The sequence below is a fragment of the Vigna angularis genome, chromosome 9, assembly GCF_016808095.1.
Source record: "Vigna angularis cultivar LongXiaoDou No.4 chromosome 9, ASM1680809v1, whole genome shotgun sequence".
NCBI lineage: Eukaryota > Viridiplantae > Streptophyta > Magnoliopsida > Fabales > Fabaceae > Vigna > Vigna angularis.
The window spans coordinates 30,039,964-30,112,052 of NC_068978.1; the positions used below are offsets into that span (position 1 = coordinate 30,039,964).

Genomic DNA, 72,089 nt, shown 5'->3' on the forward strand with positions numbered 1-72,089 from the left:
CAAAATATTGATATTTAATGTTTTAGATTATATAATCCCAAATATTTTGAATACAATGATATCAAGAATGATTACAAAAATTAGTTTTACATTTGTTGCATCCAGTGAAAAAATAGGCCAGAATATGATCAACAGATAGATTCACTTACCTATAAACTACAAAACTAAAAACAAAACAAGGTAAAAAGGCATGAATTTTGGTTTTGTTACTTGTGAAACTATCTTCATGTTAATTTCATGATATTCAAGACTTATTCAAACATGAATCATGTTATGTAGTATCTATGCAAGTGTTTTCAAAGGACAGTGATGATACAAATTTGAGATATAGGACTAAACTGAAACTTTTAAAAAGAAAAAGACCAAGAATGAAATTTAGTAAAAGAAAAAAAAATAGAGAACACGAGCATGTTTTAGCCTACAAATCATAAACAGATAATGTAACTTTAACAAGGGTAGAACAGAAATGTATGATTAGAGTTTTGATTCAGAAACTACATAAGGAAAGCAACAGGTTATTATAACAGAAAAGGAATATAACATTTTAGACCAATTAAGAGAAAGGGTTTATTCAAATGAAAATACATTTGTCAAAGATATTATCAAAAAATAGTGTTTCATGCAGTGGCCAAACCCTACTCAACCACAGCCAACAAGTCACTTGCTTTGCAGAAGCAGTGCTTTGCATCAGTCCCCAAATCCACCTGATAAATTATGATGACAAAAGCATTTAATTAGTAATAATGGCATTAAAATAACTAATGCTGTCAATTGTAATGAGCTAAGTTGTAATTACAACTTAGAATATCATTAGATAGATAAACACTAAGTATACTTTAAAGCAAAAAATTTGAAGTCCCCCTTACCTCATAAGCACTCATGTCAGTGAATAGTACCTGCAAAAGACAAATCAGAGTTAACATTTATAACAAAAAGTTGGAGTTGATTTTCAATGCTGTATGAGATGATATTTATAATGAGAATTTAAATTACAATGATACCCTAAAGTTAGTACTTTTTTCAACAAGGACTTCTCTTATCAGGGGATGTATGTGTAATGTAAACTGAGATGGCAATGTAATGATTTTAGAACAAAGAAAAGGTTTGTGCAGAATTTTAAAGAAAATGGAGGCTCAATGTAATTTGAGAAAACTGAATACTTTACTCTATTTTTTATTATTGTTTTGTCTTTTGCCAATTTCTATTTCACCTCCTTTGCAGTAATTAAACTTGTACCTTTGTTCCAGCCTTTAGTTCTCCAGCCTCAGCACCAACATTTAGGATCTGAAATAAATATGAAAGAAAATTACCACATATTATATCCAATTACCCATGAAAACATTTGCAGAACCAAAGTACTAAATGTATCTATGTCTGCTTACTTCTCCCACGAGATATCGCTCAAATTTCACGGCTGACTTGGGCAGCAAAACTCCCCCAGCTGTTTTCTACACCAAAAACACATATTCAGAAATCAGCTATGCATCATGGAAAAAAAGTACTGTGTCAGCTGCAGAATAAGTTATTCTAATCTAACCATATAACAATCTTTTGCAAACCGGTATCCTAAATTACATCAAATTAGTTCATAATGCAACAGATGAAGCCACCAACTAGTTATAATACTACATCAGGTGTTATTTGACCATCACTTTCTCTGTCATTCTACCAATTGGGTAAAAACAATGATAAAACAATGATATGAAGTCAATAGATAACTAGAAATTCAACAAATGGTGGAAGAAACACTGTCAACAAATAGAGACCAACAAAAATTTCAATCAATTGTAACAAACAGATTGCCATGCTAATGCTATGTCAGCGTGCGTGACTAATACAACAGAACCTTAAATACCTCAAAAATTAACACATTCAAGAACACTTAGAAAAAGCTCCTGAACTATAAAGTTCGAGATCAGAACTAATACTTCTCAACAACAGGCACTGCATCATACCACTACATTTACATATCTTTAATAGGCTTTAGAACACATTCTATACCTTCTACTTACATAATTCCTTAATATTATGCATTTGGATTAAGACTGCAACTTATAATGGTTCATTTAAATAGCAATTACCTACCCTGGACAGCATCATTGGGTCTCACTATAGGGTGACATGGGCGTTTTTGTTTTTACCAACACAATACAAAACCAAGCTCAGGACATTGCCTGAAGAAACCTCAGAATAATTTTTAATGCATTTGTTTCACTTGTACACAAGTGGCACCAACTTGGAGGTAGTTGTTGTGATTGAAGTTGCTATTGAAATACAGTGACCAAAATTTTTATTTCATAGCAAAATCTAAATAGATTTCTCAAAATCACATCAAACTGCAAGTTACCCAAATAGAGAACCCGCAAACTTGTCCAACATTCGGATAAGGTATAGTTGGAATATGATACACTAAAAGATTAAGAATAAACAACACCCCATGTAAAAATATTTGGTTTCATGGATAAGAGCATAGCATACCTCTGATAGCTCTTCCAAACGAATAAGAACTCTGTCAGCCTGAGGCACAACCTGCATCCCAAAATCATAACTTAGAAGAAAAAATTTGAACTTTCAGAAATTTAAAATACGGGAAAAGGGGGGAATTAGTGGGATGGTGTAGGCTACAAAAATAAAACCAATTCCGAAAACCCTCTTAAAGAAAAAGGAAAGAACCTTAGTGGGTTCCCATTTTTTGGCAATTGCATTGATCTTCAGAGTGCTCCTCTGCGAAACTGCATTCGACCCATATAAGAAAAGGTTAAGAATTTCAGTAAGAGGTTGAATTTGGAAAACAAAATTGAAAGATGCATACATGAGGGCCTCTTGTTAGAGAAAGAAATGGCACTGGTTTTGTGTAGGAAAGGAGTTGGCAGGGTGAGAAACGTTGATGCCATGGATAAGAGAGAAGAGACCATACACCAGTTCGAAACAGCAAAGAATGGAGTAAGGAAACCAGGTTAAACCCTCTTAGGTTTATCTGTTCGATTGCTAAAGACCAAGGAAAATACAAAATGAGTGCCCCAAAAATCTGTAGAAATTTGAGAAAGTACTAGAACTTATTACAAGGAAACTTCTATCATAGAAAATTTCACATTCTGAATAATTTTTTTAATTTTGAACAAAATAATTAGCGTTTTATGTTGAGATAGGTATAACAGAAAATTAAGAATTAAAATTTAGACCGAGAAAAGGGATAAAAAAATTACAAATTGATTGAAATAAGACATATTTATATCTATATATAAAAGATTTATTTTTGTATAACTTTTTTTAATGATATTTTTTAAATAATCGTTTTTTTAAACTAAAATAATTATATTTTTAATTACATTCTTTAAATAATCGTTAATTTAAATTTAGTTATTTTTTAAATTAAAATCATTATTTTATAATCAACTTTTACTTAAAGTTAGTTATTTTTTAAATTAAATAAATTATCTACAATAAAATAACACATATACGCGTATGTATTTCTACTAGGAAATAAAGTTAAAAGAAACTAATTAGTTTTTATTAAAAAAATAAAATTTATTTACCTATATTATTAATAAAGGGGAATTTATATTTTTTACTTTTTAATAATGATTTTTTAAATTTAAATGACTGTTTATAATAAAATAATAATTTTTAATTTTAATTTATAAATAATAAATTTTTTAAATTCAAATAATTTTTATAATTAAAAAACCATTTACATAATAAAAAGAAAATTCAATTATTATATTTACTATTTTTAGAAAACATCTTTTATAGTTTGTTAGTATTTTTTTATGTTAATGATTAAAAATTATTTTATAGCTTAATAAAAATTTTAGTGTAGCAAAAAAATTGGGCATACAAGAGGTACATCCACATATGTGTATTCACTTTTTATATGATAAAAAATAATAAAATTAAAATTAAAAAAGTAAATGTAAATAATTTTATAATAAAAGCTAATTTTTGTTTAATTTGTAGGTAATATTTTTATTATAGATAATTATTTTAATTAAAAAAAAGTCAAATAAAAAAATTAAATTTAAAAAAAAAATTACTTAAAAAGATAAAATTAGTAAGATAATTATTTTAATTTTTTAAAAATATTTATTAGAGATAAAATTGGAAAACAAATGTTTATTATGAACTTTTTTTATGCAAGGAGGTATCAATTATATATTGAAAATGAAATATAAAATTATAATGTTATCATTGTATTTTATTTTTTTTACATTTTCTAAAAGAATTTTTATAACTATTATTAAAATATGATTGTATCATTAATATATATATATATATATATTAACTTTTGTGTATATTTTATGATTAGTTTTATAAATTTAAAATAATAAAATATTTAAATATTAATTTAGTTTTTGTTTTTGTTAAGTTTTGTACAATTTGATTCTAATTTTTTTTTCTCTTGTTCGATCAAGTCTTAATTTTTGTTTAAATTTAGTTTTTTTAAGGTTTAATTGTTTTCTTTGTTCTTAATTTTATTACAATGTGTCAAATTGATCTTATCTTTTAAAAAAACTTTCAATTATGTTCATACCTCTTAAAATTTGTCTCAATCTATGCATAAATGAGTTAATTTTGTGTTGATATGATAAAAAAAAGTCTGCATTTCTCTCTCTTCTATTCCTCTTTGACACAAACCCTCCTTTTTGTTAATGCTACTACATTCAAAATTTAAACAAATTACTACAAAATGATTAATTTAAATCCTAAATGATAATAACTGCCACTTTTTTTACCTTCTCCTTCAGTTTGTCTCTTTTGCTTGTACGTAATAATTAATTCAAATCCTAAATTGTAAGGGTCTGAAAATGTAGGGTTATTGGGCCTTACGTTGAGACAGTCAGGCCCGTAAAACTAAGGACATCATGACCTTAGAAGGGACCTTTCAAAATTTTAGTTCATTAGCCAACTTTGTAAGACCCATGAAAAATATCTATAATAGTAAATTTTAGCATTTTATTAGTAATAATAATTTTAATGGATAGAAAATTATGGTAGAAAAATTAAAATTTTTGATATAAAATTATAGTAATTCTAGAAGGAGAGTTTCAAATTTTTAATAACTTATTTAGGATTTTTTTAAGAATAGTGAATAGTGAAAAGTGAATAGTAAAAAGTGAATAGTAAAAAAATAAAAGAAAAAAAAAAGAAAATTGAAAGGATAAGAATTCCTACGTAGCATGGAAGGAGTTAGGATCAGATTTGATCAAGTTGATGAATGAAATATTATTTTTAAAATAATAAATAATATTAAAAAATTAATGAATAGTAAAAAAATTTACCTATAAATAGCCACGGGAGGGAAGGGTATTCTGCACCAAGAAGAAGAAGAATCAAGTGAGAGCTTGAGAAATAGAGAAGAAAGAGTTAGGGAGAAATTTTTAGTTGCAAGAAGAGTAGAGGTTCTGAAGAGTTTTTGGGGAAACAAATTCGGAGCAAGAGAAGTCTAGAATAGAGGTAGGGGATCTAACCTTTCTAAGCTTTTATATTCTGATTTAGTATTGTTTATTAGTATGCATGTCTTGAAATTATGTGAGAATACTGTTAATGCTTAATGTATATTTATTTATATTGAATTTCTGTGTTAATATTATGTGTTGTTATTTTGAATTTGTAAATAAGAAATTTGTTAAAACTAGTTGAGGAACACTTTGGCTAAGGAAAGACTTGATACTTAAGTTGTCCATTGTGATGCACCTCTCTTTCATGGAAGTCTACTCGACAAGCTTTTAACTTAAATCTTGTCGAACAGATTATGTACTGTTAAACTATTGTGCAATATATCTCGTTGGAATGAATTCATGTTATTGTGGTAGATACGAAATTATGAATTTTAATTGTGATGATTGTAATTTATTATATTGGATTTGAATTTATGCGTCTGAACATGGTATGAGAATTATGGGGAGATTTCGTAATGATATGATATGAGTTGAGGAATGTGAGCATGGTATGAGTCTCATGGAGAGATTCTGTAATGACATGGTATGTGCGTATATGTTGATGTTGAGGGTCATGAAGTTGGAGGTTATCCTGATATTCTAATAATCATCCAGTCTCAAGTAGAGAAGGATGAATTTTGTGGTGAGAGGGACAGGAGGTCCTGGTCTATGTGCCGATTTTGGACATAGTGAGGGGACTAACCTTGTGAATGGTATGGAAGGCAGGATGTCCTGGTCTATGTGTCGGTTTTGGACATAGTGAGGGGACTAAGAATGACATCACAAGTGCGGAACCTCCCGTTGATCACTCATCAACATATCGTCGGGATAAGTGCTTATTGGGTATTGTGGTGTTTATTGGGTATTGTGGGACGAGTGTGTAATAGAAATTGTGGTATGATGGTATGAGGGTATATGACATAATTATTATATGATGTTAGTATCAGAGCAATTATGCATGTTTTATAAATGATTTGTTGCATGTTAGCTCACCCTACTTGTTTGTGTTTGGGTATGTACGATGATCGTATAATTCGTTATACAGGAGTAGATGAAGGAATGTCGTCTGATCCAGTACCAATGAAGAAAGAGATCGAAGAATAAGTTAGAAGAATTCGAGTCATATTTATGATTTTATAGTTGAAATCTGAGTTTAAAACATGTATAGACATATATCAACTATGAATTTTTAAGTGTGAGATTACAGGATGTTACCGTAAATGTAATATTACAATATATAAATTATGAATTATCCAGTGTGAGATATTGGAATGTTACAAACTTTCCCTTCTCTCTCTAGAACTCTTATTTTCCCTAACCTTGCTCTGTCTTCTCTCTACCATTCCCTCACATTCAGCCATTGCATGTTGGATTAGGTGGTGCTCAAGTGACCGCGGCGCAGTAAGCTTCGCAACCATCCGATTAGATTTTCCTTATTCAGCGAGGTTTGGTCGGGTCCTTGTTGTGTGAGGCACTGTTAGAGCATTCTAGTGGGCTGTACTACTCAACTCCAAGGTAAGGGGAGCTAGATATTGTTTTCAATTTGCTTGCAGTATTTATATGTATGTTAAATTCCTTAATGGGTGTGCTGTTTGGTTTGCTTGTTTAAGCTCTAAAGTAAGTGGGTCATATATGTTAATGTGTGTGATGTATGAAATAGTAGCGTGACGTCTGTAAACTGAATTAGTTGAATCTAGCTGTTGTAATTGGGCGTGTTGGAAGTGCTTGGAGTGATAAATCTGTTATAGCTTGAATGAAATGGAAAGTTAAGTGAAATTATGGTGTTTTAAGGCAAATTGGGGGAAGTGAGGTAGTGATTTTGGGCATTTGGGGCCTAAAGCGCAATTGGGCTGTTGGGGCAGTCTTAGCTAGTGTATTGTGACTTGTTTGAGTCACTAAATTGATCAAAATAGGTGCAAAGCAGTAGGATTGGGTTTTGGATCCCTAAGTTGGGAAAATTGGTGTTTTAGAGTTAAAATTGAGTCTTAATCACTTTAGAATGGTAGTAGGAATGCTTAGAATCATTTAGATAAGTTTAATTAAGTATAGAAAAGGAATTAAGGGTGTTAGAAGTTAGTAAAAATGGTTAGGAATGGTTATGTTAGGTGTTGTTCATAATTCTGCAGAATTATGCAGTTTCGCCGAGAGTGAACTGATAACTGTTCGGCCATGCGCTGCTGAGCGTTCGGTCTCTTAGGTAGCGTTTGGTCTCTTAGGTAGCGTTCAGTCTCTTAAGTAGCGTTCGGTCTCTTAGGTAGCGTTCAATCTCTTAGGTAGCGTTCGGTCTTGATAGTGCTCGGTCTCAGGTAGCATTTGGTCTCTCAAGTAGCGTTCGGTCGTAGTAGCATTCGATCTCTCTTAGTGGGCGGTCCTAAATAGTGTTCGGTCACTTCTTCAGTCTTACCTTTTATGGACCGTTCGGTCCTGTCCTTTAAGAAGTGAGATATCGTTCGGTCTCCACCATTCACAGGGTGTTCGGTCTTGCTCATTATGTGTTGATGTTTTCCGTTCGGCCTATATTCCTATTTATTCCAGTATCCTATTTTACTTAATTGTTCCAGGTTCTTTAAGGGCTTATATGTGCACTATCATGTTTGTGTTAAAGTGAAAAGTATCAGTATTTGACGTAATTCCATGATCCTCAAGGGGGGATACATGGTGGTGCCCTGAGTGTTTAGAATGATTTGCATGGTAGCTCAGTCTTGGGGGTTATCCTGAAACTACAATGGTCAATCATTCTCAAGTAGAGGGGATTGAATCATGTCGTGAGTAGTAGCAGGAGGTCCTAGTCTTGGGTGCTTCTAGTATGGCCCAAGGTGAGTGATAACGGACTAACCTCGTGAGTGTGGTAGGGTGAAACCCATTGGCAATGGCTTTGCAAAGCAGTAGAGGCCACCACGAGTGCATGACCCGCCATAGCTCGACAATCATTCTAAGTCCGGACGAGTCAAGTTTAAGTGCAACAAGTCATGTGGGTGTAGTGTACTGTATCTGTCTTTGCTTGCATATTGTCTGTGACTGCTATAACATGATTTTTATATCTAGCTCACCCTTGCTTGTGTGTTTGTGTTTGCTTGGGTATGTTTTTCTTTTGCAATTATCATCCACTTGGATGTGAGCAGAGGCGGATGAGGTGCCTCTAGAGCAGGCTTTGGAGGAAGACGATGTTGCTGCTTAGTCTCCTTAGGATTCTCTTAGTATTTTTTGTATTTTGAATTACTGTTTTGTTGTCGAGGATTTCCCTGTGATTCCTATCCCTTTGAAATACTCTATTTGCACTTAAGTTTTAAATCATGTCTCATTCATGGATGACTGTAAACTTAACTACCTTATTTAGAGTCTACTCTAACTGTCCTCTTTTATATAAATGTGAACTCACTATATTATATGCTTCTATATAATCTGAGATGTTACATAAATAATAATAATAAAATAATAATAATAATAATAATGATTATAATAATAATAATAATAATATAATAATAATAATATTAATAATAAGGTCATATTATTTTAAAAGTAATTACTTTTGTTCGTGTAAAAATATTAATATGGTGAAAAAAACAAAAGATGCTTGTTGGACTATACAATTTAATAATAAAACAAACTTGAAATATACATTAATTTTTGTTTTAATGGTTTTGTTTTTTTAGTTAATTAGGAATGAGAATAGTTTTAACTTAATTATTTTATTATTATGAATAATGGTATGATTATGAAAATTGATTAAATCAGAAATTTGCATAAAAAAGACTAACACTGAAAAAAATAATTATAATTTAAAAAATGAATGGTGTGGTTTCACCTAGAATGGATGACGTGTCTTGCTGAAGACATTAATCTTTTATCATTTCATTAAAAGTATAATCATTAATTGCATACACAAATCATAAAAAAGTGATAGGCACATAGAATATGCATAGAGTTAACGTTATTTATGCATATTTAACGAATGAGCTTGATTGATGCAAATTTTACCATGTGCAGACATAATTAAAACTTTTTTAAACGGTAGGATCAACTTGACATACTGCAGCGAAACTAGGAACAAAGAAAGTAATTAAACCTTACTTTTAACAAGACTGTTTAAATAATTAACATCATTAACGTGGTTGAACAATCGGTACCAATTTTGTGCAGCGGAGTTAAAACGAATTTGATTGTTAAGAGCAGAAAAGCGTGTTCGGTCAATAAAATGGTTCCTTTAATTTTCTTATAAAACTTTTATCGAACAGTTGATGTGCTAAAAGTTTAAAGAGTGTAGGGAAGAGAAAAATCACACAAATGATTTTTATCCTGGTTCGAATCAACAGATTCTACGTCCAATTGTTAATCACTATAAAGAGCAATTAGCTATTTCACTAAAATCAGTTTAACAATTACAATAAGATGAATAGAAATTAAGAACAACAAAAACATTTCGTTCGACAAACGAATGGAAGAACCTTCTTTCGACAAATGAATCGGAAGAGACAACTCTACCAACTTGAAGAGAACCGCTTCGACCTCTGACACACAAAGCGCGAGCTTCTCCTATTCACAAGACTTGACAAGAGTAAACACTATCACTTGAGAACTTCCTCAGACAAACTGTATTCTCAAATGGTTTTTCACTCTCAGAGAGCTTCCCTTAGGCACACAACTCTAATACTCTCAAATGAAAAGTTACCTTCTAAGAGTTGTGAAGACCTCTATTTATAAGCCCAGGTTCGTGTAGTGTTAGAAACTGAAAAGACATATTACAACAGCCAGTGATAATTGATTATTATAAGTGATAATCAATTATCTGCGAGACTTTGGAACAATTAGGTTATTAACTTCTTCAAACGGTCGACTCCAGTTCTTCACCTCCTTCCACCATTCGACTCGAGCCCTTACCGCCTTCTGTCATTCGACTCGATTCCTTACTACCTTCCATCGTTCGCCTTGAGCCCTTACTACTTTCCACCGTTTGGCCTGATTCCTCACAGCTTTCCACCGTTCGGCCTGACCTCTTCTTCTCTCTCTCCTTCCAACCCTTAACATTTTATTCTACAGGAATGGTTGGACTCAATTTTGTTTAGCTTGTGTTCAACGCCGTTTGGTTTTTAACTATGTTCGACCTTCATTTGTTAGTGACCATTCGGTCTTGTACATGTGTTGTGTTTATCTGTTTTGTTCGGCTTTCAACTGCTATACGTCGTTCGACCTTTTAGCTTTTGTGTTTGGTTTTCTTTTTCTCTACTTTGCATCTGGGCTCTTGTTCCTGTTCCTCGCGGACCAACATACAAGAATGTTTTTAAACTTAATACAACAAGGGTCTTCATATTCTTCACTTTGTAACATCATCAAAATCATCATCTTCAAGACACCAATGCTCCTCATTGGTAACATAACGTGGTCCGTTTCATTTTCTTCAACTCACATATCTCACAAAAACTTTCACTACTTTTCTTCCTCCAACCAACCCACCATCTTTCATCAAAACCTCCACTTTATACATTTTCACCATCACTATACCTCCCACATAGAAAACCAATCTTCCACACGCACCCTTCACCATCATTTTCTTCCTCTTATCCATTCCAAACTACCATCAACCACCATTAATCATCTTGATCATACACAAAAATGACAACTCCATTACCTTTACTTACAAACTCCATATAATAATATGACACTCTGCTTCATAAACTTAACACCACACTCTATTATGCTTGAAGGTAACAATACGATAGAACATACAACCCACTCATCACCTTTTTCCTCCACTATCACCAACAACATTCATCCTCTTCTTCCCTCCACACCCTTATCAAACAAGCTTTTCCAAAATTCATCATTAACCTTCATACTCACTCTTCCAACTATAAAAAGCCCAAAATCATTTTTATAGAAAGACAAAACAATCAGACAACTCACTGAAATTGATCTCTCTATTTTTTCATCACCATAAGTTCATTATTGAATCTAAAAATAAAGAGGGAGAAGGCATCAACATTGGTGATTCGTTCGTAACATCGGTGACTTGCTAATGATGTCGATAATATTTCTAGTTGAAGGTGCCCCTAGTCACAAGTTCAACAATAGTGGGGTGAGATTCGAGCCTCATGGAAGAAGAAGAAGAAGAAGAAAGCATTGGGAGAAGAGAAAGTTGCCATGGTGAGAGGAAGAAGATGGAGCGATAATGCTAACAAAACCTTTGGTGTGGCAGCCTCAACTCGGCTCAGAAGATGTAGCTGTGGGTAGAGGAAGTTCTATCATGGCCTCATGGAACCCTATTTCCCTATTTTTTGATTTAAAATTAAATCACATATTAAATAAATTAGACGCATCAAATAAAATGGGTCACATTAGATGAACTAGGCCACCATGTTTATTATGTTGTTAATTATTTAAATGATGTTACCAAAAAGAACTAAATTAACGAAAATTAGAACTTGATTGAATAAGAAAAATGGATAAAATTGAGCAAACTTGTCACATCCCATTTTTTATAGTATTTTATTATCATTGGATTTGTCACATTTTCAATAATACAAAGCAGTTAACTAAAACAAATATATATAAAATGTTATTACAAATATCCAAAAATAAAATATAATAGCAAACTATATATACAATATCCTAACTATTTAAAGATATTATACTGAACCAAGAGTGTAATAGGTAGTTATAATAACTGAGGAAAGCGCAACAAAACTTCCTACATTATACCTCAACTTCATCTTCTCCTAGCACCTGTCATCAGAGACATCGTCCTCTGCTCTCATCATAAAGGTGATCATCATAAACAAGAAGAAACAAAACAGACAAACAAACATAGATAAGAAAGGGTAAGCTAATGTACAAAGAAAATCATATATCACCATAGATCAAACAATCAATCTTAAATCATACAATTTTTCCCTTTAAACTTGACCATCTAGATACTTATATTGATGTCAGACTCATGGGGGACCTGCCTCATGTGTGGTTAAACAACTTTCCCACATCAAACTACCACACACCAAGCTTAATTTGTCAAACATCAATGGCCAATACATGACCATCAGACTAAGGACCTCCTACTATTCTTCATGACACAATCATCTTTCTCTAATTGAAATTGGAAGTTATTAAGAGTGTCATAATCATCCCCCAATCCGGAGTTCCTACTTCAATACATCACACTATAAAGTAACACCAAGAATTTTTCCATGGAATTCCTTTTACTAAATACTTGAACTGAATATATATATATATATATATATATATATATATATATATATATATATATATATACACACACACACACAATTATCATTCGCAGATCATTCATAATTATCAACAACTATATATCATATGTCATGAACATATTTATAAGTATAAACAAATATACATCATATTAGAATAACCAATCCATTCAAACAAGAAATTATACTATTACCACTCACAGGGCATTCATAATTTATCACAATCTGTACATACCATCAAAATAATCAACTTAAAACCAAACAGGAAATTAAAACCAAGAAAAACAACATAAATTCCAAAAACAGGGCGCTCAACGAGCTATACTTCTTGTCCAATGGATTTCTTCTTAAATAATCGGTTATCTCACCTAATAATCGATTATTCTAGAGAGATTTTAGACAAAGATGAATTTCTTACTAAAATAATTGATTATCAAGTAAGATAATTGATTATTCCAGTCAATTTTCAACTTTGATTTTTTTTTGATTTGGTTGCATCGTGTGGACCTCCAGGAAATTTACCAATTTCCTTTTCACCAACATTTCGATCCTTCCGCTCTTGAACATGATGCTTCTATTCAATAATGTTATTATCTTACTCATGAATAAGAGTTTCTTCTCATCTTCTTTAAACTTATGTGATAGGTCCTCCCCTCCTTTTCCTTTGAGAAGAATTTTCTCTTCGATAAGATGATACACCTCGTGTTCTAGTCATATATGCAAAAACACAATAATCTTCAACAACAAAATAAATATTAAATACAAATTTAAAATAAATATTTGAAATAAAATGAATACAAATTAATACAACAAAATAATCTTGATGAACATAGTCTTCAAAAACAACAACAAAATAAATAAATAAACACCATAAATTAATACAAATTTAAAAATAAAAATTATTTCAAATTTGTTCAATGAGTTTTGAAAACCGTTAAGACCTTCAACGGTTTTCAAAACCCGTTAAAAGTTGAAGGTTTCAACGATTTTCGAAAATCGTTGAAGGCCTCAATGATTTTTAAAACTCGTTCTCAACTATTTTTTTCCACACCAGTTTTTTCATATCAATGCACAAATCAAACCAACATAATTCAAAGTCTATAACTATGCAAATGTAAACAAAAACATAAATAAACACCTTAGCTTTCTTTTTTTGCTTTGAAAGAAAATTTGTTGTGCAAAGGGTGTTGTGATGGTATGTGATCCTATGAAACTTGGGGTGGTGGATTGGCAAAAGAAGAACAAAAATAAAGAAGAGAAGAGAAAAAGAAAAACAAAGGAAAGGGGCCACTACTAGGTTAGACAAATAACAACAAGAGAAGAAGTGGAAAGGATTTTAAAATAAAAAGTGAAAACAATTACCTAAACTAAAAATTCATTTTACAAATTTCAAGTTCTGCTCTTATTAAAAACACCAAATGACATTAAAATTTCGAAATACAGGAAACTAAATTTTGAACGTAATAAAAACCGTCTATGAATATAACGCATAGTATGTCATTTCTGAAATTAAAAACGTTTTCTGTGTCATTAATGAAAAAAAAAATCGTAATTCGTCATCCCTATTGATGGAACAAGGTTTATTTCTTAAGACAATGTTGAAGGCGTTGTCGTCTTACAATGGGAGAAATAGCGTACAGAAAGCAGAGACCATATCTTTGACTGTGTTCCAAATTATCCATGTCTAATCACACCTCACTCATTTATTTATTTATTAGTCCAAATAGTATTTTCCACAATAGTTTGAGAATTTTAAAATGATATTTTTGTTAAATATGCTTTTGCACTGTATGAAGAAGATCCTTGTAAAATCATAAAGAATTTGGTGATCAGTTCCATGATGAGTTTGGTAGTGTGGCGGCGAGCAGTTGAGAAGAGTTAATGGTTGTCATTGTAAAAAAATTATTAATTTATAAAACTAATTTAAATAAGCAACCTAATTAAATTAATAAAATAAACTAACAATATTATCAAACATATATATTTTTTAAAATATTAAAAATCATAAAAAATTGTGTAATACAAATTTTATTCTTCACCCCTCTTGCCCAATAGTCGATTTTCTTTTTCAAAATTTACAAACAAAGGCTCATTTATTTAGGTTTTGCATGATTTGCAAACACATGTCCATATATATGTATATAACAAAGATAAAAAATAAATAAAATATTTGAGAAAGAGAATTTCAAAGTGAATGAGGTAGGTGATCAAAGCACAAAACCTAGTCAATAGATCCAAAATAGGTGTAAAAGGTATGAAGTATGATAACTTTTGAGTTGCTTGTGCACCCCAACCAAAGCTAGGAATATAAACAAAACACGACATAGAAGATAGTATTGGATTCTCGTTTATGTCTAAGTCAACCTTGTATTACGTTTACATGCTACGTATGCACTCACTCTTCATTGTTTTTCCTTCAAAACAATTGCTTAATTTCAATGATTTAACCCTACAAAATCGTGTGAATGGTGTCATCACTTCTATTTTTTATATTTCAATTTAATTTATATTATTAGACATATGAATATCTAATAATTATAGATAGATTTTGATGTTTTCATTTCTTTTATTATCTTTCTCATAAAAGTATTTGGATAAAAGGTATCGTTTGATGTAGGAAATTTTTTTTTTAACATATTCCCACAACGTGTTATTAGATTATTTAACATAAATAATTATTGTTTTATCATTTTTATGACTAATGGAATTATGTAGGTCTTTCTTTTCACTATGCCAAAGATTTGCTAAAATTAAATTTATGAAATTTAGATAAAAACAAGTTCTTGTAAACATAAAGTCTTATGAAATTCATTTACTCTTTAAGAAGTAAATTTTTAAATCCACTTCAAATTTATGAAATTATATAGTTTATTAGACGAGATTATACCTTCGTTATATTATAAATTTATTTTATCTATGAAGTTATAATCTCTGCTTTATTCTGTGATTACCATAAAATATTATACACACACATTGTTTTATAAAACTTTGCTTCGTTAATCTAATACATGTTGGTGTTTGGATCTTATCTTTTTATGGGTATTGATTTATTTTCTACCAAGTTTTGTGAGTGAGAGTAAGAGAAAGCAAATCTTGGTATACAACTTTCATGGATCAGATTCAGAGTTCAACTTTTTCTAAAACTTAATTGTTTTGCATTTGGGATATAAGCTACCTAGGTTTGCCGTTTCTTCAAGCAATCACAGATTCCTAGACAATCCATAAAGAAAGAAAAAGAACACAACTAGGGTTTCACAAACGGGTTTTGGAACATCAAATATAACTAAAACAAATTTTAATCTTAGATCGATATAATTTTTAACTAACGATCAAAATCAGTAAATACTACTTTGTTTTTCTACATAATCCTTATCGAAGATCTTGTTTCACTGTATCTTTAATTTTTGTTTCTTCACATTCACCTTTTATTCACTATAAACTTGATGAATTCAACATATTTGAACCATTTAATAGAAACAATTACAAATTTGAAAAGTAAATACTAATTTATCTGTATAAAAAAAATTCAAGATATAACACCAACAAAATTAAGTTCAATTACATCTTAAGACAATAAGTTAAGATTAAGTTCAATTACACTGAGATATTATTCTCCATCCGATACCTTAAAACAATAAATTAATAAATTTTCACATTTATATGGTATTTTAATTTTTTATTTTTATCTAATATAAAACTTAAATTCACGATTTTGAACACAATATATACTATTTTTACGAGGAAAAAAAAGAAACAGGTGAAAGAATCATGTAGATGGCATGAGAGAAAGGTGTGGATGAAGATGAAGATGGTGTATATATGTAATCATTAATAAGTTGTTTCCTTTTATTTATCAACATTAATATACGTAGCTAAAGGCTTTAAAACTGAGGCAGAAGTAGGACCTTTTTCCATTAAAATGGTTGGTAATCTACAATAAATGATCTATCACTCATTCTCACTCCATATTCTACCTTTTCCTCTTATATATTTGGCTTTCTCTCTCTCAAACCCTAACATTTTTACTCACATCATCACTATAATTAGGTAATAGTAATAAAGACCAGTGAATCATTCTTCCAACCAAATTCTCACAAATATGACATCAATAAGGCACATTCCTACAAAATCCAAACAAACACTTCATCTGAACAAATTAACCTTCTATATCAGACTTTTCATTCCCTTTTTCACACTCTTCCTACCCACAATTTATCACTCCACAGATATATGTTTTTTTTTATTAACAACATCCACCTATTTACTCATAATCAAAATATGAATAGCTATTTTTAGTTGGACTTTTTTCTTTATATAATGTTATTTTTTTTTCTATTATATAAAGAGATCAAATTCAGTATCATCTGAATCAACTGATTATTGCTAAAAAAAATCAGGAGGATGATCTAGCTAACTAGTTTATCTAGAACATTATAGTTCTAACGTTAAAAAAAAAAGAAAAATCTAGTAAAATCTATACAAGAATATATTAAAATAATATAGGTGAATTAATTTTTATGCATTCTAATAAAAAGTATATAGTAAAATTGAAAGAAGCTCAATATATTCATATACTTTTGTACAAGAAAAATAATTTATATATAATTCTACGTTACATTTTTCTTTTACTGAAAATGAAATTGCCAAAATGCCTCCTAAACTATTAACTGCCTTTTAATTGAATTAAACCTCTTCATGGTTCTAAATGTTTTTAAAACAATTAGAATAAGACATTAAACTGTTATTTAAAGAAGAAAACCCCTAACAATTTATTACACTTAACTGTAGTATTAATCTCTACAGAGAAGAAAACCGTGTTCTGAATGGAAACTACACAAATCAACCACTTTGATGAGTAATTGTTGCACTTTATATATAAAATATCATGTGCATGCAAACATGATATGATCACATCATACATAATACATAGCTCCATCCAAAATATACAAATTAGCTACATTGATGCATGGTGAAAATCATTTGCAACTTTTCATTTCTCATGGTTGATATGATCATGATGTGAATATATGTTTCTAAAAGGACTCAATGATGAAAATTGTATGTTCAAATCATGCTATCTACAGGGATTCATGTATATATATAGTTACATTAACTTTATTGCAATGCCCAAAACAAATCAAAGAAGGGGAATATTGAAATGGAAGGGAAATGAGGAAGGAATATTTGGAATGATTTTAAGAAAAAATTAATCAAAATTAAAAATATAGTATCTCCTAACTGTTCATCTTATTTACCAAATCATACCCCTGAAAGCCATCGGAACATTTCGCTTATCTCTTCACCAATTCGGTTTCCTTCCAAGTCGTATTCCGCAGCCACCACTGGAACGACGTCGCTTCGCCGACTACTCCCGCCACCGCTGAAGAACCTTCCGGAGCTTCGAAAAGACGCTGTTCTTGACGAGATAGAAGCAGAAAACCTATCCATGTAGTCCTTAAGCCAGCTCCTGACGCCGGCGACCTCGCTGGCCAGACTCGCCTCGTTGTGAGTGGACGGGGTCTGAGTCTCGTTGGCCAGAAACTCCTTCGCATCGTCCTCGCTCCTCCGGCGGGCGTGGCTGAAAGCAACCTCAGACTCATCATCTACCAAATAATCAAACGAACCAATGGAATAGGACCGGGACCGTGAATCTCCGCGAGCGGCGGTGGCCGCGGCGCCCTCGGCGCCACGGCGGCTGATATTGCCTAACTCGAGGCGGAAGCTGTCGCTGCTGCCGGCGGTGGAGGACGGCGGCCGGAGGATTTTGGCCATGTCGGATTCCGCGGCGGCTATGGGAGAGCGGCAGAGCGGACACGAAAGGTTGGACTGGAGCCAGGTGTCGATGCACTCGGCGTGGAAGGCGTGGCAGCAGAGAGGGAGGAGGCGGAGGAGGTCGTGGTGGTGGAACTTGGAGAGGCAGACCGCGCAGTCGGCGGCGGCGGAGGAAGAGCGGCGCGTGACGGAGGAGAACGTGAATAGCGGCAGCGTGTCGATGACTGAGGCGGCGACAGCGGCGGAGGACGAGGAGAGCACAATCTCCGGCGAGATGCGGCGGCTGGAGGAGAATATCGGCGTGGCGGAGGCGGATGCGGAGGGCGCGGCGGAGGAGGAGGAGAAGCGGCGGAGGCAGCGGCGATTGAGGTGGCGGAGGAGGAAGCAGAGCGCGAGAGAAACAATAACGGTGACGGCGAGGACCGTGACGATGATGAGAATGCTGGGACTGAGGCTCTGTAAAGGAGACGAACGGCGCGGGGACGGCGGCGTTAGGGAACTCGAAGCGACGGTCGGGAACGCGTTGTCTGTGTCTGATCCGACGACGTTTAGCGTTAACGGTGGCGGCGAAGCCATTTGGTGTGTTTGGTTGAGTGTTAAGAGCGATTGAAAGAGAGTGTTTGTTTGCGCTGTGCATGAAAAAATGGAAGTGTTAATGGTCGCTGATGTGTATTGGTGAGAGTGTTTGATGAATGGTCACGTGAGATACACGTGAGGAATTGAATGTTGAAGAGTGAATGTGAATGAAATTGGATGAGAGGAGTAAATGCTTTGGGAAGAGTTTATATATATATTCCTTTTCTAAGAAGAACTTTTAGAGAAATTAGACAACCTTAATTAATGAATTAAATGCTGTCTTTGGGGTAATTTGAAATTAATTTTAATGCCCATTATTATTAAGAGTGTTACAATAAACACAAACTTAATTTCCTTTAGAAAAAATTAACCTTTGTAAGGTTTTTTGAGTAGCCTTAATTAATGAAGAAGGGAGGAATTTTCTTTGTGGAATGGAAAGTCAAAGAGGAATGGAAAAAAGGTTAAGTTAAGATAATCCCAATCATTATATGTGTTTCCTATAAAAGATAAGTAATTTACAAAAAACTTGTTGCATGAAGAATACTCTTTGAAGCCACATAAATTAATGTTGAACCCTACTTATATAAAGTTTTGTATGATTAAAGAGAATGATCCAGGTGTTAAGAAACGTGCAAACCCAAGAAACAAGGCAACAGATACATTCCATTATGCTTATATAATGCAACCATAACTTCTCACTACCTTCATATTTTAATTTCAGAATATAATATATCTACAACTTTTCTTCTTCAATCTTGTAGTTTTCACGTCAATTATAAATTAGATTAATTTATAATATATAATTCAAAATTTTATTTTACAAATTAATTCTGACATTTATAAATAGTAACAATTATTTAAATCTTATTTTAATAAAATTTATGATTTATTAAGTTTCTCTAGTTTTTATATTTAAACATGAAAAAAGTTATGTAGATGAACTTATATATAAAAATATATATAAACTTTATCTTCAAGACAATTTTAAGGATTGAAAGTCTACTTCTTACTACTTTTCCTTCTTAATAAATCTACAACTTTATAAACTTGTTGAAACGTTGAATTTTTTTAATTTTCAGTATTATTTATAAGCTTGAATATATATATATATATATATATATATATATATCAACATCAATTTTAATATACTAGAGGGATAAGACTCAAAACTCGATAGAGAATTTAACTCATTAATAATAATAAATGTGTTGTGAGACTTGTAGAATATAAATATTAAATCATTCTTGTTTTTTTATCCTTAACTAAAGTATTTGTTTTAATTTAAATATTTTTTAATGAAATATAAAATATAAACTATGAATGGGATCATGTTAACTATATATAGCAACAAGTTTGAGATGTGAAATGTTGAAACCAACCGAATTAGGGTTTTTTTGCTTGATATGATTATCATAGAAAGTTTAATTAGATAAGTGTTGGATGGAATATACTATTGAGGTTGTCTTGTGCTCTACATCATGAGCGCGTGCATGATTATTTGATTAATATGCGGAAATCTCGCATGCTGTGTATAAACTATAATAGATTAATTCTCTTTGAAACAACAGGTTTTGTTCCCACTAACATGCTTCCAAGATTTTAATTTTTGCAGAGACACAGACATCATTATTTTAATGCAATGCTTCTTCTTGCATTGTGATGGTTCAATCAAGATGTGGAGCAATTTGGGGCATTGATTCATCATTATACTACAAAGTACCAATTTTGATTACATGTTGTTACTAAGGTTTTGTCGTTTCAATTTGTTTATTATTCTTTTTATTAGCAGTTGTTACTGCATAACTTCCTCTTGTTTGTGGGGGCAGTTCTCAAACGGATTAATCTGTTTTTTCAGTGTATTTAGCTATGTGTTACCATTGCCCTTTACCTGTTATTTATATATATATATATATATATATATATATATATATATATATATATATATATATATATATATATATATATATATATATATATATATATATATATATATATATATATATATATGAGGTTTGCTAACGCGCGTACGCCTGTTTTTCAGTTGGTACGTTTTAGCAATGTGTACCGGGTTTTAGTAGACAAAAATATCCTTATATATCATGGATTCTAAGTTTTAAGGTTAAGGTTATTTTAATAATTTTCATTCTCAAAACTAAAAAAAAAAAAGAAACCCCCCAAACCCTTACTCACCTCTCTCATTCCTCTCAACCCTTTCTCTTTCATCTTTCTCACTCCAATCTTTTCTCTGTCATCCCTACTATAGTCCCAATTGAAAAAATCAAAAATTTCTCTCAACCATTTCTCTTTCATCTTTCTCACTCCAATCTTTTCTCTATCATCCCTACTGTAGCCCCAATTGAAAAAATCAAAAACACTTGCCGTTAAACAATCTTACAAAAAAAATGATTTTATAATGAGTTTTCATCTTATAATTTTTGTCTTATCTAATTTTATCCAATTTTCACAAGCATAAAGGAATTGGTAATTGACCTAGAAAAAATCAGAAATACCCGTTGTTAAACAATTTCTTACAAAAAATGATTTTATAATGATTTTTTATTTTATAATTTTTGTCTTATCTAATTTTCACAAGCAGATTGGTAATTGGCCTGGAAAAAAATCAGAAATACTCATTGTTAAACAATTTCTTACAAAAAATGACTTTATAATGAGTTTTCATTTTATAATTTTTGTCGTATATAATTTTATCTAATTTTCACAAGCATAATGACATCCAAAAGAATTGGTAATTGGCCTGGAGGGTCTTTTTAGAGATGATGATTCAACATATGCAGATGATAAGGGTTAGTGAAGATGGTGAAATTGAAGAGATCTTGAATGAACCTTTGCCTGAAGGTGAATATGTCAATGACTCAACTCTTTACAAAGGCAACTTGTTTAAAGGCAAATGTTTCTGACAGAGAAAAGGTTGGAGTGAGAGAGATGAAAGAGAAAATATTGAGAGGAATGAGAGAGGTGAGTAAGGGTTTGGGGGGTTTCTTTTTTTTTTAGTTTTGAGAATGAAAATTATTAAAATACCCTTAACCTTAAAACTTAGAATCCATGATATATAAGGATATTTTTGTCTACTAAAACCCGGTACACATTGCTAAAACGTACCAACTGAAAAACAAGCGTACGCGCGTTAGCAAACCCCTATATATATATATATATATATATTTCTAAGAAGGTTGATGAGCTTCGCAAGTGCCTGATTCAAAAATCGAGAGTGAGTGAATCATAAAAGAAATCCTAAAAATTCTCACTACTAATTTTGTGAGATGTCTACTCCCGAATTTGTACAATATTTCCAAATTTGATGATCATTATGATTTTTGGTGAATAACTATGCAAAATTTCCATAAAAGCAAAGAATTGTGAAGTCTAATGGAGGAAGGTGTTCTTACACATGTGATTGGGACAGGACTTGGTGGAGAGGCTCAAAAGAAAGTTGTGGAAGAATCGAAACTCAAAGATTTGCTGAGTAAAATTTCTATTTCAATCTAACAGAGAAATATTAGAGACTATCCTTTGTCAAGAGGACATCATGGCCAATTTGGAATTCAATGCGGCATAAGTATTAGGATTGTACAAGAGTGAAATGTGCACAAGTTTAAGCAATGTAGAAAGAATTTGAATTACTCACCATGAAAAACGAGGAAAATGGGGACAATTTTATGGTTCATACTATGATTGTGGTAAGAAAAATGAAGTCCAATGGATAAGTAATGGAACAAAGCACGATGGTTAGAAAAATATTGAGATCTCTAACACCTGAATTCAACTTGTTTATGCTATAGAGGAATCAAATGATATTAGTGTTCTCACCATTGATGAGTTGCACGGGAGTTTATTGGTGCATGAGCAACAAATGCTCGAGGTACAGGCGAAAGAACATGTGTTGAAGGCTACGCATGAGGAAACCAATAATAGATAGGAGTGACCTAACAAAGGCAGAAACCATGGTGAATTTAGAAGTTGTGACAGAGGAAGAGAAAGACAACCCTTCAACAAAGTCATCATCAAGTGTTTCAATTGTCATAAGCTCAGACATTTCTAGTATGAATGGCTTGATTGGGAGAAGAAGGCCAATTATGCTAAGATTGATGATGAAGAAAAAATTCTTCTTTTGGCACATGAGGAGCAATCAGTGCACGTACGAGGGTGAAAGATTGTATTTTGATTCTAGTTGTAACAACCATATGATAGGAAACAAGACATGGTTCTTGAAAGAAGAATGTTCTAGGACAGTAAAGCTTGAAAATGATACAGATTAGTGAATTACGAGCTTTAAAGTATATGAGATACTCTTTGTTTTTGCTCGTCTTTCCATCTACTTCTAGCCAAGGGCTCCTTCTCTTCATCAAGGGGTATATAGTAACCATTCTTAACCACATCTCACATATTGATGTGATAGGATTCAAAGAATGTTATCATCTTTTGTTAACAATAATCAAATTTTTTCCCCTTGAATAGATGATGGTGATTTATAACATAATCCTCATTTTTCATCGCTTCTAGGATCCTTTTCTCGAGTCTATAAATAGGGGGGTTTGAATAGTGTTTCAAATATTTTTCGCAAAAACAACGTTTAATAACTATTGCGAGTGTTAGACAAACTGCAGTAATTATTAAATGTTTGTGTTTTTAAGCAAGTGTTTAGGAAACCATTTTGAACAAGAAAAACAATAACATAAGTGTTTTTATACTAATTCACTCAAACTAAGTTACATTTTGTCTCTCTTAAGACCTTTTAAAGGGTTCCACTAATCTTTATCAAAGGCTACAAAACGAGTATAAACCACTCATAGTATATAAGTATTATCAACCACTTCTGGTTCCTCTAGTCAACCTGACTTGTTTGAATTTAATCACTTTTGGTATAAATCCTAGACAACTGTCTAGAATGTTTAACTCAACTGAGTTAAATAATGTAAATATTTTAATTCATTTCTGAATATACAAACACAATCAGTGTTTGATTACAAGTAGAGAATCAAATAACTCTTAGAGAGAGGATGAATTAAATACAATGAAATTTGATAACTTGAAAGACTTTTTCTTGTTCTAAGAATCGACTTAAACGATGTAAGCTTTTAGAGAGAATAACATCGTAACGATTTCAATGATTGAAAAAGTTCTTCTATTCTCTTCACTTAGTCCTTCTTATATAATTTTCTTTTGAAAGATTATCGTTACTCAGAGAGCGTTGACCACTTGAGAGTAGATGACTTCTTGTACGAAGATTTGTACTTTTCTACATCTTGGGAAGAACAACATTATTTTAATAGTGAGAGCTTGTATGACTACAGGACATAAAGATTTAAGGAAACACTCCAAGATTGTCTTCCTATTTCTTAATGTCTTTCTAATCCATGTGCAAAGCCTTTTTGTAAATCTTTGTGGTTGTCATTATCGGTATATTATATCTTTTATCTTTTAGTTAGTTTGTTATTATTTCTCATTTGTATTTTGGGCTTAGCCCATATTTCTTCTATTATAAATAGAGAACCCTATGTGTGTATTTTACACAAGGGAGATTAATCTAAATATAGTTTTTCACTATATTCAACAATCTGCATAAATAAAGATAGAAAAAGTAAAGCAAACAAAGGTATATGTTCATACATTTAATGTTTTTTTTTTTACGTTAAGAGAGCGTTTAAGCATGATTCATAATATAAGCATTTAGCGTGAGTATGTGTTTTTTAAAGTAGTGCCATAATTGATGAATTACACAATACTCATTACTTCTTTTTTTTAGACGTGCTTTTGTCAAATGTTGTTTATCATTTTTATATTGACACATCATTGTTTATCTTATTAGGTTTAATAAGGATGTTCTAATAAGCACTTTGCTTAGACACTATACTTCATTAAACGATTTCGCTAAGTGTTATATGTTAAACTTCAAAACTCAACTTATTTTAACCTTACTAATTTAAATTAATATAATTATACTTTTATTTTTACCTTTTAAATGACTATTAATCTAAATTTAATTATTTTATAAACTAAAATTATTAATTTATTATTTTATCTTTTTTAATAACCACATTTCTAAAATTTTAAAAAATATTTATGATAAATAACTATTCAATAATAAAAATTTATATATGAATTACTTTTTTTATAATTATTTTTAATAAAAATTTATTTTATAATTTAATAAAAATTTTCTGGAATAGAAAAAACTGAACATTCTTCCACTAGTTATTTAGAAAGATTATTGTTTCAAATTAATTTAACTAATTTTCGTTCAATTTAAAATGTTTATTTCGGCCTAACATAATACCAAATAAAATATGTCAAATATTCAATTATTTAATTTGTGATTTTTTCTAGAATAATTAAAGATAAACAAGTCAAATATTTTATATTCATTTAATATGTGCGTATTCTATTGATTTAAAATAAACTTTGTAACAATAATAATAAAAATAAAAGAATTTATATTAATAAAAAATATTTGAATATTGAATTTTTTAAAAATTTTAATTTAATCTTAATCTTAACATTTTTTAATCGTTACTTTCACACGTTCTAAAATCTTAGATTAATTAACAAGTGTACACAAAATTCAATCCATTAAAACAACTTTTTTATTAATAATTTCGTTTTTTTATGAGAAGTGTATTTTAGGTAAATCAACATTACTCTTCGTGTATGGCTTAGCATATATACAAAGAAAAGACCTCTTAATTCATTTTAATCAAACAATAATTGATTAATATTAGTTTAAACACTTGGTTGATTAAATTTAAAAGAAAACGGTAAAAAATAACAGCTTAATCAATTAAAATTAAACATTAATGAATTTAGGTTAATGTAAATTGAAACATTGTTTCATTTTTGTATTAATTGATTAAGTATGGAATTAAGAACCATAACAATGAGGCCAAATTCACATTATCATTCCTGGTGACTTGTGTTATCTTGTTTGATTTTGTTAGGTAGGCTGCTGAAATCTCATTATTAGGACCTTTCAACAACTAAATCATGCTCTCCAAGACGTACCCATAACAAACATTAAACATAAACCAAATCAATGGAAAATATAAACATCTATAAGTACAATAAATAAAAGAAGGCACAAGAAAAGAAAACATACAACAAAGTTCTTTTTGCTTCTTTTTATAGTTTTTTCTGCAGATTTGCTTGCTTTTGTGGTTGATTCAGTTCTCTACATTGTTGGAGATTCTTCCAAGCATAGTTTTAGCTACAAAATAATGGGATTAGTGATGAATTTACATCAATGCAGCCTAAAATACATTTATTTATAAAACAAGACAAAAGAAGATGATTAAGCAAGTTAAGAGCTAGAAAGGAGTTGATTTTGCTATTAAAATGATGTTTAGATAATGGTAAGAATTAGCATTATCAGTTAGCAAAATCCTTGTTCAGTGCAATATCAACACCACTCAGTGCCATATGAATTAAAATGTGAAATGGGCTCTATGTCAAACCATCACTCAACCTCATTTCACACCACTAAATGTCAGTCCTACAAGACCAAGTGTGTAACACCCAAATATTTTAAAGGGTATTACTGATAATAGAGACTAAATTAATTTAATATCTCATATAAACAATCAAACTTTATTTCAATTACTCCAAAGTACAATACCAAACATACAAACTTTAAACAATATAGTCTTCACCATTGAAATTTCAACTTATAAGTTTTACACAACATAATCTTCCCAATACAAATTTATTCTTTTTACAAAAATTCCTGAAAGTTTTTCCCCGCATCTCTCTCATCTCTAAGCTTTTTCAACCGCATCTGCAACATTATCTAATCACATATAACATGAGTTATATGATCATAGTACAAACAAATAAGGGTAAGCCAACCATATCATAAAATCATTAAACTTGTAATAAAAATATTGTAATCATGTATTTTTGCAATTGATAAAATATCATTATTCCGATGTCATTAATTCATCATTATCAAAATCATCTTCCTCATTCCCATAAATCTTACAAGTGTACCATGCTTACTCATGAAGCCTTATGGTCAGACCGCTCTCTGCCTGCTTCCTTAAGCCTCACTTATATACTATGTCTTACTTTCTGAAGCCTTATGGTCAGACCCCTCTCTTCCTGCTTCTATAAACCTCAATGTTACTTTGTTCATACCAAACTCTCATGGTATAACTCGATCATACTACTCCCGGTAGTAACATCATTTCATAAGTAATGAATTTCTCATATCCACCCCAACATTTCATAAAACCAACAATTCATACCCTCTTATCCACCTAACTCAATCATGTTCATTCTTTAATCATGAATTCATAATAACCCGTTTTGGTATCAATAAATTAAACATATTGCCAAATATCATGCTTCATATTATAAACTCATTTTGCTCATAACGAGTATAACTCAACATATTTTCACCAAACAAAGATTATGGATCAACAAAAATATATCAACATATCTTAGGAACTACATAATAAAGTCTGGGCTCAATGTAATAACAAATAAAATATATATGAAGTTTTTACCATGATAACGTTATGCATCTACAATTGACTTATTTTATTTTATTTTCATCCTATTAGAGATCTTTCTTTACCCCAATAGGTCACCGGAGAGGACCCAGATGTCTGAACGCATCAAACTCACCTTCGACGCCAGCACATATGACTAGTCACAACTGACTGGACCAGGCCAGGGCTGCTCTATGATCAGGGATGTGCCAACTCAAGTTTTTAAGGTTCCTCTATCCTACCAACAAAGGGAGGCCCTTAATAATTTACAATTTATTTATTTAATTTATCTACCTTGTTCTCTTATGCTCTAAATCTAAAATACCTAATTTTAATATTTTACTTCCTCTCACAACAACCTCAAACAGTATCTGTATATTTAATACTCATATACAAGTTATTACAGAACCCTTTCTCCAAACCTTCCAACAAGATCAATTTCAGCCAACAAACTCATTCAATAAATTCATCACAATAAACATCCATAATAGAATTCATACAAGATAATTATAAATAATTAACAATAATAAAATATTACTATAAATGGTCATAGAAGAATACAATATTTGACAATCATAAAAATAATCTTAATATAAAATTTTATGGGGAAACAAGAAGTTGAATCTGGCAGAGCCGGTTAGACAACTTCTAATCCATCCAACAATACAATATAATTAAATAACAAGAACAATACATGTTTGGGGAAATAAGAAGTTGAATCTGGCAGAGCCGGTTAGACAACTTCTAATCCTTCCAAAAATTGCAATAAAATAAATAAGTAAAGCAATAAATAGTTTGGGGAAACAAGAAGTTGAATCTGGCAGAGCCGGTTAGACAACTTCTAATCCTTCCAAAAATGTAATAAAATAAGTAAGGAAAGAAATAAAAAAATTTGGGGAATCAAGAAATTGAATCTGGTAGAGCCGGTTAGACAATTTCTAATCCTTCCAAACTACAATAAAAATAAATAAGGAAAACAATAAAATGTTTGGGGAAACAAGAAATTGAATCTGGCAGAGCCGGTTAGACAATTTCTAATCCTTCCAAATTACAAAAATAAACAACTAATAACATACAAATGGCATAACATATTCAACATCACAATTTACAACTATCACACTCGGATATCAACACAAAAGCATACTCTCATTTAAATTCAAGATCATACATAAACAAAATATTCCATATTCAAGATTTAAGATCAAACAAAAGCAAAATATAGCATATTCAAGACTCAAGATAATATAAAAGGAATTACTCAAAGTTAGCTCCCCTTACCTCTATTCCAGACTTAGTTTCCTCTTCTCAAACCGTTCTCCGGAAACTTCCAGAATTTCCCCTCTTCAACTAGAATTTCCTCCAACTCTCTTCTCTCACAATTTCTCTAGAATTTTGGTGTAAATCTTCAGCCTCCCCCCTTGGCTATTTATAGCCAAAAATTTTACTATTCATTTTTACTATTCATTTCTACTATTCACTTTTACTATTCATTTTTACTATTCAAAAATTATTTTTTATTCACCATTCTTATCTCTGAATGATTAATTCTACGTGGAGTGTTCTCTTCCACAATTTATTTTAATATTTTTTTTTAACCATTCACTATTCACTATTTACTATTTACTATTTACTATTTACTATTCACTATTCACTTTTCTAAAAAAATCCTAAATAAGTTATCAAAATTTTGAAGCTCTCCCTCTAGAATTACTATAATTTTATATCCAAAAATTTACATTTTTCTATCCATTAAAATTATTATTACTAATAAAATGCTAAAAATTACTATTAGAAATATATATATATATTTTTTTTATGGGTCTTACAAAGTGGAACGCCACTTTTGAGTTCTAGCTTGTTATCCTCCACCAAAAAAGCTTCATGTTCACTTATTTTACACTTATAAATAAGGATATTAGAGGTAAAACAAGCATAAAACAACTAAAATATAAAACAATACAAAATACACTAAACTTCAGAATACAACAAGATTAAAGTTAGGAAAAAGTTAATTTATTAATGACAATAAACACACAAAAATAGGTAAAAGTGGACGTTATGAATCAATTAGTTTAGAATCAATAAAAGGACAAATTAAGCATTAAATCGATTAATTTTTGAAATAATCGATTAATACTGGTTCAAATTTTTGGGTTTTAGAAAAAATATTTTAATCGATTAGGTCACTAATATAATTGATTAATATTGATAGTACTTAATTTTTCATTAAATCTTGTGTATTCTTTCATTTTTTTTTAAATATTTTGACATTCTAAAATCAATAGAACGATAGTGAGAGAGATTTGAGTGTCCTAACATTGCAGGAAACATTTTTATTCAAGAAGATTAAAAATTAAAGGTTTTTTCTCTTTGTTATAGGTTTTTATATCATCATATATATGCTATATTTCTTGTATATTTCCTTTGTAATTCCATTCTTTTTATTGTAATTCACCTTTGTGGTGATTGTGTGAAGTATCACCTATTCTTGTATTTCTTGAAAGAGTTTTTTAGGATTTTGATTGTGTCTAGAGTATATGATCATATAGATGTTTTTGTAATTTGACTCTATTGATGTCTAGTGATATTTCTAGCTTAAGTTGCTAGAAAAAATGGATGTAGATTTGTTATAATTGAACTAGTATTAAAACCCTTGTGTTTTGCCTTTTTTCTTGATTCAAAACTCCTTATTTTCTTTCTTTGTGATTGATTTAGACCTTAATAATGCCTCTCGCACTAATCTTATTAAGTGATTCATGAAGATTCTTTTAAAATCCTTTGAAAATGAATAATATCATTCAAACATTTGCTAAAGGGGCTTCTATAAACAGACGTCCTTTGTTTGCTGGTGAAAACTACCCTTTTTGAAAATTAAAATGAAAATCTTTCTTGAATCAGTTAACAAAGGTGTATGGGATGCAATGATAAATGGAACATATAGTCTTATGCATACAATTGACAATGTGTAGGTTGAAAAAGACTTCAACTTTTGGAGTAAGAATGAGATCAAGAAAGTATAGTATAATGATAAAGCTAGACACATCATTTCTTCAACACTCCCCATGGGGAGAAGTTCTACAAAGTTTCTACATGCAAGAATGCAAAAGAAATGTTGGAAACCTTGGAGAAAGCTCAATAAAACATTGAAGAATCTAGCCATAATATTTTAGAAAGAAACAACAATAGTAAAGATATCAACACATGTTTCTTGGTTGATGTTGAGTCTCAAGAAAGCAAGGTGTTGTAATCAAAATCACGACGAGATGACAAACCATAAAATAACGAATTTAAAAAGAGGTTTTGGAGTTGTCACCAAAACTTATTCTGGAAAAACTGTGGAAACCATAAAATAAGACATGATCTACGAAAACTAGATTTTGGGTTTGGGAGTCGGTTACACGTAGGAAAGGTATTAACACCCTATTGTGTCTACCCGAAGATAGTATATTTAATTAAATGTGTGAATTTGATGTGGTTTTCAAAATGTTTAATTTTCCCCGAAAATAAAATTTTCAAGAAACAAAAATATCTTTTCGTCTTTTGGGCTCGACAAGGATTTACATTGTTCATACATATTTTTATTCAAAATGAGAAATTGGAGTTACGTAGGTATTTTTGCAAAACTAATTGAAAATGATTTAATTTTTTGGAAGTGAATCTGACAAAGACTAGCCTTACTCTTACATATCTCCATTCACAATAGAGAATCAGGGATCACGTAGTTCTTAAGGGAAATATTGTTCGTTGAAAAAGTTGATGTTTTTAATTTTTGAAGATGTTGTATTCTTTTGGTAATTTTGGTATGATTGAGAAAGTAAAGGTAATACGTACTAGGAAAACATGAACAGTCACACAAGTACTCATACCTTTAGAAACATATTTTAAACACTTGAAAAAGAAAAAAATATTAAGTACTAAGATGACACAAGCAGTCACACAAGTACGCTCATACATTTAAAAAATATGTTAATAATTTAGAAAAAATATATAGTAAATACTAAGACGACGCGGTCACATGAGTACTTAATCCTTTAAGAAGTGTGAGAAAATATATTTTCCATTTTTAATTTTTGTAATTTTTATATTTTATAATTTAAAATAAGAAGGTGAGTGTGTCAGAGTGGAGTGTTAAGAACCAATGGTGGGTGTGAAAGATTTAAAACGCGGATTTTAAAAAAAAAAGTCCCAAAATATAAAATAACCTAAATAGAAAATAAAACATCACGGGTGTAGAATGGTAAAGGTTAAAGTACAATAAGAAATTAATGTGTAGTGTCTAATGAATATGGAGGTGCAATGAGTAAAAGCATGTTCTAGCCCAAACGATAAAAAGAAAACTGTGTGAAGTGGAGATGTCATGGTGTAGGGAGTAATAGAATGGTTAACCCATTTTGTTAAAGAAATGCAAATAGAATAGGGATGTAAAAATTAAACAAGGGTATCATAAGCAAAAACTAGGTCTGACCCAATCATCTCTTTTTCTAAAAAGTAGAAAACCTTAATGTCTCTCATTCTCATCTTCCTCGCATGGCCGCACAACAACACTATTCCCACTCATTGACACACGTCCTTGTCCTGTCGGAGCTAACGACGTCGATGACAAACACAATGTTCTAACTAGCTTGATCGTTGATAAAACAGTAAAAATGATTGTGAAATACATAAAACAAATTTGTTTAGTGAAAATAAAGTGAAAGATGTTGGAAAATAGTTTGGATTACAAAACGAGTGCCTCTTAGATGATTAAACCGTGTTAAAGTTCAAATTCACCACTTTGTCCCTCTCTTGTACTAGATATATGTTAAATATGACTCTGTAAATAACCAAGTCTTGGGAGTTCTGTTTAAATGTAATTATGGGTTTATTCCAGGCACCTAGAGCATAGGATCACCAAACTTTAGTATGATTTCTTAGTAACTACTTGAATGGATCACTTGCATTAAGATTAAAGCTCTATATCCAGCTGCAACCTTAGATCTATTCCAAGCATGTAAAAGCATACAGAAGAATTGATTGGATCACAATTTGAAACTAGTTTCTACTCAATCTCAAACTAGTGAAATAAGATGAGTGATCAGTTAATCCCATAACAAGGATAAATGAATTCACAAACGTGTGATCAAAAGCAAACATTCATAAATAAAAATACTACTGAATACAATAGAGTTTCAAAGTGGCTTGCATCTCACTTCAATACCTAGGAGATTTAGTTCCTCATCATAATAGATGGAAAGAAAGTAATACATGGAAGTGTTTGGGAAAACTCTCTAAGGTCTCTTTTTGAATCTCTCTAAAGGAGTCTCTCAAAAGTTCTCCAAAATGTTCTATATAAAACAGAGGTGAAATCCATTTTTTATAGACTTTGACAGTGTGGTTTTAGCGGTGGTGGTTTCCATGGCTCCAACCATGAGGTTTACTCCCAAGGTTGGTTTCATTTGTGGCTTAAGCTTTGTGTTTCTAGGCTAGAGCCTCCTTAGGTTACTTTTAGGGTAAAGGATTCTTCATGGCTTTAGCTTGAGGTCATGGCTTGAGGTTTCCCTTTAAGGTTGGTTTTCTTCGTGTGACTCAAGCCCCAGATTTCATAATGAAGTTAGTATTTTGCTCAAAATTTCTCTGTTTTTTTCATATTTCCTCTTTCATTCTCTGACTTCATCAAAACCTGCAAAATAAGTAAATTTGGAGTGATTAACACAAATATTTAACAGAATCAAAACAAGATAAATCTCAAATTATCATCAAAACTAACTAATATTGGACACTTATCACATTCGTCATCTTTTTTAAGTTTCAAAATACCCAAGGATTCATATTCTTCTCTCTCACGCGATAAACCCCGAAGCGCACATGTGTCCCCACTGTAAGCCTCCATCCAACCATTGCTCCTACTCTAGTGTGAAAAGGTTTCCTTCTCCTTCCCTAGCCTCGCAAACCTCGTTGATCTCGCCAACCTTGTCGACCTCACCAACTTCGCTAACCTTCTTAACCTCACTGACTTCACCAATTTTACCAGCATTGCCAACTTCGTTAACCTTGCCAATCTCATCGACCTTGCCAACTACACCGATCTAACCTGTTTTTCCAATCTTGCCAACCTCGTCAACCTCGTATGCCTTACCCGCCATGTTGGCCCTACCGACCTCACCAACCTTATCGGTCTCGCTTACCTCACATGCCTTGTTGTCCTTAATGAATTTTATATATTTATTACTTTAAAAATTTAGCATATTATCAATCTTGGTCTTTATAAAATATTTCTAAAAAATCCATAGTAAATATGTATATATTCATTCCATCCTTATACCTAATTAAAAAAATAAAATATTACTCATATCCCCAGTACAAGAATTTCATATATAAATAGAATCGAGTATAGTATTCACGATCATTTATCTAACTATTTTCTTATAATTATGTAAGATTTTTTATTTTATGATCACATTGTTATGGTTTTATTATAGTTTTATCCAATATTTTTATAGTTATGATATACCTTGAAAAAAAAGTGTTAGAAACTACCAAATTATCATAATTTGTGTTCTTCACCACATATATAATTAATAAAACTTCGGTTTTGTAAACAAGTTGAAACAACCCTAAAGTGTTTTTGTATATAATATTGTTTTTCTTGCAGACAAAAAAAATAATGAAGATGACCGTTTATGAATAATAGTATTAGTAGTAGATTCTATAATTGAATGCCTTCATTAAAAGCAAACGGTGTTCTAAGTTTGATATTGATGAGACCATATAAAATAATAATAGTAATAATAAATTAATGCTGGCCAAGTAATAACTGCTTAAGCGGTTTACGACAGTATGCATAAATTGTGCTTGCTACAAATTATTCAAGTCAGAGGAGAATATTTTAGACTTAATATTTAATATTTTAGACTTACTTTTAACTATAATTAAGGAATAACATGAAATAATATCAAAGACATGATATATAGGTTAAGGATGCTTTTAATTTCTAATTTTGTTTACATAAATCAAATTTTATTTTTTTCATAAACTTTGATATATTTTAATTTCCAAAACGAAAAGATGTAGTCTTCTTAATTTAACTAGGTCAATTATTTTACATATCAAACTGCGTTTTATGCTCGTGTTTATATATTCTAATAAAAATGTTAACTTGTAATGTTGTTTAATAAATAAAAAATATAATATTAGTGGATAAAAAAGTTTAAAGACTAAAACATTAAAATTTAAGACACAAACAAATTTTAATTTTTCATCAAAATTTAGAAATTATATATATATATATATATATATATATATATATGAGATTAAAAGTTAGTATTTCCTTAAGAATGAGTTATATTGATTATTAGGATAATTAATTGAAAATATTATTATAGACAAATTATGTCTAAGTTGACATTTAATTTATTATTCTTATATATATAACAATTTTCTAATTTAATAAGATTTATAACATATTATGCTGGTAATTATATTTATTATAATGTAATATGATGTAATATTTTTTATAATATATTATAATAGTATTTAATACAAGAATAAAAATAATATGTACAGATACTATGATAATACAATATTTATTTAATATGATTCTCCCACCAGACTAAATACAACATTTAAAAGTAACGTGGTTTAGTTTTACAATGAAAGATATACATAAATATAATATTAAAAATGTAGAATTTCCAAATCTATAATATAACTTGTGCTACACTTATTATTATTCTCAAAACTGATTTTATACTTTTATTAAAATAGCTTTGTAATCCATAAATGTTTTTCACCTTGAAATTAACAAAAGCACTAATTGCGTCATATTTGATTTTCTTTTTCTATTGTAATTTGTTATATTAAATTAGAGTACGATATTATGATTATAATCCAATAAAGTTTTACCATTGTAAATATTAAAATCAAATTTTCATCTAAACGCAAAAATGTCATAATGTGGGAAACTTTATTTTCTCAAACGAGCTTTTCATTTTTCTAATTGATCCAAACACGGCATATGCGCATTGGATACTCATCACATTTTTTGACTAAGATATGTACTGACTTATCATTCATTTATTATACACAAGTGGTTGGGTACACTACATTGAAAAATTATATTCATTTTTATAAAAATATTGTTATAATATTTGACTTTTTTTTTTAATATTTGGATAAATATTTTATTAAGATTTGTTGTATTAATAATGATAAAAAGTTATTTTTAGAACAATCTAATTTTCAATGTCTTTGGTAATTTTTTTAAACTTTATCAGAATTTCTACATTCACTATACTACAAATTTACATAGAAATGTTTAGATAAATTATCAGTAAAATTAATTAAGAAATTTTTAGTTTTGATAATTCTTGTTTTTATTTTCGTTCCAGTTTGTAACTTCTCATCCTCGTATAGGAATATTTTTTATAACTTCTCTTCATATTTTTTTTCAAATATTTTTCTCGTAATATGCAGAGTCTACAAGGATCTTATAAACTCAGTAAGACATTATTTTTACTTAGTAAGCTATTAATTTGATCCATTAAAATTCAACTCCTTCACCGAAGAAAGATATCTCTCATTTTTTTCAAATTTATTTTATAATGAAATCTTTCACTAAAGTTATATTAACTTATATCTGAAAAAATAATGAATTGCATAATGTAAAATATTCTTAGATTATACAATTTAAAAAACATTTTTAGATATTATACCATTCAAAGTATAGGAAACTGAAGAAAAGCAATTCAAGAATTGTCAAGTGAAGATCTAGCATTACTGTAAACTGATCACAAAAGTGTAAGCAGCAAAACAGACACAAAAGAGATGAAAAAGATGTTAAGTGCAACAGTCCTTGTGTGTCCTATACCACTGCATGGAGTACTGCTTCCACTATAACAGCCCTTCTTTTGCTGGATTCCTGCACCACGATTTTCAAGCACAAAAGTGGAGTTTGTCTGTCCACTGCTGAACAAAACACACCAAAAGAAAGGTCCTTTGTGGAGTCCAACAAGACCAACTCCAACTTCAGTGTGTGTTTTGTTCTTCAGAACAGACACAGAGTTCTTATCTTTTATGAGAACTTGGGAGAATGCTTGTGATGGCTCAAGATACTCTCTTTGGCAACCAACAATGTGACCAGTTATGGTGCCAAATGTAGGGAGCTCTACGCCACAGTTGGGAGCAAACACTTCAGTGAAATCGTCTTCAGGAGGCTTGCAGTTTACAGCATTGTTATCACTGCAGTTTCCTTTGCATAATTCAACGTATTGTAAGGCCATGCACCCTAAACCAGGGCTGTCATTCAAGTGAGGAAGCTTCTGATCTGTTCGGTTCTTGTTTATGATGTCAACTATGTCACTGGCAGGGTTTCCTGTGAGAGAAAACATCAAGCTCATTTTTAGATGGATGTGCATGTGCATGAAAGGTCATGTTCATCTTGTTTCTATTCAATTGGCTAGAGTGATTTTTCATAAACAATACCAATGCCACACGAGTCAAACCTAGACAAGAAAATGACACCACTCTGATCCAAAAGCTTAATACAATGGGTTTATGAGTATTCTTCCTTATAAGATATTCAACTTTCTCATCTCTATCCAATAGGACTTAGACTGATGTAGGGATTATATGTTTACTTGGGAGATACAACACTAATGAAACATGAGTCAAACCTACACAAGAGAATGACACTAACTCTAATCCAAAACCTTGATTTTCTTATCAGGTGTTAAACTTTTTCATCTCTACTTAATATAAAACTTAGATTCACTTGAATTTCCAACAAGATTTGCACCAAACAAAGAATATATTACAAAACCTGGTTTTATTAGTGTTGGGTATGAACAACAATAACAAAAAACACAAGGAAAATAACAAGAAGAAAACAACTATATTGCAGTGGAAGGTTCTATACATAGAGTTCGTTCACAGAATTCAACATATAAAACTAAGAAATGGAATAACAAAAAACTGCAAAGAGTGTTAAATCCAAACACCATTCAATGCATATGGTAGATGATTTACCTAAACTTCATAGTACTAGATGTTTTCTAGTAGACGGTCTTCTATTCTCTTCATTAGACTATTATGATTTGAGAGCCAATCATTATAGTTAGCACTGAAGCATTGAGAAAATGATGCATAGATCCTTCATGTCCTTGTTCAAGTAAACCTTACCTGTATTGTGCTCAACCTACAGACCTATTCATTTTTTCAGGGTAGATTTTCTTTTTGTCAGTAGGAACTGACCACAGACAGTTTTCACCCTACTCAACCAACTATATTAGACTCCTTGACTTCTTCGAAAAGATATAAACACCATAGTTCTACTAAAAACCATAGATTGATACATATGCTTTTCTGTGGAATTGAATTCTCTAGTGCAAAATACTTCTGATAAGCCTAACAGGCAAAAAGATATATATGATTATGGCCTATTGAGTACTTCCTAACAAAAATGGAATGTTATCAATCATCAGTATCAAGACCAAGTACACAATGTGAACTAGGAGTTGACTTTTAAAATAATTGTTAAAAGATCTTCATTGTTTCCTAATGATGATCATAACTTTACAGGTTACAAACAAGTAGATACATTCACATTATAACTCAAGTACTTCAATTTTTTACATTGTCTTCTTATTCATGTTTGGTATACAATTTATTTATAAGAACACTTAATTACTGTAAAAACTTTGAAACCCTTACAAGATGTTCTGTAAGTTTCACTTCCATATTGATCACATTTAATATTTTGTAGTATTTTTTAATCCTCAACTTGATTGCAGTGTGATCTTTTGAGAAAACTAGCTCTTCTATGAAAAAAGTTCACAAACACCAACATACTAGAACAAAAGTTAACAGGTTCATATTATATTCTGGCTGCATTAGAAGTCTAATTTTAACATTATTGAAAGAGACCTATAGATCAACAAAAGTAATGCAGAATGTTTCATTTGGCCTTTAATCTTTGCTATTATCCATAAGACATAAAATTGACAGAAGTTTGTCCTCTTACAAGATTTATTAACCTCAAAACCTGAACCATATTCACATTTTCCACTAAATATATTTCACAAAATATGCTCTTATAAAAACCAATATATTTGACTAAATTTCAATTTGTGATGCTCAGACTGATGCAGATTTTTCCAACCAATGTATAAAAGCTCTGATTATTAAGTTGATAATATCCAAACAGAACTCCAAAATATTTTAATGTTTTACAGTGATTTCTGTGAAGACAAGCTATAAATACCATGAAACAAACTTTTTCTAAAATTAATGAAGAATTCTCAGAACATGTGAAACAAAGGCGTAAGGTACAGGAATAAGCTGCACTCCATGCCAAATCATCTACCATATTTCTATAGTCATAACATCACCGATCATAATTAATGTAGCATATCAAAGAAACCAATGTCACCTTTAACCAATCTATAAGTTCAGCAATGTACTGTTGAATGATTCAGTAATTAGGAGTGCACTAAACAGATTAACGGGACTACTATAAAACTAAACTGATCTTTCAAAATGATTCAACAAAACTGAACAGTAAAATTGTTTAAAGAAATTGAACTATCAGCTCTCACTCTAAATTCCCTTTTTTTCCCACTAATTTCAAATTTGTAGTGCAAATCCTTAAGAAAATTTCAGACAGTTATTATATAGGAAACCTTCAATGAAACCTTATAAAAAGAATGTGCAGGAATCAGAGATCCAGAACAAGATGGAAACTTTCAAAGCCAAAGACAAAAGCACGTTTGAACTTATATTAAGGAGAGCTTCTGGAATACTCATTACACCACACCAACCATTTCAACAGTACAAGTATCTAACACCCCAACACACAATAACAGAACAACCTTGCAGAATGACAAAAAATAGAGAAAAAAGAAACATTCATAGATGAAAGGCAACATTTGTTACTTACTAGTCATGCCCACAATGTCCTTGTAACCAAATAACAGACACAATGCTCATAAACACACCAAATGCCAAAACAAACACACAAAAAGAGAGAAAAAGAATACAGCTTTACTTACCATGGATGTGATGGGAGAGAACAAGAGCTGGAAAAAGAAGACAACAAGAGAAACAACAAAAGAAATGCAACACCCAACAACTGGGGTTGTTCATCATATGCAATGCCGATGTGAACCAAAAAAAAAAGGATTTTGCTACGGCAGTAGTGTGAAACAAAGTGAGTAGAGAAAAGGGTAACTCGAGTTGAGGGAAAAGTTGATGAATTGGCCTAAATGGAGGAGATAGGGAAGAAAGGGCTGGTGATGGGTTTACACTTTGCACTGCCAAAAGGACACAGAGTGGTCCCAAGTAGCCGTTATCTCCTCTGTCATTGAATGTTTTTTCCTCAAAATGCTACCCATTTTCAACATGGGACCCATGATTCATAGAGAACTGTGATTTTGGAGACAAAGATGATTTAGTGATTTTTAATTTTGTTTAATCTTATTTACAGATCACAGCAGCACTATCTTTCCAAAACATTAATAACCTTGTTAATGGTTTCTTTTGATATATCCTGTGAGCTGAATTTGTTGAAAATTATGGTAACAAATTTCTTGGTATTTCTTCTTCAAGACATTATCTTAATATAACATAATGTCTTAGAAAACTAGCTGTCTAAAAATGTTAGAAATTTCATTATATTTCTTCCTTAATAGATCTTTTAAGTTTTACATTTTCATATAACCTTAAATATCATTCAATATATCTATCGATTTGAAATTTTACTCTTTCCAATCATAATTAATAGGTATCTTTATCTGATAAAAGCTTCTTTTTTTTTTTATTTAAGTTCATATTTCAAGACTTATAAGATATACTTTTCATATATTATCAAAATATTTATTTCTCTCCAACTTTCACAAATAATTAGAATGAATTATTGTCTGACATATAATAGGTGAACCATTCATCATAATAAAAGCCATTATTAATACCATTTTAAATAATATATTAATTTATTAAACATCAAAATTAGCATTTCTTTTAACAATAATGATAATATATTATAAAATATGGCACAAGAGGTATCAAAACGTTTTTACCACTAAAATAATGCATAACTTCAAACGATTGTTATATTTAAATTTCACTAATTCAAATACTAGATAGCATGATAGAAAAACAAAAGAAAATGGCTTATCGTACTAAAAAATATATCATAATATGTATTGATTTTTCTTATGCTGTTATTGAATACTTGGTTTGTATTATTATGTAAAGAAAACAAAATCAGTGCAATGAAAACCAATGTTTGTAAATGAAAAACAAAAGTTATAATATAAGTATTGCATTTAGATAATTATTTTTCTTTTCTTTTACCTTCATTAGATTATTAGTGTATGTATAGCCTTTCTAAACACTATTCACAGGCCAAAGCAAGCTTTATTCTTTTTTTTTTTTCAATTCTTTTTCTTATTTTAAAGTTGACTTTTTTTCTTTTAAATGAAATTAATTATTAATTAAAATAATTTGTTTATCTCACATAATTTGGTTAAAAAATGTTTTCTTCTGGCACGCCATAACTTCTAATTGCATCCAATAATTGTTAGAATGATTATTTTATCCTTTATAAAAGTGACTTTCACATTACCTATTATAATCTTTCAGAACAAATTATTTAAAAATTCTAAAAGAAGATTTCTGAAATAAAGTTAGGAATAAAATTTTCACTCTCTACAGTAATACTCTGGTTTTTTTTTCATAATATAAATAAATATATTTTTTCTACTCCAACCTCTTTTTGATTTTGACCGTGAAAGTACTGTAGAGATGAAGGGAAATCCTATTTGTGAAGTATGGGGTGAGTTTGATTGTATTTAATGCTCTTAAAATATTTTTTAATAAATTTAAAAAAATAATTTTTTAAAATAAGTAATTCCATGTATTTCTTGTAAAATCCCGTTTCCTTCTTAAATAACTGATTATTTTTCTAATTCTTATCTAAGAAATACTTATTTTAAATTTAACCAAGCTTACTTATAATTAATACATCACACCAGAAAAGGAAAGTAAGAGTTGTGTAAAAGAAATGTAGAATATTTTAAATTCCATTTTTACACACAAATTAGAGAAATTGATTTCCATATTTTGTGAAAGTTAGACTACTTTTGTTTTTTTTTAGATTTGGAAAAGTGAATTTAAGTGAAAATAAAAGTAAAAAAAAAAAGAGTTTTTGGATTAAAATATTCGCCACAATATACTATTTGAGTAAATTTAAAATCCAAATTTACTATTTGAATGAAAAAGTCGCACACATACATACAACTTATCTTTTATATGACTTATATTCATAGTTAGAATTCTAACCATTTTTTCAGGAAAACATTCCCAACCATTCACGAATATAATATTAATGAAATATGAATCTAACCACATAAAAGATTAACAACATACTATACTCAAAACCTTAAGAAAATTGATTGATGGGTCTTTACTTTTATACAGTATTCTTCTTTTTCATTTCTACCCATATGATACTTAGACTCAAACTTAAAATTCTAACACTGCGGTCATAAAGTCATATCAGATTCAGCAATCATGTTTATTTATGCTAACTTATTCTGTTTCTGATACATTTCATAGTTCAAATCTTATAAGGTGTAGTTTCTGATTCATTTTCCTAGTTCAAACTTGTAAGGTGCAAGAGCACTGGTACCATCAAGTCCTTTTGCAACATAGAAGGCTTCATACTGAGCAAATGTAGTTTCCCTATATTTGGGAGGATTGTCTTCGTTTAACAGTTCCTTTATAGGTCCAAAAGGCTTTGAGGATGCTTCAACACTTGGGCTGAAAAAGCATGCAACAGATATCCTTGGACCAACATGATTTGAAAGCACTCTGTGTTCAGCACTCTTCAATCTATCATTTGTTATAAGCTACAATTCAAACACAAACAATGAACAACATGTTTACATCCAATAACAAGGCTCATACACATAACAGATAGAAACACTCAAGTCTTTGTATCAACTAGGAGGGAACAAGAACATGGATCATATGAATAGTTCAGACTCTATCATTCAATTGTAACCAGAAAATGACAAAAACTCAAACTGTATCATACCTGGTATTCCTCCCACAAAACGTTGGAATATTGCTATTGTTGTTTAGAGGTTAGATCATTGAGAAGTGTAAGTTATGCAGAAGTAGCCAATTTACTCATACAATAAGGAACACTACAGAAGACACTGGACTCACAAAAGTTCTGACTTATTAACCACCTATCACAAGCAACCTCATGTACATATTGATAAAAGTATGAGTTGTCGGGAATCCAAATGAGTCTAAGTTTTATATTGGATAAAGTAGAGACGACAGTTTATAGGGAAAAAAACTCATAAACTCGTTGTTTTAAATTTTTGGTTATAGTGGTGTCCATCCCTTATATGAATTAAGTTCAAGTCTTATTGTTATTGAATTTCTCTAGTGAACCTCTCTCGAAGGCCCTTTAGTAGCATGATCCATGATAGGTAAAAGTTGCAGGAAATAAAGAAGAAACAGGAGGATAACAGAAAACTTGCCTGCAAAAAGTCTCCAATATTAACCACCAAAGCACCAGGTACAGGGTTTATATCAATCCACTTGTCATTGCATCTTATTTGGAGACCACCAATATGATCCTGGAGAAGGATTGTGAAGAAATCATTGTCAGAATGCAAGTTGGTTCCCATGGTCAAATCTGGTTCAGGACATGCAGGATAATAATGGCAAAGACCAAGCACTCTCCCAGCACATCCAATATCTTTGAGATAGTTTGGACTCAGATCCAAAGCTTCTGAAAACAACTCAAGCAGTAAAATACCAAGCTTCATTATGTATTTACTGTAATCCAGCAGTATGTCTCTGCAAGAACATGCAATCAATCAGAAGGGTGGAATTTCGGTTTTGGAACTTTTCAAATTGTCTCAGTTTCTACAGTAGTTTAAGTTTTAAAACTTCATCCTTTAACTTCCATGCCATATTATGCAGAAATGAACATATATCACAAATTAACTAAAAAATATGCTTTGTCAAAGTCTAACTCAACCTCACATAACCAATTTGTAAGATAAAGTTTGCATTTACTAATATACTTTAAATTGGTCTTATTACTAGTCATTGTCATTGTTAGACTTCCAACATGGATGGGAAAGATAATAGATAACATACAACAAGGAATAGTGACTACAAGAACTATGGCTAGAGCTAAAGAGAAGGATAGGATCAACTAGTCATGAAGAATTTCACTGTTCTTTCCTTTCGTTCATCAATGACATGTTTTCTTTCTTGCTTTTCATGTGGGATGAAACCCTTTTTGGAAATCTTTGAAGATCAAAACCCTTTTTATGAGATTCATCAACAGGGGATACCCTGCCCTCTACATCAAGATTAGCACATTACAGGATATTAAGACAGCATGTTATTTCAAGTTTTGCCATTATCCACAATCAGCATCTAACTTTGATCAATTCCACCACCTCTGTTTGATGCACTTGATAAGCACTGGTAGAAATTTGATTCCTGTGTATCCATATAGATTACAATATGCAAAGCCAGATACGTTTCTAGATTTGACAATAAATACTTCTCTGCATAGCATGCCAGAACTATACTTTTCCCACCCAACCAAAATTAACAACATTGCCAAATTCGATAAGAGACATAATAGCTAAAAAAAGGTATTTTATCAAGATTTACAATCCAATTTATGATCAACAAACATATAAACATAAGTCTCCAAATCTGTGTACTTTAACTACAATGAAACTCATTTTTCTTTCTGAACTCAGTACTTCAGACTACTAAGAATCATGTCATATCATGTTAGTTTAACTGAAATTTTTTGAAGGAACACATGATTGATACACATACATACCTGCATACTGCAGGAATTTCTTCTGGTTTGGGGGCATCAGGGTACAACAAACACTTAAAAGTGTCCCTCCAATTGAGTGCTGGCTGTGAGCCATATAGATCAAAATTGCTGTTATAGAAAAAGGGTTTTGTTCTATCTCGTGAATAGAATTCCCTTTTGTGTTCAGCATCAAGTTCATGAAACCTTTTGACCCCATTTTGCATCTCCTCAAGAACACTCACAGGGATGTCATGATTGATCACCTGAAAGAAACCCCATGTTTGAGATGCTTCCTTTACTATGCCAACAAGCCCTTGGCGTTTGCTTGCATCCTTGTGAATATCTGCAAGGTCTATGACTGGAATAACATGGCTTGTGTCGGTTAAATTTGAGACCTTCTTCTCAGATTTCTGAGGAGGATGACGGAATATGCTAGGAACCTTCTTGTAACCTGCATCAACAAGCCCTTTGACACCAGCTTTTGTTTCATCAAATGCTTTTCTTTCACTCAGAACATAACCAAAGTCTGATTCACTTGCTGTTCCCATTTTTCTGTTGTAGTGTGAAATTGGAACTAGCAGAGTGAGTGGATGAACCAGGAAAGAACTAAGCAACAGTATGAAACAGCTAAGGCTTGAAGATGAGCTTGAAAGGAAGTCAATAATGGAGGAAACTATGACAAGACAATGGTTCCAAACTTCACAATCTTCTCACACTTTGACATTAAAAAAATGAAACTTCTGTGATGTATTTCTTGTTCTTATGTCAATAGCCTTTAGTTTATAGTTTTTCTTTATCTTTTACTTTACAAGTTGTTTGATATAGAAGAGAAAAGTGACTTTTACATAAAACCATAACCATGAACAAAAATTTTCACACTATCAAACACATTGAAATAGTTCATATCTTATCTAATTAAATCAATTTTCACCTAACAATTACATTTCTCATGTTGGTGTGCATATGTTTATTTTATTTTTTAATTACATTAGTATTATGTTGGACTCTTTTACCCTTACAATGACTTTCTTTATATAGGGTTTAAGTGTAATATTTGAAAATAAAATAAAAGATGCATGTGTAATATAGAAAAAGGTGTTAACATAATTTTTTAAAACATAAGAGAGATTAGTGTAAGATTTAAAAGAAAAATAAAAAATTGAAATGTAAGTGTAACTCCAAAATTTTTTAAAGAGGTATAAATCTTTTCTTTTTCTTTTTATTCTATAAAACCACCAAAAGGGAAGGATAATGTATATAGATGGGAGAAATCAGGCTTATGATTGTGATCCAAAATAGGACAATGGTGGACCTTTCTGGTCAAATCAGAACTCTTATTTTATATTTTCTATTCTTTTGTTTTATATATTTCTAACATTTGGATGTGTCAATTAAAATTAAAAGCCTCTACTATTTTATATTTTTATATTTGTTTCTCAAATTTTCCTAATTAATATTTTTATATTTGTTTTCTAGGGCTACCTAATAGTTTATCATTAACTTATCACATTTTTTTTAATATGTTAATCTTTTAACTTGTTAATGTTGCTCAATTTAGAATATTAGGAAGGTAAAATATTGTCACCTGATCGCTTAATTTGATATGTTAGTTATCGATATTAAAAGTTGAAGAAAAAAAATGGTGTATTTGTAATATCTCAAAAATTTTATATTGTAATTTAATTAGATTTTAAATCACATAATTATTAAATAATTTAAATATGTTCTTAGATGACAAATGGTGAAGAGAGGTTGAGTTTTTGTAAAACTGATTTAATTATTTCTTATTTGTAACTACTTAAATGGAAATGACTTTATATTTGTAACTCGCTTTTAGGTGATTAATGATATAATTGTGTCATTTTATGATTTATTTTAACATCCCAAAAATTTAAAACTTAAACAAAATTATTTATATGAACCAGAGAAATTTGATATTAAACTTCTTCTTAGCTACGTGGTTTCGTAGCACCTGTTAACCACTAACATTCTCTTAAGTTCGTACCATTAAAATTATTATAGTAAAAGAAAAAACAAACAAACAGACAACACAAAAGTAAGGGTAAGGTGATATCAAAATAAACAAACACAAGATATCAGAATTCATTATACATAAAGTTAATACCAAATTAAACAAACATCCTAAGCATACCATGATCCTAGACCTGACCATCTGGATAAGGTATGAATGTCGAGTTATGACGGATCATGCACTTGTGGTGGCCTCTACCTTGTAGAGTTATTGCCAATGAGTTTCATCCTACCACACTCACAAGGTTAATTTGTATCGCGTCTTACTAGAAGCAGCTAGACTAAGACCTTATACTACTTTTACTACATGTATCACTCTTCTCTAATTGAGAATAAATGATCATTAAAGTGTCAGGACAACCCTTAAAATTGAACTCCCTACATTCATACCAACAATTCTTTGATACAACCATTAAGAATTCTCCTTAGAACTTTTATAACCTCAATTTCATATCATTGTACATTCCAAACCATACCACTAAGCAATAATTAAACCATCATACCATTTAAAACCATGTACATAAGAGAAATGAAATTAAAACATCCAAGATTACCTAAAACCACTCGCCTAGTGCAGAAATAAGGTGACCAACAAGCCAACCCACTTGCCCAATGAGAGAAGAGACAATGACCTCCACAAGCCCAACAAGCTGGCTCGCCTAGCCTTTGAAACTCACTACCAAAGCACTCAATTATTCGCCCAGCCACTCTGCATAATTTTGTAGAACACTAATTTTACAGAATTTGCACCCTCTCAACCTAACTTGACCTATCTTAAACACTCATACCAACTTCTACCACTTCCATCTGGTGTTCTAAGCCACAATTGACATATCCAAGAATATGTACCCTAACTTCAACCATGTTTAAACTCCTTTTTACAATGAAAATCTAACTCGGGACAACTAAACCTCCATTTCATAGACCTTAAATCATTTCTACGTTTCTAATGCATATCTTAGCAACTTAGGGGTATGAACAAGTCTCAAATGACTCAAAGACAATCCCCAAACACTCTACTTTGTCTCAAACCTTCCAAATCAAAATCTCACTCTCAAACTCCTAAATTGAGCTTAAAACTCAGTTTCGGCATTTCATATATCAGAACTCATTTTCAAATTTGTATGAACTAATCAAAACTATAAACTGAAGCTATCACAAGTAAAATCATGAAAAATAGAAAAACCATAGGAATGTGGCTAGCACGAATTTGTATACACTATCACCCATAAAATAAAGAAAAAGTTGTCATTCTGTCAATCCTTACTATGTATATTAGTAGTGGTGTTACAATAGTAGTAGTAGTGAATGGTGTTATAATGAGTAGTGTATTGTGATTATTTATTTGTGATTTTTGATTTTGATAGCTAATTATTATTTTTGGTTGAATTTTTTTTACGACTCCTTGAAACCCCTATTTTAGGGACAAAAAACCCCAAGAGTCCTTATTTTTGGTTTGTATGAAGTTTAAAAATCATTTGGAAAGTTAGTTGTTACAGACCTTTAAACGATCATAACTTTTACTCCACTTGACAGATTTGGTATTATTATATATTGATTTAGGGTAGGAAAAGATGTTTAAAGTCGTGAAAATCGCATAGCAAACTTTTCCTTGTATATATTTTTTAAAAAGGTCATTTTCTATTTTTTGTCAATTTATTGTGTGTTTTCTGTTTTTTTTAACTTTGCAAGAATATTTCAGATAAACTTTGAATTTTTGATCTAAACTTTTTTGTGGGGGGTTTTTCATGATTTTTTGGTGCTTTGAACAAATTTTTAGGTCATTTGGAGTTCTTTTCAATATACTCTTAGTTTTACCCTATGTTTGGATATATATGGTGTATAACCAATATAACATACAACAAACAATTTCAACAATACCAATATAAAAAAATGTAAGTTCATAAAAAAAAATCTAAAACTAACCTTGAATGTTGGCTCGCTTTCGGAATAAAGCACTACTACTAGTGAGGGGGAAAGGAGAACATGCCTCTGGTGGTCGTTGTGGTGGAACTTCAATGGACAATATGGCAACCAAGGTAAGGTAAATGACACAAAAATCGACCTTTGTTCTTCCTTACACTCGTGAACAAAGCAATTCGTTTCCTTGAAAGTGGTGGAGTTTGGATTCATGTTCAGGATGTCAATGTTAAACGAAAAGGCGATATCAATTGATAAAAACCAAAGAAATATCCAAACAAAGACTACAATAACACTTTCGTTAAGGGAAATTACACAAAAACTTACTTTTGTTCTTCCTCGCACTTGTGAACGAAGTCCCTAATTCAAGTAAAAGAGAAACCGCAATAGTGTGATGGCGCTACTTTTAAAAAATAATTACAATGTATATGATGTTGAAAAACTCGAAACTCGACGTCTTATATCTCTTTAACGTCTGAAACTATGGCATTTGACGTCATACATGAATACATTTTCACCTTCGCTTCGAACATTTTTATAAAATTTACTCAACATGATATCGATGTCTAATTACTTTATGACATCAGAAAAGTATAAACTCCGACCTTGAAATTAAATATTCATATTTAAAATTGTCACCGATCTTTTTTAATATTGATTTTTTCGTATCTAACATTAAACGCGAGACGTAAAAAAACTATTTTTAAAATAATTGAATTTTATTATTTATAAACATTATTACTTCTAAAATAAATTCTTTTAAGTTTTTATATTAAACATAATTCAACTATACGCATTTTTAATATACAGATTTTTTAATCTAATTATTTTGTATAACAAGAAATTATTTTAAATAAATATACCTTTAGTATATAAATGATGTTATAATTAAAAGGAGCAATAAATAAATACTTTTGAATATATGAAAAAGAAATTTACATTTAATATAACCAGTTTATTGTGATATAATACTACTAAGTTGTAGAATATTCAAAAAATTTAAAAGAGATTAAAAAGCTTAAAGAAATTCTAAATTTCTTTCTAAAAGAATAAAAGAACAGCAAATAAACTGTCAATTATATTTCGAAGTTCTAAAAGTCTGTCACATTTATCTTAAAATTAATAAAGTTCAGAAAATAGTTTATGAAATTAAATATTATCAATATAACAAAAATTTAAATTAACATAAATTAACAAACATAATTATTAAATTATAAATTACTAATTAATTTAATCTCAAAATTGAAATTATAAAAACAAACCGATCCCTAATTCTATTCGCAAACCAAATATAATCACACATTTAAAATAAAAAATGTAAATAAAGAAACATTTTAAAGTTAGAGTCTAACTATATTCCTTTATCATGCATTAATTAATTACAATAACTATTTTTTCATTTTATTAATTTCAGTTATCAGTTTGCCATACTGTTATAATTTAAATTCTTAAGAGCACATTTAGAAGAATTTTCGAAAAGCACGAAGCAAAAATACAAATATAAATTAATTCATATAATTTTTTTCACATCGATAAATTAAATTTGAGTAATGTATAAATAAAATAAAAAATTTTGGACTACACGATGCAGCGTTGCAACGTGCTTATGGGTCGGAAAGATTAGTGAGAAAGGAAAAAGGCAGAAACGCGAATTTGGCTAAGAATCTGAAAACGCGAGGCTTTGATTCGCGAGATGTATCAGTGGCGGAAGTTCGAGTTCTTCGAGGAAAAGTACGGCGCCAAGTGCACGGTTCCCGAGGGAGACGGCGGAGACGACGTCATCCGGGAGAAGAAGATCGAGTGCTGCTCCAGCGGTAGGGGCAAAGTCGTCACCGGCTTCGACGACGGCGTCGTTTGCTTTTTCGATCGAGGCTTAAAGTTCAACTACGCTTTCCAACCTCACTCCTCTAACGTTCTCTTTCTTCAGCAACTCAAGGTTAGAGAGGAATTATTGTCGCGGTTTTCTGCAATTGCTCTCTTTTTTTAAAATTGCTTCTGATGATATTATTGCAAGTTTTTAGAATTTTAATTGTGAAGATCGGTGAGAGAATTCGAGAGTTTAGTGAAGTGTTTTTTTTTTTTTTCGTTTTTGAAGGATTAAGGAAGGTATTTTGCGATTTGAATGTTTTGTTCGGAGAAGTAGGAGCTTAATTACGCTTTGATTCTTGAATTGAAGTTCAGTTATTTTTCTAATTGTTGGAATTAAGTAGCAGTAGTGCAACCTCACTTTTCTTCCATTGTATTTGCTCAAAAGAACATTGTTCGGTGAGATTGTTGATGGAATTTTCTAGGACTGTGCTTTCAATTGTGTCTGAGTGCTGGTTGTTTCGGTGGAGGAATTTTCTAGAATCCTATTTTTAGTTGTGGGGATTGGTGATAAGAGTTACCTGGCCTAGCAGCAAGGTTTTAAATTGAAGTTGTGATCGTGGGGGATCCCGCTTGATTTGGGAAGTTGTGGAGAAATTTGGCCGCATGCAATTGCAGTTGCCGATGACTCCAAAAACCTTAACACAGCAGCTGAAAACTGCAGTTGTGCGGTGACTCCAAAAATTCTGATGCTGTGGTTGTTACCATTTTTTAAAACATTGCTTAGTAGTATAGTGTGTTTAATTTTTTGTGTGTATGAAGGATTGGACATTGGTGAAGGGCTTTTTTTTAAGAGCATGTTTTGATGTTTGTTTGTAATAACGCGAACTGACATTCACACATTCCAAAGCATGAAATGTAGAAGAAAAAATTTCTGTCATTTGTGTTGAACTTAGTTTTGGTTAGTTTAATTTCAACTGATAAGATAACCAAACGCATGTTTTGTTGGGTTGTCTAGGGTTGTGCTTTGATTCTTGATTGAAGTTAAAAGAGGTGTGTTTTGTGTGTTGATTAACCAGCAACGCAATCTTCTGGTAACAATTGGGGAGGATGAACAGCTTACTCCCCAGAAAACAGCTTTATGCCTCAAGGTTTTTGACCTTGACAAGATGCAACCTGAGAGTTCGAGCATGACAAGTCCTGAATGTGTTGGGATATTGCGGATATTCACTAATCAGTTTCCAGAGGCAAAGGTAACGAATGAATGGCGTGCTTGTTACTATTCTTTTTGTGATTAATGATAATAAAACTGGTTAGTATAGTAATGTAGTTTTGTTGTCTTTGTCCCACATTTTGATGGTTTGAAACTATGGTGTACTGCAGATTACATCTTTTTTGGTTTTAGAAGAAGTGCCACCCATACTGCTCATAGCTATTGGTTTGGACAATGGTTCTATTTACTGCATCAAAGGAGACATTGCACGGGAGCGTATCACGCGTTTTAAGCTTCAGGTTGAAAACAACCAATCGGACAAAACTCTTTCTGCTGTAACTGGACTTGGGTTTAAGGTGGATGGTCAATCACTACAGTTATTTGCTGTGACTCCAAGTTCAGTGAGTTTGTTTTCGTTGCATAATCAACCACCGAGAAGGCAAACCCTTGATCAGATTGGATGTGGTGTAAACAGTGTTGCTATGAGTGAACGCTCTGTATGATGTCTTTGTTCATTGTTCTCATAATTTTTATAAATTGGCATAATTATATTCTTTGTAAATGCTGAATGTCTCTATTTGTTAATATGAATAGGAGTTGATAATTGGTCGACCAGAGGCAGTATATTTTTATGAAGTTGATGGGCGTGGTCCTTGTTGGGCTTTTGAGGGAGAGAAGAAATTGCTTGGATGGTTCCGTGGATACCTTTTGTGTGTTATTGCAGATCAAAGAACAGGAAAGCATACTTTCAACATCTATGATCTGAAGAATCGATTAATAGCCCACAGCGCATTGGTTAAAGAAGTTTCTCATTTGCTTTATGAATGGGGTAACATCATACTCATAATGAATGACAAATCAGCTTTATGTATTGGAGAAAAGGATATGGAAAGCAAGTTAGACATGTTATTCAAGAAAAACCTATATACTGTAGCAATAAATCTTGTACAGACTCAACAAGCAGATGCTGCGGCTACTGCTGAAGTGCTAAGGAAATATGGGGATCATCTATATAGCAAGCAAGACTATGATGAATCAATGGCCCAGTACATACTTACTATTGGTCACCTTGAACCTTCTTATGTTATACAGAAGTTTTTGGATGCTCAAAGAATCTACAACCTCACAAATTACTTAGAAAAGCTACATGAGAAGGGTCTTGCTTCTAAAGATCACACCACACTTCTATTAAACTGTTACACCAAATTGAAAGACGTTGAAAAGTTAAATCTATTTATTAAAAGTGATGACAGCATTGGGGAACTTAAATTTGACGTAGAAACAGCAATCAGGGTTTGCCGTGCTGCCAATTACCATGAGCATGCAATGTATGTTGCAAAGAAGGCAGGGAGGCATGAGTGGTACTTGAAGATCTTGCTTGAAGATCTGGGTAGCTATGAAGAAGCCTTGGAATACATTTCAAGCCTTGAATCAAGTCAGGCAGGGATGACAATAAAAGAGTATGGGAAGATTCTGATTGAGCACAAGCCAGTGGAGACTATTCAGATCCTCATAAGGCTTTGCACTGAAGATGGTGACCGAGGACGCTCAAATGGAATGTATATGTCTATGTTGCCATCTCCTGTTGATTTTCTTAGCATTTTCATTCATCATCCTCAGTCCCTTATGGATTTTCTAGAGAAATACACAAATAAGGTTAACGACTCACCTGCTCAAGTTGAGATTCATAATACCCTTTTAGAGTTGTATATATCCAATGAATTGAACTTTCCTTCAATGTCGCAAGTTAATGATGATGGAAATTATCTTAATGGAGTATCAGCAAAAACTATGAGTGCTCAGTCTAACGGAAACACTCCTAATCACAAAAGTTCTGCACAGGGAAAGGACCTTCTTGAAAGGCATAAAAAGGGTTTACACTTGCTTAAGAGTGCATGGCCTCCGGAGACAGAGCACCCACTATATGATGTTGATTTAGCAATTATACTATGTGAAATGAATGCATTCAAAGATGGACTTTTGTATTTATATGAAAAGATGAAACTCTATAAAGAAGTGATTGCATGCTATATGCAAGCACATGATCATGAGGGGTTAATTGCATGCTGCAAAAGGCTGGGGGATTCAGTTAAAGGAGGGGACTCATCTCTTTGGGCCGATGTACTTAAATATTTTGGTGAGCTTGGAGAAGATTGTTCTAAAGAAGTAAAAGAAGTTCTGACTTATATTGAGAGGGATGATATTTTGCCCCCAATAATTGTGCTTCAAACTCTCTCCCGAAATCCATGCCTCACACTTTCTGTGATTAAAGATTACATTGCTCGAAAGCTTGAGCGGGAATCAAAGATGATAGAGGAGGACCGACAAGCTATTGAGAAATATCAGGTTGGCTGTTAGTTTTTTTTATTTGTTTTAATTATTTGATGGTTTATAAGTTGTGTCCATCCTTTGTGTACACGACACAAACTCCTGTAAATTTACATTCCTTTTGTTTTCTAATGGTATAAACAATTTAAACAAAAGTAAGATGCATTCTGGAAAATAGATACTTAGCAGATAATGGTTTTTAAATGTAAGAAGTTTAAAATTTAACAAAATAGAAAACACAGAAAGCTCAGGTTTTTTTTGTTTTTTTTTTCTCTTTTTCACTAAAAATTACTCACATATACATGTAACATATCTATGAAGAAGTGGTTAATTTTTTAGAGATTTTATCCAAAGAACAAGCGACTTTTTTGTTTGGTACCAATCACCAAGGATGACTTTTTGTTCTAAAAGATGATTAAAATTATAGCTTTTCTATTTTGCAGAACCTATACAAAGTAGCTTTTCAAAATTATAAAATATCTGAACTCCTTTTGATTCTAGTTATTTTTCAAAGGCTTTAACAAACTCAATTTACATTTTTCAAAATAGAATTGATTTTTATACAAAAGAAGAATACAGATGATTTCTTTTTTTATTGATGAGAAATCATTTTGTAATGTAATATAATTTAATTCATGGTGAAATATTTCTCAAATAGTCATGTATGAAGATAAAATTCTGTACTCTAGAGGTTAGTCTCACCTATCTGATGGGAAAAGAGAGAAAAAAATAGTGAGATAAAATCCTTCTTTGCCTCAAGAGAATGTAATAATATTATTTTTTAATTATTATTCTTTCTGTAAACTATATGGAAGTATTCTATGAAGAGTCTGTTCAGGAAATTGAACAGTATGTGTTTTGGTTTCTATTGTTCTTGAAATCATTCCTTCATAATTAAATATGAACTAGCACCTGAAAACTTTAGCAGAAATTGAAGACATCGAAATCTGTCACGGATGAAGATCCAAGTAACTATTGAACTGTTATGAATGAAAAACTCTTCTTGAAGTTTAAAGCATTAACAGTTGGGTGATTATGATTATTCAATGTGAAGCAGACACCCATTTTCTGTTATATATTTTAGTTAGCATCTTCATGTCATAACAGAATATGCCACTTGTTTTTAAGTCATTTGACTTGAATTTTCATCACCTAGAATGCTTTTCCGTTTAAAGATTTAGTGTATTGTGATGATAAATGGTAAACACAAATGATGATTTTGTTAAAAAAATATTTGAATATAACGAAATTTATGTTATTTAGGAATTTTTCTCAGATGCTCCTATTTACATAGATAAAATTTCCATTGCCTCATGAGTCTGGTGATGTTCTTTGTTGATTGTCATTCTGTATTTAGTAAGGAAGGATTAACATCGAAGTATTTCTGTGCAGGAAGATACACTGTCAATGAGGAAAGAGATTCAAGATCTTAGAACAAATGCTAGAATTTTTCAGCTTAGCAAGTGCACTGCATGCACCTTCACCCTTGATCTGCCTGCTGTGCACTTCATGTGCATGCACTCATTCCACCTGCGCTGCCTTGGCGATAATGAAAAAGAATGCCCTGAGTGTGCTCCTGAGTATAGGTCTGTCTTGGAAATTAAAAGAAATTTAGAGCAAAATTCTAAGGATCAGGACAGATTTTTCCACCAGGTGAAGAGCTCTAAAGATGGGTTTTCCGTCATTGCCGAATATTTTGGGAAAGGGATCATCAGCAAAATAAGTAATGGATCCACTTCTGGACCCAGATCCGGAACTGCATCATCCTCTAGTGGTTTCTAAGGCTTGAGATTTCTGCCACTTGCTTTTCAGCAGTCCTTCATTTAACATAAAAATAGCTGGGCTCTGGATTTTGGATGAAATTTGGTTATTTTTTGGGTTTCAGATTTCTTAATTGCTGCGTGTTGTCTGGTGTCCAAGGTTGATATTTTCCATAATGCGCTGAATGCTGTAAATTTTAACCAGGAGTGGTTCATCCCTGAATGGTCTTACTCTTTTGCGGTAGTACTGAACTTTTTGGGAGGATTTGAAGCACATTTTCATTTCAGCTTCTACTTGATGGAGATACAGCCCACTTATTTAAGGTAATGTGAGATTTACTAGGTATGAATTCAGGTGATACTTTTCTTTTTCTTATTTTTCAGTGTAAAATTATGCCGGAATATAATCATGGAAATGAGATTTTTATTTTGATTGTTTTAATTTTTTTGAATGCCATAGTAACAATATGAATTGTCTGCTTTAGCCTCCTGCCATTGATTTCTTAGATTTGATATTCTATTTGTTATTCTCTGCTGTATTAAGAATTCCACTTATTTTGTATTTCTTTATACTATCACCGGTCTTTACACTCTTGTTACACATGACCAAATACATGTTACTTCTAAATTCTGATTTGGTTCACCCCAGAGTATATAATTGGGTTACACATCTAGAAAATGATGAAGTTCTAGCTCTATCTGATCTTGGATGTTTAAAGTTAAATCCATTATTAATTTTTCTTTTTTCCCTCTTGCTTTGAGTGCTCTTATTGATGCCGTGTCTCGGGTTCAGAAACTCAGTTCAGACCATTAAATTTTAACTTTTACAGTAAATTTTCAATTTTCCTTTAAATCTGGCTTTGGGCACAGGAGAAATCTCATCTAATCTTTGATAATTATAAATCTTAGTATTTCGATTTGAACACATTAGAATTATTCAGCTATTCACTTATTATCGATACATTAAAATAATATAGTTATTTTTTTTTCTCTTTTTTTTTCTAACCAAATAATAATAATAAAAAAAGAGTCTTTCACTGATATACCTTCATCCAAAATTAGAGAAAATATTGTCATCAGATACTCTAATGGAGATAGAGGTGTTGCTGCATTAGTATCCACATTTCTTATGATTATAAAAAACGGTTAATGCAATTAAAATAAATAAATTATTATAACATTTGTCATAATAATAAAAAACAATTATGATGTAAATATTGTGAAATTTATAGAATACATATTATATAATATTAATGTAATGTTATATTATACAAAGACAAGATAAAGTTTTTATTTTCTTTTTTTCTTATAGATATTTCACTTCCCAACATATGTAAATGTTACCCTATTTTTTTTTATTTCTTTTTTCTTTTCAGAGATGATAAATAAATATAAATTCTGATTTTGTTTTCATTTCCATCTCTTAATAAATTATTAAGATATTCTTAATTTATTTGTTGTTTTGTTTTTAAATATATAATTATAATTTTTTATTATTTTGTATTAAAAAAACAAAATATACGTTCTTTCAGCATTAAATTTATATTTTTGGGGATTTATAGTTTTTAAGTTATTTAATAAATTTGTTAATGAGTTTTTAGCTTTTATTTGGAGAACAAATAGTAAAACCTGCATACGGTGACCATCTCGAGTTATCCTCTCCCAGCAAAAATCCATTTTCTCTTAAATTTTATATTATATATTTTTAAATTAAATATGTTCTAAGTTGTTAAACTATAACATCAAATTGGATTTTATCTTTATCTTATAACTTAAATATAGTATAGTCTCAAATTTTAAAAATAAATAAATTTGGTCTCATCCTCAAATGATATTAAAAGTTTATTGACATGACAAATTGTGTTGTTAAATGTCTTCACGTGTGTATCTATATAGTGACTTAAGAACATCACATCGACACGTTTTTATAGTATTGTTTGCTTTTGGAACTTGAAATTAGATTCTTTGAGATTGAAAAAGAAATATATATTTAAATTAATCTTAACATAATTTATTAATATACAAAGAAATATATTAATAAATGTAAATATGTATATAAATGCATGTATACAAAAGTTTTGCCTTTTTCTTTATCATAAAAAACAACGAATAGTACCACAGCAACAAATAGAAAAGAATGAGCTTTAACTTTTTGTGCGTTGAGCCGTAACTAATAATTGTGACTGGGAAGGACTCAACAGACGTTTTAAACTCCAGCCATTGGGTTTTAATATTGGATAATGAATGAAAATATATAAAATTTGTTGAAAATTATTTTGAAACTTAAGTTTATAGATATAATATTATTATATTTGAAAATTGTCTTTTAAAATTTGAAAATTTTCTTAAGAGTTTTTTCATGAAAAATATCTTAAAGAATAAAAGAAGAGAATCACTTACATCAACTCATAAACAATATAAAACAATTAAACTATTAGAATAAGGATAATAAAAACACATAACTTTATGTATTTTGATAATAAATTAATTTTTTTTAACAGATGCTTTTAATAAGTAGCAACAGAAAAAAAATTGAATGTTAAATTAAATTGCATAATAGAATGAAAATAGTAAACGATAAAATAAATATTTTTAATTTAAAAATACAGGAAAAACTGTCCAAATTGATGTGCCAAACTTCAAAATAAATTTTCCTTTCTATCAAACCTTTTTAGCCGTCCTTCTATCCCTACTCAACCAAACAAGGCATAGTTTCACTAAAAAACAAGACAAAATGGTTAGATATAAATATATTGTCAAAGCAACCTTTGTCTCTTAGGTTGGCGTGTTATATAAATATTTTAAATACTTTTTTTTATCAATTATTTTTATTCAATCGACTCTTTATATTTAATAAGAATACTATAGTTTTATTTTGTTTCTTTAAAAGTTAAAAATAAAATAAAATTCATAAATGACAAAATTAAAAACTATGTATTATTTTTATACCAAAACTTATCATATTAGTATAATCTTAAAATGTTATTAGTTTGGTTTCTATCACATTCTTAATTTGATCATTTGTTCCGTTGAATACATTCTTAATTTAGTTTTCTTTATGTATAACCTCAATTTTTATACATAAAGAAAACTAATTTAATAATGTTGTTACGTGGGAAGACTAATTAAAAAAATGAGTCACATTTATCTAAAAAATAAAAAAAAGTATATTAAAAGTTACGTTATAACTCCTAATAAAAGTAGCATTATCCATCATTTTGAAACTTCTAAGCACGTGCTCTGTCTGGTACCATTTTCTTATCATTCCTATTAGTAGATCAAATTTTATCAAATAAACACGTGTTCTTTTGATTTTAAATTTTATTCTAATAATATAATTATCTACCTATAAATTTTATCATAATAATATAATAATTTAAAAGGGTTTGCTAACGCGTACGTCTATTTTTCAGTTGGTAGACAAAAATATCCTTATATATCATGGATTCTAAGTTTTAAGGTTAAGGGTATTTTAATAATTTTCATTCTAAAAAAAAAAAAAAACCTCCAAATCCTTACTTACCTCTCTCATTCCTCTCAACCATTTCTCTTTTATCTTTTTCACTCCAACCTTTTCTCTTCATCCCTACTGTAGTTCCAATTGAAAAAATCAGAAACATTTGTCTTTAAACAATTTGCCTTTGTAAAGAGTTGAGTCATTGACATATTCACCTTCAGGCAAAGGTTCATTCAAGATCTCTTCAATTTCACCATCTTCACTAACCTCTCTAATTCCATCATCTGCTAAATCATCATCTCTAAAAAATCCTCCAGGCCAATTACCAATTCTTTTGGATGTCATTATGCTTGTGAAAATTAGATAATATACGACAAAAATTATAAAATGAAAACTCATTATAAAGTCATTTTCAAGGCCAATTATCAATTCCTTTGATGTCATTATGCTTGTGAAAATTAGATAAAATTAGATAAGACAAAAATCACAAAATAAAAACTCATTATAAAATCATTTTGTAAGAAATTGTTTAACAACGAGTATTTCTGATTTTTTACCCTTAACCTTAAAACTTAGAATCCATTGATATATAATTTAAATATTGGAATTAATCCCTCTTCAAAACTTTAAACTAATTTAGTCCCCAAACTTTAGAAATGTGTGAATTTAATACTTTTAACTAAATTTTGTTAACTTTGTTTGATGTTTCAAATGCATTTTTTAGTGAACACTAAAGCAAAAATGTGTCAAACGGTCTAAACAACTCAAATACTATTATGAAACGCACTTGAAACATCAAATAAACCTAACAAAATTTAGTTAAAAGGATTACATTCACACATTTCGAAAGTTTGGAAACTAAATTAGGTCAAAATTTTAAAGAGGGACTAATTCCAATTTTCGCTGAAAGTTAAGAAACCAAAAATATATTTAACCCATTATTTAAATATACAATCTTAAAAATCAATTTCTAATATATTTAAAAATTTATCACATTAAAATTTGTTGATTTTATAAGATTTAATACTCTCTGTTGAATAGTCTTCGAATAAAGTGAAAGTGCCATTCTTTAATAAAGTTCCGTCCTTGGTTTTCAAACTATATGCATGTGCTTGATAACTTGGTGACCCCTTTATAAATAGTTGACATTTATTGCATATCTATTTATTTATTTATGTGATTTCAAATTATATAAATAATAAATAAATATCTTTTTTTAAATATTATTAACATTTTCTTTATAAATAATTAAAATATTAAGTCATTATTCCATCCGATCAATTTATAATTTATATGAATGACAACGATTTCATTATCTTATCTCATCTTTAGGTAAAATTCATTCTTTTTTTTTATTATAGAAAAAAAAACATATTGTCAAGTATTAAGATATTAGAAAGATACATATTTTTTCTTCAATGTCAAATATAAAAAATAATTATCTAAATCAAATAAGATTATCAATTAATAATTAAACATGTATATTAAACTTAAATTGCAAAATTAATTAAATTTTCTTTTATATTATACTAATGAAAAAACACGAGTTTATCCTCCTTTATTTTATTGATTATAAAAAGTAAAATATTAATTATTCCAATTGTTATTAAAATAAAATATTAATAAATTTATAAAAATAATTATATAAAAGTATAATTAATAAAATAATTTATATCAATAAAGATAAAATTAATAGTAAAATATGTATTATGAAGTGGTTACCAAAAACAATCTTCTATATACTATATATAAGTATAAATAATATATGAAATATTTTAGAAATTTACAAGATATCAGAAATGGAGACCGATTTAGAAATTTAAACCAGAATAGAAATAGTGAAATTATATTCATTGATAAAGTGTTAGTCAATATTAAACAACATTTCTCTTACCTAGTTACTTCGTCAAGAATAAGAAAAACTTGTTTTTTCTTTCTAGTCTACATAGCATACACCATTTTCTTTGTATATTGTTCTTGTAGCAATAATTTCAGTGATTTATTCGAATCTTTCTTCTGCAAACGATCGAATATAAATCCAAAAGCAAGGGTTCAATTCCTCCAAGTTGTATCTGTTAAAAGTTGTGCAGTTGGTGACAGATATCATCCGATGGAGAAAAGGGTTAACATAGCAGTAGTTCCTGGTCCCGGCTTCAGCCACTTGGTCCCAATTCTTCAATTTTCAAAGAGGCTTCTTCAGCTTCATCCAAACTTTCATGTCACATGTCTAATTCCCTCATTTGGGTCTCCCTCAAGTGCCTCAAAATCCGTTCTTGAAACTCTCCCACCAAACATCGAATCCATTTTTCTTGAACCAGTCAAACCAGAGGACCTACCACAAGGGGTTGCCATAGAAACTCAAATTCAGTTCACAGTGACTCTCTCACTTCCTTCCATACACCAGGCCTTGAAGAGCATAACTTCAAAGACCCCTTTTGTGGCCTTGGTGGCTGATTCTTTTGCCTTTGAAGCATTAGATTTTGCTGAGGAGTTCAACCTGTTGTCCTATATTTACTTCCCTTCAGCTGCAACAACACTGTCTTGGTACTTGTATGTGCTCAAATTAGACAAGGAGACTTCTTGTGAGTACAGAGACTTGCCTGAGCCTGTTAAGATACCTGGCTGTGTACCTATTCATGGCAGGGATCTCAATAACCAAGCTCAAGACAGGTCTAGTCAGGTTTACAAACTCTTCCTTCAGCGCGCTCAGCGTTTCTGTTCTGTTGATGGGATTTTCATCAATAGCTTCTTTGAAATTGAAACAGGTCCTATAAGAGCATTGAAAGAGGAGGGAAGAGGGTACCCTCAGGTGTTTCCTGTTGGACCAATTGTTCAAACTGGTGATGATGCTAAAGGGTTGGAGTGTCTCACATGGTTGGACAAACAAGAAGATGGTTCGGTTTTGTATGTTTCTTTTGGGAGTGGTGGAACACTCACACAAGAGCAAGTGAATGAGCTGGCTTATGGTTTGGAATTGAGTAATCACAAGTTCTTGTGGGTTGTGAGAGAACCGAGTAGTTTAGCCTTTGATGCGTATCTCAGAGCACAAAGAAGTGTTGATCCTTTGCATTTTTTGCCAGATGGGTTTTTGGAGAGAACCAAAGAGCAAGGTATGGTTGTTCCTTCTTGGGCACCCCAGATTCAAGTCCTTGCTCACAGTTCAATTGGAGGGTTTTTGACTCACTGTGGTTGGAATTCAGTCCTTGAGAGTGTGATGAATGGTGTGCCACTCATCACATGGCCACTGTTTGCAGAGCAGAGAATGAATGCAGTTGTGTTGAGTGAGGGTCTGAAAGTTGGAGTGAGGCCAAGAGTGAGTGAAAATGGGTTGGTGGAAAGGGTGGAAATTGTGAAGGTGATAAAGTGTTTGATGGAAGAGGAAGAAGGTGGGAAAATGCACAAAAGAATGGAGGAGTTAAAACAAGCTGCTAGTAATGCACTAAAAGCAGATGGGTCCTCTACAAAGACCCTTTCTGAGTTGGTACAAAAATGGGAAAGTTTGGTTTAGGAAAACAAGTTTTATCCGTTGCTTTTGCAGGGATCTTTGCTTTTCCTTTTCCTGATTCTGCTTTCTAATAAGTGCTAATCATTCTGTGCTATGGCAGCAATGGATATTACATGTAAAATTCTGATGTTGAATGCCATCATCCTCATGGTTATTTGCTCTAATAATAATCTGCTATAGTAGCATGCTCCTGTGGAGTTTCATTATACTGTTGATTTGAGTCTTCAATATATGAACATTTTACTGGATTTGCTTACTAATGTGTTTGATGGTACAATAGGGGACCAGTGATGGTCACAATATAATTGAATTTGGTTGCAAGTGATTCTGCAGATTGCAGTTTATGTAGGGACAAATTTTATAGTTTTGCAGTGTCCTGATTTATACTGTTTCTGGCTGGCTAAGACATTCCAAAATTATGAAATAAAATTAAAATAATTTACATTGATTATTCCTAATCATAAAAGTTAACCATGTTATTCAAGATAAACCTATATGCATTTGCAATTACTCTTGTATAGACTCAACAAGCAGATGCCGCTGTTAGTGCTGAAGTGCTAAGGAAACATTGGGATCATCCATTTAGCAAGCAAGACTATGATGAAGCAATGGCAAACTTGAATCTTATTATGTTATACAGAACTTTTTTGATGCTACAGAAAGCCTACAACCTCACAAATTACTTAAAAAAGCTACATGAGAAGGGTCTTGATTCTTTAGAGTTGTATATATCCAATGAATTGAACTTTTCTTATGATGGTGCAAATTACTTTAGTGGAAAATACAGTTCCAAAGGCACAAAAAGAGTTTACACTTGTTTAAGAGTGCATGGCTCTAGAGACAGAACATCCACTGTATGATGCTGATTTAGCGATTATACTATGTGAAATGAATGCATTCAGAGTTGTGTTTTTGTATTTATATGAAAAGATGAAACTGTATAAAGAAGTGAGTGTGCCCTATGTGCAGGCACATGATCATGACAGGTTCATTGCATGCTGCAAAAGACTGTTTTTCTTTTTCTTTGTGCAAAATTATAGAAAATATTTATCATAATGAAGAATGGATGTTAAATGAGTAAATATAAAAGATTTATCCCTCGTTATGTTAGAATTCCCAGTAAAAATGAGTAAGTGAAACAATGTCAATTTTCCTCGTTTTAAAAGTGTGTGAAAATGATCCTAAAAGTGTGTGAAAATGATCCTGGTTATTTAAAAATTAAATCCAATCAGAATAACATAAGTGCAAAGAATCGCAGATGCCATGGAGAAGACCAAGGATAAGGCTCAAGAGACCCTCCAGAAGAAGGAGAAGGTTGCGGCCAACAAGGAGGCGGCGCGGCGAGTGGGTGATAGTGTTGCCGATGCACTTGAAAAAACAAAGGAAAGCGTGCATGATAAAGCCTGTGATGTGTTCATATTTGCAAACACTATTGTCTGTGTTTCAGGTTTATGAATACACTGTTTAGTGTTTAACACTCCTTGCAATGAAGTATATTTAATTTGTCTCACCAAGCATGTGCATAATATCGTCTATTATTGCATACAAGTTATTATCTCCATACAGGCGTTTTAGTATTTCCTTTATTTAAGTCAAATACTATTTCAATTATCATTAAAGGGAAGAGTATTTTGTTTATGGGGGACTCCTTGAGTTTGAATCAATGGCAATCACTCACTTGCATGCTTCACACGGCTGTCCCACGTGCCAAGTACAATTCAATCAGAACTGATCCTTTTCATGATTTAAACCAATCTTTTTATGGTTGATTAGTAATATGATAATGTTACTTCCCCTTTCCTCTTGCTGTCTATTGATACTGATATTGTCCCCGTTCTACTGTTTTGTTTTATTACTCTAACCCTTTTGCATATATACAATCAACATTCGGTGCTTTTTTATAATTTTATTTCTACCTCTAATTTAAAGGTCTAATAGAATTGGAAAAGTGGGTGATAAGAGCCTGGTTCGAGCTATTAACATGATTGCATTTAAGCTTGATCTACTAGAAAAATATGATTCACGCTTTAAGAAGCTGAATCTAAGTGATAAATTGCTTATCAAATTCTCCAAGTGATTAATTGTTAGAAAGACAAGTTATTGAATTATAGACAATGTAATTGTTAATTTTTTAAGTTGGATTACAAACAATGTAATTTTCTATTTCTATGTATAACCGTTTCAAGTTATTAATTATTTAGACTGTATTATAGAATTAAATTTTATAGCAGTTTAAATATGGATAGTAGCACATACAAATCAAATATTCAAAAACAAAACGTCCCTTTTATACCTGTTAAAGCACAACAGCTATAAAAAGTCTTATTTTTCATACCCGTTATAATAACAGTAGGTATAAAAGTAAAATTCTTTTGTACCTGTGTTGGACTCATCAGATATAAAAATGAGTTTTTTCATGATTTTTTTTATACCCACTCCCAAAATGTCAGGTATGAATACAAACTTTTATACCTGTCATAGACAGAATTGGTGTAAAAAGTTGAACTTTTTACACAGGTTCTAGAAACGGTGTGAAAATAAAAAACTTTTTATACCTCTTCTTCTATATCTACTCGGAAACAGGTACAAAAAACCCTTTTTTAACATGTATAAAAACCTTTTTTGCACTAGTGGTATCATATTAATCTTATCTATCTATGCTTTTCTTCCTTTGAGAGAATATAATTTTACCTATAAACAATTTATACAAACAAATCATACATTTATCACATTGAAATCCCTTTTGAAAGCTTAACTTTCACTTCCATTCTCTATAACATTACTACCCGAATCACTACAAGAAAAGCGCGAATTACCGAGGGTATTTTTCCGAAGGCCTGTCTACCGTCGGTAAAAGTGATTTACCGAGGGGCAAAAAGTGAAGCACCGACGGCCTAGACGAAATGACATTTCCGACGGTCAAAAAGACCTTAGCGAGGGTTTGGAACCTTCGGTAAGAGCGTCGAGCAATTAAAATCAATGATTGGGGTTCGTCCCCAATTTTGTCAAACAAAGCCCTCCTTCCCCTCTGCCGATAAGAGCTGCGATTTCGGCCCTCCCTCCCCATCAACCTTCCCATTCACTCCGTCTGCATTCCCTTTCGCTTGCTTTCGTTCATTCTCTCCCTATCCCTCTCCCTGTCCGGTGGCATTGTGTGCGTACGGTTCGTCGTGTTGTTGTGGGTCGTGTCGTTGTGGGTCTTGCGGGTGGGGTGGTGGTTCGTGGTCGTGGGCGTCAGGCTTGTGCGGCGAGTGGGGTGGTGATTCGTGGTGATTAGCGTCAGGAGGTCATTGCGGTGAAGCCCAAGGTTGGCTGTTGGGTTGAGAGCTCGCGGTGTGGCTTGGCTTCCATTGAATTGGGTGTTCTGGAGTGCGAGGTAAGTTCTCTGTTTTAGAACGCTACTTGAATAAATTGATTGCCTTGTTCTTCCCTAGTTGTGTCCAATGTGTCCATGTAATTGGTTGTTGCCTTGTTCTTACCAATATGCATGAACTTGTTTGCATTGTTGATATTTCTGTAAGGATGCTATACTTGACTTGACCACAACAAAACTAAAATGATGGGTGATTGGAGGGAACTCTTCTTTTCTGAAAGGATGATTTCTCTCTGAAGTTTGAACCTTTAGGATTCTTGTCTGAACATTGTGTTTGGAAAGTGAATAATTGAGCAATGTTGACAACGTAGGTTGCCCTGGTCAGATTGTTCAGACCACTGTTCCAGTTGCTATAAGGACCAAATTCAGTTGCTTAGTTGCTAGGAACCAATGTCTTTTTGCTAATTGAGTTATTTCCAACGTGCCTTAATTGTTTTAGGACCTAAGTTAGTAATTTTAGTTAATGTAAGGCCTTTGTACAATAGTTCAGTTCCTTTAATTGGAAGGGTGAGTTTAGGGATGAGGAAGTGAGGGAGAAAGGGAACAAAGAGTGTTAATTTGTAGAGGAAAAAAACTAAACAGAGAGGAAGAGCAGAGAGTCAAAGACAGACACAAAGGATGAAAAAAAAACATAAATAAAATAAATTATTAAAGAAAAAAGAGAGAGAGTGGGGGGACGTGCCCCTCTTGCCTTTGACACAACAATCATGCATGTGTAAGCATGGAAGGTGCAGTGGACTTGTCTTCACTTGTTTACAAAAATTTTTTGTTTACGCTAAGGCCCCTTCTCTAACAAGTCATTATTAGCAAGGTTAATTGAACCAAAGGTCTCAGCCACGCTACCACTATTAATTTGTTTACTTTTGCCACTGTTGTTGGCAAAAGCAGGTTGTTAGATTGGTTCAAGATAGAGAAAAAAATGGAGTAAATGATCCTTATCAACACTGACTGAGCCACTAAAGGGTTAAACTAGGACATGTGTGTAAATTGAGGTAAGCAAGTCTAATACAAGATGGCAAGTGGCAAGTGACTAAGGGAATCTGCAAACTTTATCTGGAAATTTAACTTTGTTGATTCTAGGCTTTTACTCAATCCAACCAAGTCTACTTGCAATGTAAAATTAAAATCAGACTTCACACATCCACTTATACCAAAAATGAACTCAGAATGGATTTTTGAGATGTGAAAACGCACACAAGTTGCTCTAAGGCCAATTAATCAATTCCAGCAACTTTATATTATGAAATTAGATTTGTTTAAGCTGGGAATTGGTACAGAAAAAACATAGATCATAATATGACCTCCTAACAGCCCATTATGTAGGAAAATTAGCAACCTCACACCCCAAACTGAGTTTTAGTGAAACAAAGGACCAAACAACAATTCAAACAACTTTGAAATAAGTATTAACACTGAATCAAGCTGGAAAATATCAACTAGGTGAAATTAAACTCGAATTAGTGATTTAAAGCAAAGCTAGCATGGTGATAAGTTGAAAACTGTGCAATCATATGGTTTAAGCAGTAAAGCTGTGGAAATGCACTTCATAGCTTATTTGATGTGCTTTCCTTGATGCAAAAGTATCCACAACTGATTTGGAATAGCAAGGGTTGATTTTGGGTTTATGCTTTCTAAACCATCACTTTTTGAGTTAAAATAGAAGTGGAGTAGTGATTTTGAGTTGCAGGATGTTTATAACTCATTTTAGAGTTTAAAGACAATTAAAATCATCAAATAAAGTTACTTGAACCAGTGAATTCACATTGCAAGATGTTTTCAAACTGTTTGTGTTTAAACATCTTTAAATTTTGAGTATGTAGAACCTAAAAAGCTAGGATCAATCAGTCATAAAAGAGATCAATAACTGCTCAATAACTGCTCCTGGAAACTTTCACAGCCCATGGAAAACTCCCCACTCTGCCTGTGTTCTTCTCTGCTTTAATTCTGTTTTCTTACGTGAACCCACAGATTACTCCACAGGTTGTGGGAACTTTCACAGCACAGTTGTTGAACTTTCTATTTTGCAACTCCATTTAGAAGCAACATCCACATGTAACTCCACAGGTTGTGAGACTATTCACAGCTTGGTTGTTGAACTCTTTGGTTTCATTTTGGTATCTTGTACATCAATTCTTCCCAAATTGTGATTTTGGCACTTAGCAGTTGGGCGATCTGCTTTATATTTGCTTAATGTTTAAAGTGTTAAAATTCTGGTTGTAGCATTTAGACCATTGGTAGCCATCTATACTGTCATTTTGCTTATTTGAGCAATTTTTGAGTGGTATGTTTGAGTCAAATACCTGGTTTGCAACCTGTTTCAATTTCTGAATCAAAGTTTGGATGATTGAGTTGAATATATGAAGTAAAATTAGGTTTGGAACATTGCCTTTGTGAGTAATTTGAAATCTGCATGAGTTATCTTATCAAATAAGTTCTTGATCATATATCAAACTTGCTGATGTAATTTGTAATTTGAATTCTGCATCTTGTAACCTCACTTACTTTGAATGTTTATTTTGGTGGTATGATGGTTTATTTTACTGCATAATTGGCAATAATAAGGGTTGGTTTTCGGTTTATGCTTTTTCTGTGCTATTGGAAAGCTTGAACAAGTTTAAATTGGTGTAAGAAAGTTGATATTACTGTTCATTTCTGTTCTATTTCATATGGTCTCCATAATTTAGAGTTTTGTTTGTGTAATTTTAATGTGTTGGGAGGTGTTGGCAGTAATCATTGTTCTTGCCGTAATGATAAGAAATGATATGAGTGAGATGTCCAGAACCAAATGCAGCTGCCTTATCTCCTATTTTAGTGAGATGTCCACCAACCAAGTAGCTTTTGTATTGGTTGCTACACCAATCAATCACCCAGAATATATAAATATATATGCATCACATTCTGCAGCAGCCCAATGCCCTGTTTTTTTTTTCGCCCTTCGGAAATTACCGAAGGCTTTTGGCCCTCGGTAATTACCGAAGGCTTTAGGCCCTCGGTAATTACCGAAGGCTTTTGGCCCTCGGTAATTACCGAAGGGCGAAAGCCCTCGGTAAATGTTAGCGACAAGGGATTTACCGAGGGCTCTTTGGCCGTCGATAAGCCTTCGGTAATTACCTTTTACCGACGGTTTTGGGCTGTTTCCGAGGGCTTCTGGCCTTCGGTAATGCCCTTCTTTTTTGTAGTGAATGATTCCATCACATTTCTCTAACAGCTTGTAACATCCCAAATAAATTTTAATTTTTAAACAATTTATAGGCAAAGTTGGCGCTTGAGCGCCACCTTTGTGCCATTGAGCGCCAAACCTCTCGACATTTTGTCGCTTAGGTGTCGATAGGCTATTGTTAAGCACTATACCAAAAGACAACAACACAAAAAATTGATATAATTGATCTCAAAACCTATTCAAATGACAAAATTGATATTTTTGACACTATGAATGATTCTAAAGCATGTTTAAACCTTGGATTGAATACCAATTACTCTATTGACCAGCGATTCAGTTCGTCAAATCAAGTCAAAAGCCACCAAAAGCCCAAATAATAATTCAACAAACCAAAAGACCAAACTGCAACAATTTCAAACGCCAGACCAATCCTAAATGTCCCAAAAACAGACCCCAAACATCAAGTTTGCTCATAACTCAACTCCTTTTGAATTTCACCTGTCAAAAACCCTTTATTTTAGATCAAAAACTAATCATCACTTTAACTTTTCACTATATCAAAATCCAACAGAAATCTCCAACCAATTATAACATCAAATCCACCTATTCAAGCATCCAAAACAAATACATTCAACAAGCAATCACAACAAAGTTCTTTCAATATTAGACAACATATATTCAAACCAAATTCACGCAATCATGCATCAGTACAATAGAATTTCAGCAAGCTCAATCCATTTAATTCAACTTAAACATATCAACTCATGTTATCAAAGTACTTAAAACTTAAAACAAGTTATTTAGCTTCCCTTACCTATTAAACAACCGAACAACTTTATAGAACCCCAAACAACTCCCACAGGTTAAAGAACACTATCTACACCTACGAACAATGAAAATATGATCATGGTATGTCATTAGAACCACTGATCAATAGAGAGTCTTATAAAAGACTTAGATGATACATGCAAAAACACTATGGTTCATGCAAAGGAAATAAGACAGATTAAAGAAAAAGAGTAGAAACTAACTTACTATTTTAAAGAAACTGATTGGGTAGACTTGAACATCTAACCACTACGATCACTGTCTTTGATCTTCAAACAAATGAACACAAGGGAAGAACTTCTAAAGATAAGTCAAAGAACTCTAGGAAAGTAGTTTTTAGAGATTGTGTGTTTTTAAATAATGAAACTCGTTCATAATAAAACTATTTATATTTAAATAATTTATTATTAAAATAATTGAGTCTCACTATTTTTAAATCACCACTACTTCTAAAATGCCATTTTTATGGGGTGTTATAGGAAATATTGAGAATATAAGATGTCTTGATAAGAGTAATGAGGGTGCACACTCATGACTTTATCAAATATGACTTTCCTTTCTTAATTCTAAAGGTTTAGCACAAGTAAGAATAATGGTTTGAGTTATGTTTTCTATAGCGATTTTGGTCATGTTCTTGTCTTTGTGGTAGTGTTAAGTGTTCTATAATGGTAAAGGAATGCAAATCCACGAATAACTTGACTTGCATACCTTTATGAGAATTGGTTAAAGCCTTTGAGACAAGTTTTTGCCTTGAAGATAGGGAGATGAGGTGTGTTGAAGAAAAGGAGTATAAGATGAGAGTTTTGGGTTTTAAAGGATGGGGAAAGATGTTAGAATTCAAAAGTAATGTTTTGATTTGAGGGAGCTTCAAGGAAAGAATTTTAAGATTGGATATCACAAGTTTTTACAATAAGGGTTGAGTTCAGAGATCAGAAGAAGGGAAGATGTTAATGCTTATGGGAGTGGACAGGTTTGAAATGACAACATAGTTTTACATTTAGTCGATGTTGGGGTTTATATGAGGAAAATATTGGAATGTTTAAGGTTAAAGTTAAGAAGGAAATAGAAATCCTAAATGAACCAAAGGGGATCACTCTTTCGAAAAGGAAACTAAAATGAAGTAGAGCTTGAGGAGCAGACGGTCAAGGCCGAGTTTTATAAGTTATGAGAACATAGTCTTTAATGAGGAGGAAGTATCATAAAGGTTTTTGTTTTAAGTTCATCAAGTAGAAGGAGATGGTTGGATCTTGTCAGAAATGACAGTATCAAAGTTGAAAACACAAGGGAATGTGTCAAGAGTAGTTAGCATAAAAGAAAGGTTTGACCTTGGGTTGAGGTGGAAGATTTCAAGCGCTGATGAAAGAAGCATATCAAAGAGTCAGTTTTGTACGAAGAGGCAATGGTAGTGAGTTAAAGTACAATAAATATAGGAAGGGGAATAAAAGTTTGGAGTAGTTATAAAGGGTGTCTACGATAAAAGTTGTTAAGGGATTACCACAAACGATCAGAGAGTTTGAGTTGGTTAAGAAGTTTAGAGATCTTAAGTTGTGGTTGAAGCAGATTTCATTAGATATAGTAGCTTGACTATACTAGTGACTTCATGAGTTTCATTAAGAAGAAGCAGAGATGTTGGATCATAGTCTAAGAAAACAGTAGAGGTTGATTAGCACAAAAAAAAAGGAGTTAGTGGCAAGATCAGATGGTGTGATTTGGTTCAAAGATAGAATATCCATACAAGATAAAACAGAGTTAAAAGTGTTGATTCTTGAAGAGGGTTTTGATTTTAAAAGTTGAGTTGATGATTTTACTACAACTGTAACCAAGTGAAAACTTCTTGAATGTATGACATGTATTCACTACAAGAAAAACTTGAATTATCTATCGATATTTATATACAAATTTTAATCCGTAAATAATGTAAATATCACAAATGCATTTTACATACAAATTTTTAAAGATGAATTACATACATTTTACTTATCGATTTTTCGTATATAATAATATACAATCCGTATGTAAGTAAAATTAAATTTCATCTATTAATTTTACATACGAATTTAAAAATAATTAAACATTTAAAATAAAAAAAATAGGGTTATTTATGTTGTAGCAGATAAACCCTTGCTTGTTCCTTCGTTCTATGTGTTGTAGCAAAGAAACCTTAGCCGTTAATAAGATTATGTCCCTCATCATTGTTGTACCTCCCTCGACTGACCAAAGTCACTGTTGACGACGTTGGTCACTGTCGTAGTGTCGCCGGTAAGAACTAATGTCGTAAACCACTTCTCTTCTTCTTTCTCCCAATTCGCCAAACATCACTTCTCCACCAGACTCTCTTATTTTTGGACCTTCCATGGTCGACTAACC

At 31.4% G+C, this 72,089-nt stretch overlaps 6 protein-coding genes and 1 long non-coding RNA gene across 8 annotated transcripts in view; 3 read left to right on the forward strand and 4 right to left on the reverse strand.

The window, feature by feature from the left end:
• Positions 1-456: 456 nt before the first annotated feature.
• On the reverse strand, positions 457-3,046 carry LOC108347125 (10 kDa chaperonin 1, chloroplastic). The gene is made up of 7 exons (XM_017586264.2): positions 2,813-3,046; positions 2,674-2,732; positions 2,479-2,529; positions 1,383-1,448; positions 1,237-1,284; positions 867-896; positions 457-704 (listed from the first exon to the last, which is right to left on the reverse strand). Exons 1-7 carry the CDS (start codon positions 2,913-2,915, stop codon positions 636-638), a joined length of 426 nt encoding a protein of 141 aa, XP_017441753.1. The 5' UTR covers positions 2,916-3,046; the 3' UTR covers positions 457-635.
• A 14,573-nt stretch (positions 3,047-17,619) lies between these two features.
• LOC108347210 (E3 ubiquitin-protein ligase ATL4) lies at positions 17,620-19,167 on the reverse strand. The gene has a single exon (XM_017586372.2). The coding sequence runs from the start codon at positions 18,998-19,000 to the stop codon at positions 17,912-17,914; it is 1,089 nt and encodes a 362-aa protein (XP_017441861.2). The 5' UTR covers positions 19,001-19,167; the 3' UTR covers positions 17,620-17,911.
• A 17,056-nt stretch (positions 19,168-36,223) lies between these two features.
• On the reverse strand, positions 36,224-39,791 carry LOC108347150 (uncharacterized). The gene is made up of 2 exons (XM_017586297.2): positions 39,525-39,791; positions 36,224-36,850 (listed from the first exon to the last, which is right to left on the reverse strand). Exons 1-2 carry the CDS (start codon positions 39,619-39,621, stop codon positions 36,267-36,269), a joined length of 681 nt encoding a protein of 226 aa, XP_017441786.1. The 5' UTR covers positions 39,622-39,791; the 3' UTR covers positions 36,224-36,266.
• Positions 39,792-42,035: 2,244 nt separating this feature from the next.
• LOC108346289 (1-aminocyclopropane-1-carboxylate oxidase homolog 12) lies at positions 42,036-45,088 on the reverse strand. Its single transcript, XM_017585329.2, has 3 exons — positions 44,363-45,088; positions 43,029-43,350; positions 42,036-42,383 (listed from the first exon to the last, which is right to left on the reverse strand). Exons 1-3 carry the CDS (start codon positions 44,887-44,889, stop codon positions 42,120-42,122), a joined length of 1,113 nt encoding a protein of 370 aa, XP_017440818.1. The 5' UTR covers positions 44,890-45,088; the 3' UTR covers positions 42,036-42,119.
• Positions 45,089-49,863: 4,775 nt separating this feature from the next.
• Positions 49,864-55,883, forward strand: LOC108347493 (vacuolar protein-sorting-associated protein 11 homolog). 2 transcript variants are annotated; one of them, XM_017586770.2, is made up of 5 exons: positions 49,864-50,228; positions 51,178-51,351; positions 51,482-51,808; positions 51,906-53,657; positions 55,032-55,883. In XM_017586770.2, the coding sequence occupies exons 1-5, from the start codon at positions 49,986-49,988 to the stop codon at positions 55,419-55,421; spliced, it is 2,886 nt and encodes a 961-aa protein (XP_017442259.1). In that variant the 5' UTR covers positions 49,864-49,985; the 3' UTR covers positions 55,422-55,883. The 2 variants fall into 2 exon arrangements, with proteins under 2 accessions (XP_017442259.1, XP_052724423.1); XM_052868463.1 differs by having other exon boundaries at positions 50,095-50,228; positions 51,117-51,351.
• A 4,806-nt stretch (positions 55,884-60,689) lies between these two features.
• On the forward strand, positions 60,690-62,567 carry LOC108347569 (hydroquinone glucosyltransferase). The gene has a single exon (XM_017586900.2). It carries the CDS (start codon positions 60,967-60,969, stop codon positions 62,362-62,364), a length of 1,398 nt encoding a protein of 465 aa, XP_017442389.1. The 5' UTR covers positions 60,690-60,966; the 3' UTR covers positions 62,365-62,567.
• A 9,258-nt stretch (positions 62,568-71,825) lies between these two features.
• The window catches only part of LOC128194019 (uncharacterized), a 1,323-nt gene continuing 1,059 nt past the window's right edge, over positions 71,826-72,089 (forward strand). Inside the window, exon 1 of the long non-coding RNA XR_008245284.1 lies at positions 71,826-72,089. This exon is cut by the window's right edge and continues 637 nt beyond it. This is a non-coding gene — a long non-coding RNA (uncharacterized LOC128194019).

Excerpts from the sequence above, each read along its gene's own strand:
- LOC108347125 (XM_017586264.2), bottom strand. The coding sequence starts at position 2,915 with ATGGTCTCTTCTCTCTTATCCATGGCATCAACGTTTCTCACCCTGCCA. Across the intron at positions 1,449-2,478 it reads GTTTGGAAGAGCTATCAGAG|AAAACAGCTGGGGGAGTTTT; the intron begins GTATGCTATGCT and ends TTTTTGGTGTAG. Across the intron at positions 705-866 it reads CTGACATGAGTGCTTATGAG|GTGGATTTGGGGACTGATGC; the intron begins GTAAGGGGGACT and ends ATAATTTATCAG.
- LOC108347210 (XM_017586372.2), bottom strand. The coding sequence starts at position 19,000 with ATGGCTTCGCCGCCACCGTTAACGCTAAACGTCGTCGGATCAGACACA.
- LOC108347150 (XM_017586297.2), bottom strand. The coding sequence starts at position 39,621 with ATGATGAACAACCCCAGTTGTTGGGTGTTGCATTTCTTTTGTTGTTTC. Across the intron at positions 36,851-39,524 it reads TCTCTCCCATCACATCCATG|GAAACCCTGCCAGTGACATA; the intron begins GTAAGTAAAGCT and ends TTTCTCTCACAG.
- LOC108346289 (XM_017585329.2), bottom strand. The coding sequence starts at position 44,889 with ATGGGAACAGCAAGTGAATCAGACTTTGGTTATGTTCTGAGTGAAAGA. Across the intron at positions 43,351-44,362 it reads GAAATTCCTGCAGTATGCAG|AGACATACTGCTGGATTACA; the intron begins GTATGTATGTGT and ends ATGTTCTTGCAG. Across the intron at positions 42,384-43,028 it reads ATATTGGAGACTTTTTGCAG|CTTATAACAAATGATAGATT; the intron begins GCAAGTTTTCTG and ends TTTGAATTGTAG.
- LOC108347493 (XM_017586770.2), top strand. The coding sequence starts at position 49,986 with ATGTATCAGTGGCGGAAGTTCGAGTTCTTCGAGGAAAAGTACGGCGCC. Across the intron at positions 51,809-51,905 it reads TTGCTATGAGTGAACGCTCT|GAGTTGATAATTGGTCGACC; the intron begins GTATGATGTCTT and ends TAATATGAATAG. Across the intron at positions 53,658-55,031 it reads AAGCTATTGAGAAATATCAG|GAAGATACACTGTCAATGAG; the intron begins GTTGGCTGTTAG and ends ATTTCTGTGCAG.
- LOC108347569 (XM_017586900.2), top strand. The coding sequence starts at position 60,967 with ATGGAGAAAAGGGTTAACATAGCAGTAGTTCCTGGTCCCGGCTTCAGC.